This window comes from Amblyraja radiata, unplaced genomic scaffold (assembly GCF_010909765.2).
Source record: "Amblyraja radiata isolate CabotCenter1 unplaced genomic scaffold, sAmbRad1.1.pri S109, whole genome shotgun sequence".
In the NCBI taxonomy this organism is placed as follows: domain Eukaryota; kingdom Metazoa; phylum Chordata; class Chondrichthyes; order Rajiformes; family Rajidae; genus Amblyraja; species Amblyraja radiata.
In genome coordinates, this window is record NW_022630099.1 from 1,230,676 (window position 1) to 1,302,764 (window position 72,089).

Consider the following 72,089-nt stretch of genomic DNA (forward strand, 5'->3'; position numbering starts at 1 on the left):
CGGTGCAGGCTCGAAGGGTCGAATGGCCTACTCCTGCACTTAATTTCTATGTTTCTATGTTTCTACCTGCATGCTTACTTTCATAGACTGATGTACAAGGACACCAAGATCTCGCTGTATATATTATTACTATAAGTGATACCATTTTATTTTTGTTTAAATAAAGCAAGTATTTACTGTCGGTAAACGGCAATGTACTGACCATCGAAGGTGTGACCAGGACTGACTGCAAGGTGTATACGTGCGAGGTGTGGAACGAACTCAATCGAGAGAAGGTTGACTTCAACGCCACTGGTAAGTCCAGTTCAGTTTATTGTCACTTGTACAGAGGTACAGGGAAAAGGTTTGTAGCGGGCTATCCAATCAGCAGAAGGGTCTCGACCCGAAACATCACCCATTCATGCAGGTGCAGCAGGCAGTGAAGAAAGCGAATGGCCTGTTGGCCTTTATAACAAGAGGAGTCGAGTATAGGAGCGAAGAGGTCCTTCTGCAGTTGTACAGGGCCCTGGTGAGACCACACCTGGAGTATTGTGTACAGGTTTTGGTCTCCTAATTTGAGGAAGAACATCCTTGCTATTGAGGGAGCCCAGCGTAGGTTCACCAGGTTAATTCCCGGGATGGCGGGACTGTCATATGCTGAGAGAATGGAGCGGCTGGGCTTGTACACTCTGGAGTTTAGAAGGATGAGAGGGTATCTCATCGAAACATATAAGTTTGTTAAGGGTTTGGACACGCTGGAGGCAGGAAACATGTTCCCAATGTTGGGGGAGTCCAGAACCAGGGGCCACAGTTTAAGAATAAGGGGTAAGCCATATATAACGGAGACGAGGAAACACTTTTTCTCACAGAGAGTTGTGAGTCTGTGGAATTCTCTGCCACAGAAGGTAGTCGAGGCCACACAGTTCATTGGCTATATTTAAGAGGGAGTTAAATGTGGCCCTTGTGGCTAAAGGGATCAGGAGGTATGGAGAGAAGGCAGGGATGGGATACTGAGTTGGATGATCAGCCATGATCATATTGAATGGCGAATGGCGCAGGCTCGAAGGGCCGAATGGCCTCTACTCCGGCACCTTTTTTCTATGTTTCTATGTTTTCATATCAAAAAAATAAGTTGTGCCTTTTTGTCATTTCAGAGTCAGTGAACTTTACGTTTTGCAGAGGGGCGACTCACCTAACAACTGGTGGGATCATCTTGGGTGTGGTTGCTGTGTGTGTGTTTGCGTCTGTGGCTATCTGTGTTTTTCGGCCAAAGAAGTTAAAGTGTTGGAGAGGAACGGGGAGAGCTGGTGCCGATCACCCAACCGAGATTCAAATACGTGAAAACAGTCACCTCTCGGCGGAATAAAGACCGAGTGCCAACGAGAGTCCCGGCGAGGAAACAGGCCCTTCGGCCCAACTCATCCATGCTGACGGACATGCTCCATCCACACCAGCGACAGAGGCACACAGCGCGGAAACAATCCCTTTGACTCAACACCCTCACAGCGATTAAGATGCCCCATCTACACCGGTTACACACTGAACGGAAACAGGCCCTTCAGCCCAACTTGCCCATGCTATCCAACAGGCCCCATCTACACTAGTCACAGTCACCCAGCACAGAAACAGGCACTTCAGCCCAACTTGCCAATGCTATCCAACATAATCCATCTACACCGGTCACAGTGTCTCTCTGAACGGAAACAGGCCCTGCGGCCCAACTTGCCCATGCTATCCAACAGGCCCCAGCAACACTAGTCACAGAGTCATACTGAACAGAAACAGGCTCTTCAGCCCAACTTGCCAATGCTATCCAACTTACCCCAATCTACACGGGTCACAGAGTCACACATAGAAACATAGACAATAGGTGCCGGAGTAGAGGCCATTCGGCCCTTCGCGCCTGCACCGCCATTCGATATGATCATGGCTGATCATCCAACTCAGTATCCTGTACCTGCCTTCTCTCCATACCCCCTGATCCCTTTAGCCACAAGGGCCACATCTAACTCCCTCTTAAATATAGACAATGAACTGTGGCCTCAACTACCTTCTGTGGCAGAGAATTCCACAGATTCACCACTCTCTGTGTGTGAAAAAAAATGTTTTCCTCATCTCGGTCCTAAATGATTTCCCCCTTATGCTTAAACTGTGTATGTGGCCCCTTGTTCTGGACTTCCCCAACATCGGGAACAATCTTCCTACATCTAGCCTGTCCAACCCCTTAAGAATGTTGTAAGTTTCTATAAGATCCCCCCTCAATCTTCTAAATTCTAGCCAGTACAAGCCGAGCCTTTCCAGTCTTTCTTCATATGAAAGTCCTGCCATCCCAACATACCCCATCTACTCGCTTGAATTTAGAAGATTGAGGGGGGGATCTTATAGAAACTTACAAAATTCGACAGGCTAGATGCAGGAAGATTGTTCCCGATGTTGGGGAAGTCCAGAACAAGGGGCCACACACAGTTTAAGGATAAAGGGGAAATCTTTTGGGACTGAGATGAGAAAAACATTTTTTACACAGAAAGTCGGATGATCAGCCATGATCATATTGAATGGCGGTGCAGGCTCGAAGGGCCGTATGGCCTCTACTCCTGCACCTATTTTCTATGTTTCTATGTTTCTATTGCACTAGTCACAGCATCACCAGAGACCCACACCACCCTCTCATTTCACTTCTGCCATCGGGATGAAGGTACAGGAGGCGGAAAACCGTGACCTCCAGGTTCAGGAACAGCTTTTCCCTAACACCAATCAGGCTATTGAAACACCGAAACATAGAAAATAGGTGCAGGAGGAGGCCATTCGGCCCTTCGAGCCAGCACCGCCATTCATTGTGATCATGGCTGATCGTCCCCAATCAATAACCCGTGCCAGCCTACTCCCCATATCCCTTGACTCCACTAGCCCCTAGAGCTCTATCTAACTCTGTCTTAAATCCATCCAGTGACTTGGCCTCCACTGCCCTCTGTGGCAGGGAATTCCACAGATTCACACAACTCTCTGGGTGGAAATGTTTCTCCTCATCTCAGTCCCAAATGGCCACAGATTCACACAACTCTCTGGGTGGAAAGGTTTTTTTCTCACCTCAGTCTTAAATGGCCTCCCCTTTATTCTAAGACTGTGTGTGGCCCCTGGTTCTGGACTCGCCCAACATTGGGAACATTTTTCCTGCATCCAGCTTGTCCAGTCCGTTTATGATTTTATATGTTTCTATAAGATCCCCCACCCCTCATCCTTCTAAACTCCAGTGAATCCAAGCCCAGTCTTTTCAATCTTTCCTCATATAACAGTCCCGCCATCCCAGGGATCAATCTGGTGAACCTACGCTGCACTGCCTCAATCACAAGGATGTCCTTCCTCAAATTTTAAAACATTAACTAAACTGCAGATTACAAACTGTGTTGGTTGGACGAGGGATTTCGACATTTGTTTTGCATTAATTTTGGTTTTGGTTGGAGCACCAAGGCGAATTCCTTGTATGCGAATACTTGGCCAATAACTTCATTTATTTTCGAGGTATTAATATATTGTTTATCATATTATCAAGGAGAAGGATGTTTGAGAAGGTTGGATGAGAAGGGACATGGCAATATTAGATATGTATTGTGTGTTTTTTTCTTAATATATAAATTATGATGAATTTATAAGTGATTTACCAAGATGTTATATGTACTTTTTAAATATGCAATGCATTTTTATGTAATGTTCCCCTTGTCAGGACCATGAGTCAGAAATAAAGGATATTAATGGTATAATTGTTATTATTAGCACGATGGCACATGACATTAATGTGGGTGGTATTGTAGATGGTGAACATAGAAACATAGACAATAGGTGCAGGAGTAGAGGCCATTCGGCCCTTCGAGCCTGCACCATTCGCCATTCAATATGATCATGGCTGATCATCCAACTCAGTATCCTGTAACTGCCTTCTCTCCATACCCCCTGATCCCTTTAGCCACAAGGGCCACATCTAACTCCCTCTTAAATATAGCCAATGAACTGCGTGGCCTCAACTACCTTCTGTGGAAGAGAATTCCACAGATTCACCACTCTCTGTGTGAAAAAAAAAGTTTTTCTCATCTCATCTCAGTCCTAAAAGACTTCCCCCTTATCCTTAAACTGTGTGTGTGGCCCCTTGTTCTGGTCTTCCCCGACATCGGGAACAATCTTCCAGCATCTAGCCTGTCCAACCCCTTAAGAATTTTGTAAGTTTCTATAAGATCCCCCCTCAATCTTCTAAATTCTAGCGAGTACAAGCCGAGTCTATCCAGTCTTTCTTCATATGAAAGTCCTGACATCCCAGGAATCAGTCTGGTGAACCTTCTCTGTACTCCCTCTATGGCAAGATTGTCCTTCCTCAGATTTGGAGGACATGGTCGTCAAAGTTGCAGCAGGATCTTGATGGGTCGGGCAGATGGGCTGAGGATTGGTTAATGGGACGTAATACAGAGGAATGTGAGGTGTAGCGATTTGGAAAGTTTAACATGGGCAGGACCTACCCAGTGGTTAATGAACAACACAATGTACTGGACAAGCTAGATGCAGGAAAAATGTTCCCAATGGTGGGCGAGTCCAGAACCAGGGGCCACACACAATCTTAGAATAAAGGGGAGGGTCATTTAAGACTGAGGTGAGAAAAAACCTTTTCACCCAGATAGTTGTGTGAATCTGTGGCCATTTGGGACTGAGACGAGGAGAAACTTTTCCACCCAGAGAGTTGTGTGAATCTGTGGCCATTTGGGGCTGAGATGAGGAGAAACTTTTCCACCCAGAGAGTTGTGTGAATCTGTGTCCATTTGGGGCTGAGATGAGGAGAAACTTTTCCACCCAGAGAGTTGTGAATTTGCGGAATTCCCTGCCACAGAGGGCAGTGGAGGCCAAGTCACTGGATGGATTTAAGAGAGAGTAAGATAGAGCTCTAGGGGCAAGTGGGGCCATAGAAACATAGAAACATAGACAATAGGTGCAGGAGTAGAGGCCATTCGACCTTCGAGCCTGCACCCCCATTCAATATGATCATGGCTGATCATCCAACTCAGTATCCTGTACCTGCCTTCTCTCCATACCCCCTGATCCCTTTAGCCACAAGGGCCACATCTAACTCCCTCTTAAATATAGCCAAAGAACTGTGGCCTCAACTACCTTCTGTGGCAGAGAATTCCAGAGATTCACCACACTCTGTGTGTGTGAAAAAAAATGTTTTTCATATCTCAAGGGATATGGGGAGAAGGCAGGCACGGGTTGTTGATTGGGGACGATCAGCCATGATCATATTGAATGGCGGTGCTGGCTCGAAGGGCCGAATGGCCTCTACTCCTGCACCTATTGTCTATGTTTCTATGTTTCAGACATTTTTATCAGTGTAGTGTCTGTAATGGCAGAGGTCGACCACTGGGTGGGAGTGTCGGCCACACATTAGGACTGCCTGTAATTACAGAGAACGACCACTGGATGGGAGTGTACACAACATTGCTGGGGAAACTCAGCTGGTGCAGCATCATCTATGGAGCGAAGGAAATAGGCGACGTTTCGGGACGAAACCCTTCTTCAGACTGATGGGGGGTGGGGAAAGAAAGAAGGAAAAAGGGGGGAGGAGGAGGAGCCCGAGGGCGGGCGGATGGGAGGGTGGGAGGAGACAGCTAGAGGGTGAAGGAAGGGGAGGAGACAGCACAGGCTAGCCAAATTGGGGGAATACAATGTTGATAAATGGATGGGAGTGTCGGCCACACATTGTGATAATGACCCAAGCAGAGGTGCACTACTAATGTCCAGTCTTTGCTAATCTGTTGCCCCTGTTTTGCCCAGATCCCTCTCTGGGTAATTTAAAGCGGAGGTCGGCGGGTTCCTGATTACTCTGGGTGTCAACATTTACGGGGGAGGAGGCAGGAGAAGAGGGAAAGGTAGTTTTGAGTATAGGAGCAGGGAGGTTCTACTGCAGTTGTACAGGGTCTTGGTGAGACCACACCTGGAGTATTGCGTACAGTTTTGGTCTCCTAATCCTGAGGAAAGTCATTCTTGCCATAGAGGCAGTACAGAGAAGGTTCACCAGACTGATTCCTGGGATGTGGCAGGACTTTCATATGAAGAAAGACTGGATAGACCCGGCTTGTACTCGCTAGAATTTAGAAGATTGAGGGGGGATCTTATAGAAACTTACAAAATTCTTAAGGGGTTGGACAGGCCGGATGCAGGAAGATTGTTCCCGATGTTGGGGAAGTCCAGAACAAGGGGTCACGTTTAAGGATAAGTGGAAGTCTTTTAGGACTGAGATGAGAAAAACATTTTTTTTCACACACAGAGAGTGGTGAATCTGTGGAACTCTCTGCCACAGAAGGTAGTTGAGACCACAGTTCATTGGCTATATTTAAGAGGGAGTTAGATGTGGCCCTTAAATTAAATTAAATTTCTTTATTTATATAGCACATTTTTAGTCAACTTGCATTGACCCCAAAGTGCTTCACATAATTACATCCACACACACAGGCAAATGTGGGTGAAGTGTCTTGCCCAAGGACACAACGACAGTATGCACTCCAAGCGGGATTCGAACCAGCTACCTTCCGGTTGCCAGCCGAACACTTAGCCCATTGTGCCATCTGTCGTCCCTTGTGGCTAAATAGATCAGGGGGTATGGAGAGAAGGCAGGTACAGGATACAGAGTTTGGATGATCAGCCATGATCATATTGAATGGCGAATGGTGCAGGCTGGAAGGGCCGTATGGCCTCTACTCCTGCACCTATTGTCTATGTTTCTATCAGTGTTTGTCTCGGCTATGATTTTTCACTTCTGTAAGTACGTCCTCTCTATGACTTCTCTCTGGTCTCTCGGCAACGTTTCAGAGAAGAAAACAAATCAAGTCTGCCCAGCCTCTCCCTGCAGCTGATTCCCCCCTAGTCCAGGCGCCTTCTGGTAAACCTCCTCTGCATCCTCTCCAGTCTCCAAATCCTTCCTGTAATGGGGCAAACAGAACTGCGCGCAATAACCATACGTCTCGAGGCAAAGGTGCTTTATTTTCCACATGTACTAAAACGGAACAATGATTTTGTTTGAACCTTTGCAGCGTCACAGCATGTTTGCACACACACACATAGTGGACCATCGACAATGTAATACACACACCAACAATTAGATATATTGAAAAAAACTACATAGTGCAAAAAAAAGCTTGATGGCGTTGACTCTCTTCGCCACTGACCCGTTGACGAAGAAGTTTGTGGATCCTCCGCCTTCCTCTTCTGAAGTCCTGGGATGTCAGGACTTTCATATGAAAAAAGACTGGATAGACTCGGCTTGTACTCGCTAGAATTTAGAAGATTGAGGGGGGATCTTATAGAAACTTTAAAAATTCTTAAGGGGTTGGACAGGCTAGATGCAGGAAGATTGTTCCCGATTTTGGGGAAGTCCGGAACAAGGGGCCACACACACAGTTTAAGGATAAGGGAGAAATCTTTTAGGACCGAAATGAGAAAAACATTATTTTTCACACACAGAGAGTGGTGAATCTGTGGAATTCTCTGCCACAGAAGGTAGTTGAGGCCACTGTTCATTGGCTATATTTAAGAGGAAGTTAGATGTGGCCCTTGTGGCTAAAGGGATCAGGGGGTATGGAGAGAAGGCAGGTACAGGATACTGAGCTGGATGATCAGCCATGATCATATTGAATGGCGGTGCAAGGTCGAAGGGCCGAATAGATTAGATTAGATTAGATTAGATTAGATTCGGTTTATTGTCATTCAGACCTTTCGGTCTGAACGAAATTTTGTTTCCCTGCAGTCATACATATAATTTAACAAGTGGCAAAAACACACAATCAACACAAATTTAACATCCACCACAGTGAGTTCACCAAACACCTCCTCACTGTGGTGGAAGGCAAAAATCTTAAAGTCTCTGTCTCTTCCCTCTTTGTTCTCGCTCTGCGCCGAGGCGACGGTTCAAACTCCGCTGCTGTTGCTGCCTCCGCCACAACTCCAGGGCCGAGTCGGGTCCCCGCCGCCGCCGCTGCCGCTGCCGCCGCCACAGCTTCGGTGCCGAGTCAGGTCTCCGCTGCTGCCGCTGCCGCCGCCACAACTCCAGGGCCGAGCCGGGCCTCCGCTGCTGCCGCTGCCGCCGCCACAGCTCCAGGGCCGAGCCGGGTCCCCGCCGCTGCCGCTGCCGCCGCCACAGCTTCGGTGCCGAGCCGGGTCTCCTCCGCCGCCGCTGCCGCTGCCGCCGCCACAACTTCGGTGCCGAGTCAGGTCTCCGCCGCCGCCGCTGCCGCCGCCACAGCTCCAGGGCCGAGCCGGGTCCCCGCTGCCGCCGCTGCCGCCGCCACAGCTTCGGTGCCGAGTCAGGTCTCCGCTGCCGCTGCTGCTACAGCTTCGGTGCCGCCAGCTCCGCCATTAGGCCTCAGCGCAGCCGGAGACGGGGAATACGACCGAAGAAAAAGTCGCATACCCCCGAAGGAAGAGACCAAAGCATGTTTCTCCCACCCCACCCACACACATACACAACTTAATAAAACAAAATTAACTAAGACATGACAAAGAACAAAACGAAATAAAAAAAACAGACGGACTGCAGGTGGGCCGCAGCTGTTAAGCCAGCGCCGCCACTTCCACCAATTCCGAATAGCCTCTACTCCTGCACCTATTGTCTATGTTTCTATGTTTCTAAGTCAACACTCATTTCCTTGGTTTGAGCTTCGGACAATATTGAATTAGACCATGCTGGACATTTTCTTGTACGAAACGTTATTCCCTTTACCCTGTATTTCTGTACTGTGGGCGGCTTGATTGTAATGGTGTATAGTATTTCCGCTGACGGGATAGCACGCAACAAAAAGCTTTGAGCTGGAGCTCGGTACACGTGACAATAATTTAACTAGACGAAACTAAACGAAACCAAACTGAAGTAAAATAAAGCAAAGTTAATTAAACTAAACTAAACTTAACTGAACGGAACTGAACTGAACTCAACCCCTCAACTGAACCCAACCCCTCAACTCAACTCAACCCCTCAACTGAACCCAACCCCTCAACTCAACCCCTCAACTCATTTCAACCCAACCCCTCAACTCAACCCCTCAACTCATTTCAACCCAACCCCTCAACTCTACCCAACCCCTCAACTCAACCCAACCCCTCAACTCTACCCAACCCCTCAACTCAACCCAACCCCTCAACTCAACTCAACCCCTCAACTGAACCCAACCCCTCAACTCAACCCCTCAACTCATTTCAACCCAACCCCTCAACTCAACCCCTCAACTCATTTCAACCCAACCCCTCAACTCTACCCAACCCCTCAACTCAACCCAACCCCTCAACTCAACCCAACCCCTCAACTCAAGTCAACCCCTCAACTCAACCCAACCCAACTCAACTCAACACAACCCCTCAACTCAACTCAAACCCTCAACTCAAGCCAACCCCTCAACTCAACCCCTCAACTCAATTCAACCCCTCAATTCAAGCCAACCCCTCAACTCAACCCCTCAACTCAATTCAACCCCTCAACTCAAGCCAACCCCTCAACTCAATTCAACCCCTCAACTCAATTCAACCCCTCAATTCAAGCCAACCCCTCAACTCAAGTCAACCCCTCAACGCACCCTAACTCCAACGCGCAACGCAACCCACCCTCGCAACGCAACTCCCAACCCGCAACGCAAGCCAACCCCGCAAGCTCAACCCCTCAACTCAAGTCAAACCCCGCAAGTCAAGCCAACCCCGCAACTCAACCCAATCCCCTCAACTCAAGGCCAACCCCTCAACGCAAGGTCAACACCGCACCTCAACCCCTCAACTCTAATTGTCAACCCTCAACTCAAGACCAACCCCGTCAACTCAACACAAACCCCGGCACACTCAACTCAACCCCGCAACGCAATCCCAACCCCCGCAACGCTAACCCAACCCCTCAACTCAACCCCTCAACTCAACCCAACCCCTCAACTCAACCCCTCAACTCAACCCAACCCCTCAACTCAACTCAACCCCTCAACTCAATTCAACCCCTCAACTCAACCCCTCAACTCAACCCAACCCCTCAACTCAACTCAACCCCTCAACTCAACCCAACCCCTCAACTCAACTCAACTCAACCCCTCAACTCAACCCAACCCCTCAACTCAACTCAACTCAACCCCTCAACTCAACCCAACCCTTCAACTCAAACCCTCAACTCAACCCAACTCAACCCAACTCAACCCAACTCAATTGAACTAAACACATTTAGCAACCTGACGGAACGGATACGTTATCATTGTCTTCAGCTCATCTCTGAATTTACTTTGGGTCACTGTATAAATAAAGGTGTTGGTGCAGCAACTGAGAAGCAGAAGCATATTCCCCGCTTCCGAAAGAATAAACACCGGGTCACTGAACCCGGAGTAAGAATACGTTTTACTGATCCGGAAATACAAATAGTGCACTACGTAAGTCATCCACAGCAGGATGACGTTGCCGGAAATGCTGAATAGTAATACGATCGACTTCCGGCGGTTCTCCATCTCGGGGTCAGGACCTTTCGCGGGGAGAGAGTTATCTCGCAATGACTTCCGGACTCTGCTGGCGGTGAGGATGTGTTTGACCGTCAGGACATTCAGTAACAATATGAGAACGAAGGGTAGCAGGGGGGTGGTGACGTGGTTAAAATATGAGTACGCTCGCCACCACGGCGAGGTATAAAAACTAGGGATTAATCTGCAATACCAAGGCAGGTTGTCCGCGATGTACAGCGGGTTGTAAAGGAACAAAAAGGCGAAGTTCTTCAAAAAGCTCAAAGTATCAATGGCGGCGACGACGTAGGCCGCCGTTTTTCTGGTGCAGTACTTGCCCTTGAAGTTGCGGCAACAAATGGCCACGAAGCGATCGAAGGTGAATGCGACGGTGAGCCAGACGGAGGAGTCTCTGCACGCATAAGCGACTGGGGTCTTGATGCGGCAGATCCAGGTGAGCGACAGGTAACTCCCGGGGAAGTAAATGCCGGAGATGCGTTGTAGAATGACGGCGGTGAAGAGAACCATCAGATCCGACGCCGACATGGCAACCAGGTAGAGAGTGATACACCTGGATAGACCGCACTTCCCCCGCGACAGGATCACCATGGCGACAATGTTAACTGTAGGCAAATATACAGTACAACTGTTAGCGAATATACAGTACAAAAAGGGGTCACAGTTTAAGGATAAGGGGAAAATCTTTTAGGACCGAGATGAGAAAAACTTATTTTTTCACACACAGAGGGTGGTGAATCTGTGGAATTCTATTGAAAGAAGGCAGGTACAGGATATTGAGTCGGATGATCAGCCATGATCATATTGAATGTTCACCAGACTGATTAGTGGGGTGTCAGGACTGTCATATGAAGAAAGAATGGATAGACTCGGCTTGTACTCGCTAGAATTGAGATGATTGAGGGGGGATCTAATAGAAACTTACAAAATTCTTAACGAGTTGGACAGGCTAGATGCAGGAAGATTATTCCCGATGTTGGGGAAGTCCAGAACAAGGGGTCACAGTTTAAGGATAAGGGGGAAATCTTTTAGGACCGAGATGAGAAAAACACATTTTTTCACACACATAGAGTGGTGAATCTGTGGAATTCTCTGCCACAGAAGGTAGTTGAGGCCACACAGTTCATTGGCTATATATGACATAGAAACATAGAAAATAGGTGCAGGAGTAGAGGCCATTCTGCCCATCGAGCCTGCACCGCTATTCGATATGATCATGGCTGATCATCAAACTCAGCATCCCATCCCTGCCTTCTCTCCATACCCCCTGATCCCTTTAGCCAGAAGGGCCACATCTAACTCCCTCTTAAATATAGCCAATGAACTGTGGCCTCAACTACCTTCTGTGGCAGAGAATTCCATGTGCAAAAAAATGATTTTCTCATCTCGGTCCTAAAATATTTCCTCTTATCCTTAAAAGGGAGTTAGATGTGGCCCTTGTGGCTAGAGGGATCAGTGGGTATTGAGAGAAGGCAGGGATGGGATACTGAGTTTGATGATCAGCCATGATCATATCGAATGGCGGTGCAGGCTGGAAGGGCCGAATGGCCTACTCCTGCACCTATTTTCTATGTTTCTATGTTTCTATGTTTAATATAGCCAATGAACAATGACCCCTTGTTCTGGACTTCCCCAACATCGGGAATAATCTTCAATTGGAGAGGAGGCAGGTACAGGATACTGAGTTGGATGATCAGCCATTATCATATTGAATGGCGGTGCAGCCTCGAAGGGCCGAATGGCCTACTCCTGCACCTATTTTCTCTGTTTCTATGTACAATGCTTACAGTGTTACAGTGACACCACGCGTAAACTGAGAAGATTACGGAGAGTCGGTTTGTCAAGGAGGACTCTCTCTAACTTCTACAGGTGCACAGTAGAGAGCATGCCGACCGGTTGTATCGTGGCTTGGTTCGGCATTTTGAGCGCCCTGCAGAGCAAAAGACTACAAAAAGTAGTAAACACTGCCCAGTCCATCATCGGCTCTGACCTTCCTTCCATCGAGGGGATTTATCGCAGTCGCTGCCTCAAAAAGGCTGGCAGCATCATCAAAGAACCACACACCTTCCTGGCCACGCACTCAGCTCCCTGCTACCTTCAGGTAGAAGGTACAGGAGCCCGAAGACTGCAACAACCAGGTTCAGGGATAGCTACTTCCCCACAGCCATCGGGCTATTAAACCTGGCTCGGACAAAACTCTGATTATTAATAACCCATTATCTGTTATTTGCACTTCATCAGTTTATTTATTCATGTGTGTATATATTTATATAATGGTATATGGACACACTGATCTGTTTTGTAGTAAACGCCTATTATGTTCTATTGTGCTGAAGCAAAGCAAGAATTTCATTGTCCTATACAGGGACACATGACAATAAACTCACTTGAACTTGAAACATAACTGCAGATGCAATATATCAGTTCGCAATAACCAACCTCATCTCCCGGTGGCTCAGCACTTCAACTCCCCCTCCCATTCCCAATCCCAATCCGAGTTATCTGTCCTGGGCCTCCAACATGGCCAGAGTGAGTCGCAGCGTAAATTGGAGGAGCAGCACCTCATATTTCGCTAGGGTAGTTTACACCCCAGCGGTATGAACATTGACTTCTCCAATTTCAGGTAGTCCCTGCTTACTCCGTCTTTCCCCTCCCATTTCGAGCTCTCCCACAGCCCACTTTCTCCGCCTGTTCCTTTCTTTTTCCTGCTCCCCACCCCACATCAGTCTGAAGAAGGTTCTCATAGAAACATAGAAAATAGGTGCAACAGTAGGCCATTCGGCCCTTCGAGCCTGCACCGCCATTTAATATGATCATGGCTGATCATCCAACCTAGTATCCTGTACCTGCCTTCTCTCCATACCCCCTGATCCCTTTAGCCACAAGGGCCACATCTAACTCCCTCTTAAATATAGCCATTGAACTGGCCTCAACTACCTTCTGTGGCAGAGAATTCCACAGATTCACCACTCTCTGTGTGTGAAAAAAAATGTTTTTCTCATCTCGGTCCTAAAAGATTTCCCCCTTATCCTTAAACTGTGACCCCTTGTTCTGGACTTCCCCAACATCGGGAACAATCTTCCTGCATCTAGCCTGTCCAACCCCTTAAGAATGTTGTTGAAGATGGAACAGCAGATGCTGGAAGATCGAAGGTACACAAAAATGCTGGAGAAACTCAGCGGGTGCAGCAGCATCTATAGAGCGAAGGAAATAGGCGACGTTTCGGGCCGAAACCCTTCGTCAGATTTAAGAATTTTGTAAGTTTCTATAAGATCCCCCCTCAATCTTCTAAATTCCAGCGAGTACAAGCCGAGTCTATCCAGTCTTTCTTCTTATGAAAGTCCTGCCATTCCAGGAATCCGTCTGGTGAACCTTCTCTGTACTCCCTCCATGACAAGATTGTCTTGCCTCGGATTAGGAGACCGAAACTGTCTCCACAAAACCTCGACTTCCTTTACACTAACGGCGGCCAGAACTGCACAGATATGTTACACAATCTACACAGAAATATTTACTGAAACATGAAACTCCAGGCTAGAAGGCGGCGTGGCAGGATTACCTGGGACTCCTAGCGCGACTAACACTGGGTAGTAGATCGCGTACACAGCTCCTTTCGGCGGTTCGTGCATCTTGCTCCGGAGAAGGCGAGACCACCTCTGTCTTGAAGTGTGATCGATGGAGGAGATATTATATCCGTCATTTAACCACCCCCCCGGGAGAAGAAGGCGGGGGCGGGTAGCGTAATTAGCGGCGCCGTTAAGGGGTTGGACAGGCTAGATGCTGGAAGATTATTCCCGATGTTGGGGAAATCCAGAACAAGGGGTCACAGTTTAAGGATAAGGGGGAAATCTTTTAGGACCGAGATGAGAAAATCATTTTTAACACAGAGTGGTGAATCTGTGGAATTCTCTGCCACAGAAGGTAGTTGAGGCCACACAGTTCATTGGCCATATTTAAGAGGGAGTTAGATGTGGCCGTTGTGGCTAAAGGGATCAGGAGGTATGGAGGGAAGGCAGGTACAGGATACTGAGTTGGATGATCAGCCATGATCATATTGAATGGCGGTGCAGGCTCGGTGGACCGAATGGCCTCTACTCCTGCACCTATTGTCTATGTTTCTATGTGTCTATTAAACATTATGTCAATGTGAGTAAGAAAATAAATATATATATATATATTTAAAACAAATATTTTTTTATTTGAAGCCAACACTTATTAGAAACAAAGAAACATAGAAACATAGACAATAGGTGCAGGAGTAGAGGCCATTCGGCCCTTCGAGCCTGCACCATTCGCCATTCAATGTGATCATGGCTGATCATCCAACTCAGTATCCTGTACCTGCCTTCTCTCCATACCCCCTGATCCCTTTAGCCACAAGGGCCACATCTAACTCCCTCTTAAATATAGCCAATGAACTGTGGCCTCAACTACCTTCTGTGGCAGAGAATTCCACAGATTCACCACTCTCTGTGTGTGAAAAAAAATGTTTTCCTCATCTCGGTTCAAAAAGATTTCCCTCTTATCCTTAAACTGTGTGTGGCCCCTTGTTCTGGACTTCCCCAACATCGGGAACAATCTTCCTGCATTTAGCCTGTCCAACCCCTTAAGAATTTTGTAAGTTTCTATGAGATCTTTCCTCAATCTTCTAAATTCTAGCGAGTACAAGCCGAGTCTATCCAATCTTTCTTCATATGAATGTCCTGACACCCCAGGAATCAGTCTGGTGAACCTTCTCTGTACATACGGCGAGAGAGTAAAGACTTGTAAGTCTAAACCAATTGCTGGACTTTCCATTTTATGGACTTTCTGGCCGTTCTTGGTGAGACCACACCACGAGTATTGCGTACAGTTCTGGACTGCTAATTTGAGGAAAAACATTCTTGCCATAGAGGGAGTACAGAGAAGGTTCACCAGGCTGATTCCTGGGATGGCAGGACTTTCATATGAAGAAAGACTGGATAGATTCGGCTTGTACTCGCTAGAATTTAGAAGATTGAAGGGGGATCTTATAGAAACGTACAAAATTCTTAAGGGGTTGGACAGGCTAGATGCAGGAAGATTGTTCCCGATGTTGGGGAAGTCCAGCACAAGGGGTCACAGTTTGATAAGAGGGAAGTCTTTTAGCACCGAGATAAGAAAACATTTTTTTCACACACAGAGAGTGGTGAATCTGTGGAATTCTCTGCCACAGAAGGTAGTTGATTGGCGATATTTAATATGGAGTTAGATGTGGCCCTTGTGGCTAAAGGGATCAGGGGGTATGGAGAGAAGGCAGGTACAGGATACTGAGTTGGTTGATCAGCCATGATCATATTGAATGGCGGTGCAGGCTCGAAGGGCCGAATGGCCTCTACTCCTGCACCTATTGTCTATGTTTCTATGTTCCTCGGCCGCCGGTGTGTCAGATAACGCCTGTCCTTTCCCTCCACCTATGCTGCCCGGCCCGCCGGATCCCTCCAGCACTTGGCGACTATCTCAGCAGACGCCAAACGCCAACCCCAGACCCTTCTCCTGAAACACATCAACCCCACGCATTCATCCCGTGACGTTGCAGCTCAGCGCCAATCTGTTTCCGGGTGGGTTGGCGCGAACATAACAACCGAAGATTATAGAGCGTAGTATGACGTGTGTTAGACACGACACCCTGTCAGCAGCGTGTCCGTTTTCCCCCCAACATTTTTTGTTTTTTAGTATGTTTGCAAGTGTGTTTTTAATGTTTCTTTGTGTGTTTTATGTGGGGGGTAGGGGTGATGTGGGGGGGGGGGGGAGTGAGGGGGAAACCGCTTCGGTCGCCTCCTCCACGGAGAGGCGGCGACTTTTTCCAGGTCGCCTCCCCCGTGGTCTAACAGCAAAGATCGTGCGGCCTTTACCGGAGACGCGTCCGGGGCTTCAGCGGCGGGTGCAGCGTGGACTCTCGGCGTGGAGCGGGCGAGCCCTCGCTGGGGCTCGCTGGAAGGGAGCGCTCCGTTTCGCTGGCCCGCGGCAGCCGGCAGCCTGAAGCCGCGCGCGGTCTGCAGAGCTCCAGCTGCTGCGGCTTCTACGGCCCGGGATCCCTCGTGGGGGACCCGGGAGAAGAAGAAGCTCCCACCGCCGGTCCGCGGCTAACTTCTACCGCGGGCGCAGCATGGACTTACCATCGGGAGCAGGGTCCCTCGCCGGGGACCCCTGGAGGGGAGCTCCGACCGCCGGCCCTGCGGTCTTCGGTGCTTCTGGTTGCGGCGCGGCGGGGACATTAAATCTTCGACCGCCGGCCTGCGGCCTACACCATCCTGAAGCCGCGGTCTCCGGTGGGGAAGAGCCGACTCTGGACAGGCTCTGGACTCTGGTTCCGACCACGGGGGGAAATGGATGAGGACTGGCCAGTGATGAATGCTGTGGTGGATGTCTACATCCGGTAGGCGGCGCGACTCTCGTCTGCAGCGGCCTCTGCAGTCCGTCTGCGTTTTTATTATTTTATGTCTATGTTTTAATGTAGTTTTTGTTATTTTTGTTGGGGTATGTGTGTGGGGGGGTGGGGGTGGTGTGGGGGGGGGGGGGTTGGGGGTAACTTTTAAATCTCTCCCTGCACGGGAGACCCGACCTTTTCTTTGTCGGGTCTCCGTTGTCGTTGGGGCTGCAACGAGGAGCGGCCTCCAACAGGAAGACCGGGGACTCTGGTGCCAACTACTCACCGTCGCGAAGCTGGCCGAGTCCAGAGCGGGTGGAGCTGTGGTGGACGCTGCTGCGGCCCGACACCTGGAGATTCGGTGGCTGCAACTGCGGGTTTGGCGGACGGCACCGGGAGCCCGCGGGTACCTGGAGGGAGACCGCTTTTCAGGGCTCCCGCAACGGCGACTTCTCCCGCCCGAGTTGCGGGGTTGAAGAGCACCTGAGCGGGGCCTTACATCACCGCCCCGCGCGGCTTGGAATGGCCGCGGGAGTTTGCGAGCGCGCGCCGGGGGCTCTAACACCAAGAACCCGGTGCGCGACCTTGCATCACCCGGCGTGGCTTAATGGCCACGGGACAATTCGCCATCGCCCGCCGGGGGCTTTGACTTTGGCTCTGACATCGGGGGGGAGAGTGCAGTGGAGAGATAAGTTTTTTTGGCCTTCCATCACAGCAATGTGATGGATGTTTATGTAAAATATGTTGTGTCTTGGGTCTATTTGTTTGTAATGTATGGCTGCAGAAACGGCATTTCGTTTGGACCTCAAGGGGTCCAAATGACAATAAATTGAATTGTATTGTATTGTGTTCATTTTTTATTGTGTGTTGTGTGTTCTTTCTTATTGTATCGCTGCTGACAAATTCATTTCACTTGCACGTTATGTGCAATGTGACGAATAAATCCGTATTGTATTGTATTGTATTTTACTGGGCTGCTATTTACAATAATATTAATAACATTTACAATAATATGAACTAAATATGTGGTGATCGATTATATATAACACACTTTTCCCTACAACGCTGAATACACAAAAGATGATTGGACGGATCAATCTTTGGAACGGATTACACCAAAGATACTAGAGGAGCATTGCCCGCTGCCTGCCTCGGGCAGACACTTGAGGCTCTCCCGCCGGCCGCCTTCAACTGGTATCGGGGGGACCGACCGAGAATCAGTCCTGGATCAACTCAGGAGTGGAGGAAACGTCCTCTTCCCCCAAAGATACTAGAGGAGCCTCTAGTATCTTTGCCTTTCCCTGCGACCTGATTTAAGAGCAGTTTGTATATCTGTGGAGTCCGTCCCCGCTACCAAAGATGTGGCGTTTGGCTTACACAAATGGCGACCCGATACCTACTACACGCCAGTCCATTGGACTTGGGAGGAGTGGCCTATCTTGCTCTCCTCGATAGCGATGTTTCACGGCTGTCGGGTCACGAGCCGTGACCCGTACTGTTGCTACGCTACTCCAAGTGGATTACAAGCGATGAACGCCAACAGGAGTACACGCGATGAACTGCAGGTAGGCGCTTACCATTGTTTCCAGCGTAGCGGGCCCGTTGAAACCCGCCGAAATTGTCGATTTTTGCGCTGTAAATAATTATGGAAATCGGGATAAGCGTGTGAGACATTTAACCTACTTCAGAATTCCAAAAGTGAGGAGAAATGACGGTGGATAGAAGCGAGAGCTGAAGGGACATCAACAGCCAGAGTGATTGGCGAACATTGGCCGTTTGCTCACTGCATTCCATCAACTAAGGCATTATTTGTGTCTTTTCTTGATGTCTTTGGCATCTAAAATGTTTCAGAAGTGATAAACCTGGCTGTAAATTGTTTAAATCGCCGCTGGTTCTCAAGTGGGGTTTTACACACAAAATGAAAACGCACCTGAAGCAAAATTTACAGCCAGATTTATCACTTCTGAGACTTTTTAGATACCAAAGGAATCAAGAAAAAACACAAATAATGCCTTTGATGAAATGCAGTGAGAAAACACGATGATTCCCAATATTTTCAATTCCGATATCTGCACGGCCAATGTTTACCAAGCACTTTAGCTGTTGTTGTCCCTTCAGCTCTCGCTTCTATTTACCTTTATTTCGCTTCACATTTTGGAATTCTAAAGTTGGGTACAATGTCTGTCACACTCACCCCGACTTCCACTATTTTTTTCAGCGTAAAATTCCAACATTGTTGCGGTTTTTAACAAGTAGGAAAGTACGCGTTTCTTGCATTAATAACATATACCGTAAGTGACGGATGTCCTCCAGATGGAGTGAGCGGCTCCGTGCGTCAAGCCCTCTGACCCAGTGACCTTACGTGCAACCCCCCTATAAACATACAAACTACATACATATATACATATAGAAAAAATAGAAAATAGGTGCAGGAGTAGGCCATTCGGCCCTTCGGGCCTGCAGCGCCATTCAATATGATTATGGCTGATCATCCAACTCAGTATCCTGTACTTGCCTTCTCTCCATAACCTCTGATTCCTTTAGCCACAAGGGCCACATCTAACTCCCTCTTAAAAATAGTCCACGAGCTGGCCTCAACTACCTTCTGTGGCAGAGAATTCCAGAGATTCACCACTCTCTGTGTGAAAAATGTTTTCCTCATCTCGGTCCTAAAAGATTTCCCCCTTATCCTTAAACTGTGACCCCTTGTTCTGGACTTCCCCAACATCGGATACAACCTTCCTGCATCTAGCCTGTCCAACCCCTTAAGAATGTTGTAAGTTTCTATAAATCCCCCCTCAATCTTCTAAATTCTAGTGAGTACAAGCCGAGTCTATCCAATCTTTCTTCATATGAAAGTCATGACATCCCAGGAATCAGTCTGGTGAACCTTCTCTGTACTCCCTCTATGGCAACAATGTCTATAGCCCTCGCTCAATGGACGTCAGGAAAGGCTTGGGAGTATAGGTAGGTTTTTAGTCTTGACATAAAGGAGTCGATGGAGGGGGCAGTTCTGATGGGAAGGGGGATGCTGTTCCACAGTCTAGGAGCTGCAACCGCAAAGGCGCGGTCGTCCCTGAGTTTATGCCTAGACCGCGGGATATTCAGCAGCCCCAAGTCGGCCGATCTGAGGGACCTGGAGGTGGAGTGGTGGGTGTGAAGACTTTTAATGTAGGAAAGGGGAAAGCCCGTTGAGGGCTTTGTAGGCATGGAGGAGAATCTTGAAATTTATTCGGAACCGCACAGGGAGCCAGTGGTGAGAGTTAGGCCAGGATCGGGGGGATGTGGTCCCTTTTTCGGGTGCCCGTCAGTAGTCTCGCTGCGGCGTTTTGGACCAGTTGAGGGCGGGATAGGGAAGATTGTCTGATGCCAGTGTAAAGGGAGTTGCAATAATCTATGCGGGAGGAGATGAATGTGTGGGTGATCGTTTCGAGGTCATCAAAGTGGAGGAATTGTTTTATTTTAGCTATGGTCCGAAGCTGGAAGACGCCAGATTTTACCACGGCATTGCCTTGTTTGTCAAATTTCAGTGCTGAGTCAAATATCACGCCGGTTACTGCCAGCCGTTTTTGGGTGACCAGGACTTCAGTGTTTTTTTTTGTGGGTCCGCAGGTGGCTGGGGAGACCGATCCGGGCAAGGGAGCCTCGCTCAGTTGGGCGGTACAAGTGCTGAAGTCATGACTTGCGCTTAACTCGGAATTAAAGTGAGGGAGAGTTGGGCATATCGCCAGCCCCTCTCTCTCGGCACGGCCCACCCGGATCCGCTGGCAAGACATAGACAAGACGGCTGTCTTGGGAATGGTTGACGTTTCTGACCCAGCCCCTTCTTCAGAACGACTAGTTCTACATTCTCTCAAATCCATCTTAGACACGATAGAGGCAGGAAACTTGTTCCCGATGTTGGGGTACATGTCCAGAACCAGGGGTCACACACACAGTTTAAGAATAAGGAGTAAGCCATTCAGAACGGAGACGAGGAAACACTTTTTTCTCACAGAGAGTTGTGAGTCTGTGGAATTTTCTGCCTCAGGCAGGTTCTCTGGATACTTTCAAGAGAGAGCTAGATAGGGCTCTTAAAGATATCGGAGTCCGGGGATATCGGGAGAAGGCAGGAACGGGGTACTGATTGTGGCTGATCAGCCATGATCATATTGAATGGCGGTGCAGGCTCGAGGGGCGAATGGCCTCCTCCTGCAACTATTTTCTATGTTTCTATGTTTTTATGTTAACGATTGTACATTTTCCAACAGTTAATATTGTCGCCATGATGATCCTGTCGCGGGGGAGGTGCGGTCTATCCAGGTGTGTGACTATCTACCTGGTTGCCATGTCTGCGGCGGATCTGATGGTTCTCATCACCGCCGTCATTCTCCACCGATTCGTCGGCATTTACTTCCCCGGGAGTTACCTGTCGCTCACTTTTGTCTGCCGCATCAAGAACCCCGTCGCTTATGCGTCCAGAGACTCATCCGTCTGGCTCACCGTCGCATTCACCTTCGATCGCTTCGTGGCCATTTGCTGTCCCAACTTCAAACGCAAGTACTGCACCAGAAAAACGGCAGCGCCCGTCGTCGCTGGTATTATAGCTATGAGTTGTTTGAAGAATGTCGGCTGGTATTTCGTTTTCGACCCACTGTACTACGAGGACAACCTCCCTTGGTATTGCCGAATAATTCCAAGTTATTATACCTCGCCGTGGTGGAACGCGTTCTCATATTTGGATCGCATCACCACGCCCCTGCTGCCGTTCGCGGTTGTATTGTTACTGAATTTCCTGACCGTCAACCGCATCGTCGCCGCCAGCAGAGTCCGGAAGTCATTGAGAAATGACGCTCTCTCCGGGAAAGGCCATGACCCCGAGATGGAGAGCCGCAGGAAATCGATCATTTTACTATTCAGCATTTCCGGCAACTTCATCCTGCTTTGGATGACGTACATGGTGCATTATTTGTACATTCGGATCACGAGAACTTTTACTTACTCCGGGTACAACGACCCGGTGTTTATTATCCAAGAAGCGGGTTATATGCTCCTGCTTCTCTGTTGCTGCACCAATACATTTATTTACACATTAACCCAGAGGAAATTCAGAGATGAGCTGAAGACGATAGTAACGTACCCGATCCGTCAGGTTGTTAAGTGTGTTTAGTTGAGTTGAGTTGTGTTGAGTTGTGTTGGGTTGTGTTGGGTTGTGTTGTGTTGGGTTGTGCCCAATTGAGTTGAGTTAGAAACATAGAAACATAGAACATAGGTGCAGGAGTAGAGGCCATTCGGCCGTTCGAGCCTGCACCGCCATTCAATATGATCATGGCTGACCATACAACTCAGTATCCTGTACCTACCTTCTCTCCATACCCCCTGATCCCTTTAGCCACAAGGGCCACATCTAACTCCCTCTTAAATATAGCCAATGAACTGTGGCCTCACCTACCTTCTGTGGCAGGGAATTCCACAGATTCACCACTCTCTGTGTGTGAAAAAAAAATGTTTTTCTCATCTCGGTCCTAAAGGATTTCCCCTTTATACTTAAACTGTGTGACCCCTTGTCCTGGACTTCCCCAACATCGGGAACAACCTTCCTGCATCCAGCCTGTCCAACCCCCTAAGAATGTTGTAAGTTTCTATAAGATTCCCCTCAATCTTCTAATTTCTAGCGAGTACAAGCCGAGTCTATCCAGTCTTTCCTCATATTAAAGACCTGACACCCCAGGAATCAGTCTGGTGAACCTTCTCTGTACTACCTCTAAGGCAATAATGTCCTTCCTCAGATTTGGAGACCAAAACTGTAACTGTAAGTTTCAACTGTTGAGTTGAGTTGGGTTGGGTTAAGTTGAATTGTGTGGAATTAAGTTGTGCTGGGTTGTGTAAAATAGAGTTGAGTTGGGTTGGGTTGGGTTTAGTTCAGCTCAGTTCCGTTCAGTTCAGTTCATTTAGCCTCAGCTCAGTTAAGTATAGTTTAGATCTATTTGGTTTAATTTAGTTTAGTATTGGTTAACTGAGTTTCATTTAGTTTAGTTTATATAACTTCAGTTTCCTTCACATTCATTTCTTTAGTTTAGTTTAGTTTAGTTTGGTTTAGTTTAGTTTAGACTAGTTGATTATTGTCACGTGTAACAGGGACAACGAAACGCTTTTTTTTCGTTCGTTCCAGTCGGCTGACAGACAATACATGATGAACATCAAGGTTTCAAGGTTTAAAGATCAGTTTACTGACACATGTACCAATTGAGGTACAGTTAAATTCGAAATACCACACAGCCACACTAAAAATAAAAATGCAACAAGACACACAACCATATAAAAGTTAACATAAACATCCACCACAGCCGATTACCTACGTTCCTCACTGTGACGGAAGGCAATACGGTCCAATCTGCTTTCTCGTTTATTCTCCCGCGGTCTGGGCGGTCGAAGACCCCTCGTCGGGGCGGTCAAAGCCGCCCATAATGCAGATATACAGGATAAAGGGAATCACGTTCAGTGCAAGATAAACATGCAAGGAATAGACGGATCAAGTTGAAGTTGAAGTTCAAGTGAGTTTATTGTCATGTGTCCCTGATAGAACAGAGAAGTTCTTGCTTTGCTTCAGCACACAGAACATAGTAGGCATTAACTACAAAACTGATCAGTGTGTCCATATACCACAATATAAATATATACACACACATGAATATATACAATGGTAAAGTGCAAATAACAGATCATTGGTTATTAATAATCAGAGTTCTGTCCGAGCCAGTTTTAACACCCTGATGCTGTGGGGGAGCAGCTATTCCTGAACCTGGTCGTTGCAGTCTGGATATGGATTAAATACAGGTAGATACGAGACGGGCTTGGTGTGACGTCCGACACCGAGGTTCACAAGTTCGTAATGTGTAGGTGTAGAATTAGGCTATTCGGCCCGTCGAGTCATCCCCTCCATTAAATCGTGGCTGAGCTCGGCCTCCTAATCCCCTTCTCATGCCTTCGCCCCATGTCCCTTGCCACCTGTTCCAACCAAGCATTTGTCTATCTCTGCCTTAAAATGATCCACAGACTTTGCCTCCACTTTGCCTCTGTGGCAATGAGTTCCACAGATACACCACCCTCTGACGCAACACGTTTTTCCTCACAAACCTTTCCAAAAGAGCGAAATTTAATTCCGAAGCTGTGAGCTCTGGTCCTAGACTCTCCCACCAGTGGAAACGAACTTTCAACGCCCGCTCTACCTATGTCTTTCATTACCCAGTAAGTTTCAATGAGGTCTCCTCTCAACTTTCTAAACGAAGGGGTGGGGAGGCCCGATGCTGTCAAACGCACATTTATGTCAGGGCTTTCATATGAAGAAAAACTGGATAGACTCGGCTTGTACTCGCTAGAATTTAGAAGATAGAGGGGGGATCTTATAGAAGCTTACAAAATTCTTAAGGGTTTGGACAGGCTAGATGCAGGAAGATTGTTCTTGATGTTAGGGAAGTCCAGAACAAGGGGTCACACACAGTTTAAGGATAAGGGGGAAGTCTTTTAGGACCGAAATGAGAAAAACATTTTTTTTCACGCATAGAGTGGTGAATCTGTGGAATTCTCTGCCACAGAAAGTAGTTGAGGCAACAGTCCATTGGCTATATTTAAGAGGGAGTTAGATGTGGCCCTTGTGGCTAAAGGGATCAGGGGGCATGGAGAAAAGGCAGGTACAGGATACTGAGTTGGATGATCAGCTATGATTATATTGAATGGCGGTGCAGGCTCGAAGGGCCGAATGGCCTCGACTCATGCACCTATTTTTTATGTTTCTATGTTTCTATATGCTAACCCAGTCATTCCTGGGATCATTGTTACAAAACCTCCTCTGGACCATCTCCAGACCCAGGTCGTGCGCTGAAAGGCCTGTTCACGCGCGGTACTGTTCTAGCTACCACGTCCCTTGTCTAAGCGGCAGAAAGATGCGAGCGGGTGGGCGGGTTACTGTCTACAGAAAACCACCATGGTATGGTGGACCTAATGTCCGACTTCTTGGCAGAATACGTTCAGTGATATCCCTGAATTAGCACAGTCTATAGGAAATTGAACACGGTCACACGAGAACAGGACGGTCCGCCCACAATATCTGTGTAGAACATGCCACCGCCAACATTACAAATGTAACTTAAGATGTTCTGTCATAGAAACATAGAAAATAGGTGCAGGAGTAGAGGCCGTTCGGCCCTTCGAGCCTGCACCATTCGGCATTCAATATGATCATGGCTGATCATCCAACTCAGTATCCTGTACCTGCCTTCTCTCCATACCCCCTGATAGCTTGAGCCACAAGGGCCACATCTAACTCCCTCTTAAATATAGCCAATGAACTGTGTGGCCTCAACTATCTTCTGTGGCAGAGAATTCCATTGATTCACCACCCTCTGTGTGAAAGATGTTTTTCTCATCTCGGTCCTAAAAGATTTCCCCCTTATCCTTAATATTCTTTGCCTTAAAATTTGGCAATAGAATTCAGATATTACTACATGCTGTCATTTATTTGGTAATCTCAAATTTTACAATTGTGTTTAAATGTATTCATATTCATTGTCATGAAATGTAATCATTTTTACATATTTCTATTTTATAGATTATATTAAGTGACACTATCTGTAACAATTATTTTTAATGTTTGATATCTTATGCACATTGACATTGCATTTAACAAACAATTCTTATCTAATCTTACAAAATCTTATAGAAACTTACAAAACTCATAAGGGGTTGGACAGGCTAGATGCAGGAAGTTTATTCCCGATGTTGGGGAAGTCCAGAACAAGGGGTCATAGTTTAAGGATAAGGGGGAAATCTTTTAGGACCGAGATGATAAAAACATTTTTTACACAGAGAGTGGTGAATCCGTGGAATTCTCTGCCACAGAAGGTAGGCGAGGCCATAGTTCATTGGCTATATTTAAGAGGGAGTTAGATGTGGCCCTTGTGGCTAAAGGGATCAGGGGGTATGGAGAGAAGGCAGATATGGGATACTGAGTTGGATGATCAGCCATGATCATATTGAATGGCGGTGCAGGCTCGAAGGGCCGAATGGCCTGTTCCTGCACCTATTTTCTACGTTTCTATGTTTCTAATTCGAAATATATTATTCCATCTTACAATTACCGACATCATACGGTTTAAAATATTTTTATTTTCTTACATTCATCGACGTAAAATGAAATGATAGTTGCACAGCATACATATTATTTCTTGTTGTGTTGAGTTTTGGTCATGACGTCTTTCAAAATAATGTTATTTTTGTACAACTGTGTCTCGAACGGTACCGAATGCAGACGCCGCTAATTACACTCCCCGCCTTCTCCCCGCGGGGTACCTCGAGGGATATAATGGCTCCTCCACCGACCGCGCTTCAAGGCAGAGCAGCCCTCGTCTTCCCCGGCGGGACATGCATGAACCACCGAGAGGCGCTGTGTACGCGATCTACTATCCAGTGCTGGCCGCGTTCGGTGTCCCAGGTAATTTAAATTAGTTAATTTTAGTTTAATTTAGTTTATTGTTATTGTCCGGTGCACCCAAACATCGTGGGAAGCTTTTTCCTTGCATACTATCCAGTCAAAATTTAAATAATATTCGTGAATACAATGAAGCCGTTCTCAATGCAAAGATACAGGAGAAAGCGTGCAACATTCCCAGCCAAGATATACCACACAGGTCGTGTTGAGAATGGTTCTGTTATTGTCTCGTTACAGCTGAAAGCATTTCTTTGCATTAATCTAGACAATTTGAGCATATCCGGTTGCACAACATGTACAAACGTGTGTGCATAAAATCATAAAGGGAATAGATCGGGTAGATGCGCAGAGTCTCCTGTGCAGGTTAGAAACATAGAAACATAGACAATAGGTGCAGGAGTAGAGGCCATTCGGCTCTTCGAGCCTGCACCGACATTCAATATGATCATGGCTGATCATCCAACTCAGTATCCTGTACCTGCCTTCTCTCCATACCCCCTGATACTTTTAGCCACAAGGGCCACATCTAACTCCCTCCTAAATATAGCCTATGAAATGTGGCCTCAACTACCTTCTGTGGCAGAGAGTTCCACAGATTCACCACTCTCAGTGTTAAAAATGTTTAAGGGGTTGGACAGGCTAGATGCAGGAAGATTGTTCCCGATGTTGGGGAAGTCCAGAAAAAGGGGCCACACAGTGTAAAGTTAAGGGGGAAGTCTTTTAGGACCGAGATGACGAAAACATTTTTCACACAGTGAGTGGTGAATCTGTGGAATTCTGTGCCACAGAAGGTAGTTGAGGCCATTTCATTAGCTATATTTAAGAGGGAGTTAGATGTGGCCCTTGTGGCTAAAGGGATCAGGGGGTACGGGGAGAAGGCAGGTACAGGATACTGAGTTGGATGATCAGCCATGATTATATTGAATGGCGTTGCAGGCTCGAAGGGTCGAATGGCCTCTACTCCTGCACGTATTTTCTATGTTTCTAAGTTTATATGTTTCAATGAGATATCCTCTCATCCTTCTGAATTCCAGTCTATACAAGCCCAGCCGATCCCTTCCCTCCCGTACCACCCCCTCCACGGACACTTTCCCTTGCAACCGCAAGAAATGCAACACTTGTCCATTTACTTCCACCCTCGACTCCATTCAAGGACCCAAGGAGTCGTTCCAGGTGCGACAGAGGTTTACCTTCATCTCCTCCAACCTCAGCTACTGCATCCGCTGCTCTAGATGTCAGCTGATCTACATCGGTGAGACCAAGCGGAGGTTGGGCGATCGTTTCGCCGAACACCTCCGCTCGGACCGCAATAACCAACCTGACCTCCCGGTGGCTCAGCACTTCAACTCCCCCTCCCATTCCCAATCCGACCTCTCTGTCCTGGGTCTCCTCCATGGCCAGAGCGAGCAGCACCGGAAATTGGAGGAACAGCACCTCATATTCCCCTTGGGGAGTCTGAATCCTGGGGGCATGAACATAGAATTCTCACAATTTTGTTTGTCCTTGCTGTCTCCTCCCCTTCCGCAGCCCTCCTACTGTCTCCTCCTAACCCCCAGCCTTCGAGCTCCTCCTCCTTTTTCCTTCTTCTCCAGGCCCCCCCACCTCCGATCAGTCTGAAGATGGCGTTCGGCCCGAAACGTTGCCTTTTTCCTTCGCTCCATAGATGCTGCTGCACCCGCTGAGTTTATCTAGCTTTTTTGTGTGCCTTCGATTTTTCCAGCATCTGCAGTTCCTTCTTAAACCGATTATTTCACGGAACGGGATTGGGAATGGGAGGGGGGGGGGGGGGGGGTTAAGTGCTGAGCCACCGGGAGATGAGGTTGGTTGTTGCGAACTGATATATTGCATCTGCACATGAAATGGACCCATGCTGGATATGTGGTGTTGTTCCACTAGTTTACGCGTGGTGTCACTTTAAAAGTGGTTGTCTATCCCAAAATGCAACTAGAATTACATTAGATATAATTTATTACCACACAACCAGGGTCGGTGGAATTTGAATGAATGAATGAATGAATGAATGAATACGTTTATTGTCATTGCACAATACTGTGCAACGAAATACCATTACATCTCCTCCGGTTAAAAAAAATACAAACACGACAACCATTAACACATATGTACACTTATTAGTAAAAAATAAATAGGTATTTTAAAAGAATTTAAAAGAATTTAAAATAATTTAAAATAATTTGGCGGCATTTCTTGGAATTACATTTTGCTTCCCCAGCATTCTCTGTTGGAATTTAGCTCTTTTATCGCACATGGGTAGAAACTATTCTTTAGTCTACCGGTGCGAGCCTTCAGAGTCCTGAATCGCCTCCCAGAGGGTAGCAGAGTAAAAAGGTGGTTGGCAGGGTGGGATGTGTCCTGCTTGATATTTGTGGCCCGGCGCAAGCATCGGGCCCTATATATGTCATCCAAGGAGGGCAGTTGGGCGTTTGTAATGTTCTGCGCAGTTTTTATAATTCCCTGCAACGCCCTCCTCTCAGCCACAGTACAGCTAGCAAACCACACCTGGATTCCATAGGAGAGGATACTCTCCACGGCGCATCGGTAGAAGGACAACAGCAGCGGCTGTGAGACGTTTGCTCTCCGCAGAGACCTCAGGAAATACAGCCGCTGATGTGACTTCTTCACGAGAGTGACGGTGTTCATTTGCCATTTGAGGTCCTGGGAGATGTTTATTCCCAGGAACTTAAAGCCAGTGACTCTCTCCTCCATGTCTCCTTTGATTTATAAGGGAGCAGGTTCCTCTCTCCTCTTCCTCCTGAAGTCAACGACCAGCTCTTTTGCCTTTGATGGATTGAGTACCAGGTTGTTTTTGGTACACCAGACAGTCAGTTTTTGGACTTCATCCCTGTAGGCAGACTCGTCGTTGTTGTTTATCAGTCCCAACACAGTCGTGTCGTCCGCAAACTTGATGATCCTGTTTGTACTGTGTGTTGGTATACAGTCATAAGTGTATATTGTATACAAGATGGGACTCAGCACACAACCTTGTGGCGCTCCTGTGCTGAGCGTCAGGACTGGGGAGTAATTGGACCCCGTCCTGACAGTCTGTGGGCGGTCTGTTAGAAAGTCCTTAATCCATCCGCATGTGTTTGCATGAACACCCAGATCAGACAGCTTGTCCACCATTCTGCTGGGGATGATTGAATTAAATTCAGAACTAAAATCTACAAATAACATTCTCACATGTGAGCCAGGACGCTCCAGATGTGTCAGTGCAGAATGTAGAGCTATGTTGATGGCATCCTCCGTTGACCTATTAGCTCTATATGCAAACTGACGCTGATCCAGGGTGGATGGGAGTGAGGACTTAATGTGGGCCAGGACCAGCCGTTCAAAACACTTCATCACCGTTGAAGGGAGAGCAACAGGTCTATAGTCATTCAAGCTGGTAATGGCTGTTTTTTTGGGTACAGGCACGATGGTAGCAGTCTTAAAGCATTTGTCAGCAGCGATACAATAATAAAGAACATACAACCACAATAAAAATGTAACACAAACATCCACCACAGCATTCATCACTGTGGTGGAAGGCACAAAATTTGGCCAGCCCTCCTCGATCCCCCCCCCCCCCCCCCCCCCCATGGACAGGACCAGAGTCCAGAGTCAGTCCAGGATCGGTTCTTCCTCACCGGAGACCGCGGCTTTAAGTTGGTGTAGGCCGCAGGCCGGCGGTCGAGATTTAAAGTCTACGCCGCAGCCAGAAGCACCGTAGACTGCAGGGCCGCCGGTCGAAGCTCCCCTCCAGCGGTGATGGTAAGTCCATGCCGGACCCGCGGTAGAAGTTGGCTGCGGGCCGGCAGTGGTGGCTTCTTCTCCCCCCGGGTCCCCCACGAGGGATCCCGGGCTGTAGAGGCTGCACCAGCTGGAGCTCTGCAGACCGCGACTTCAGGCTGCGACTTCAGGCTGCCGGCTGCCCCGGGCCAGCGAAACGGAGCGCTCCCCTCCAGCGAGCCCCAGCGATGGCTCAAACGCTCCACAACGAGAGTCCACGCTGCGCCCGCCGCTGAAGCCCCGGGCGCGTCTCCGGGATAGGCCGCTCCGATCCTTGTTGTTAGGCCACGGGGGAGGCGACCTGGAAAAAGTCGCCTATCCAAGGAGGAGGCGACCGAAGCGGTTTCCCCCTTGCCCCCCCACACCACCCCCCACACAAAACACACAAAGGAACATTAAACACATACTTTAAAACTATAACACACTCCTTAGATTCCAGCATAAAACTTTGTAGATTTTGGAGTGATATTTTCGAAATATTCTCAAAATTATTTAAGATAAGGGAATCTAATACTGAAATGATTATACTTAGCGTAATGGAAGATGGGAATAAATTGAACACATCTCAACATTTATTTTTTAACTATGGTTTAATAATAGCAAAAAAATTAATACTTAAATTTTGGAAAAATACATCAATACCAACGCTTAAAATGTGGAATGCAAGTATGTTAAAGTGGTTAACGATTGCGCCTCTACTCCTGCACCTATTGTCTATGTTTCTATGTTTCTATGTTAACGGTTGTACATTTGCCAACAGTTAATATTGTCGCCATGGTGATCCTGTCGCGGGGGAGGTGCGGTCTATCCAGGTGTGTGACTATCTACCTGGTTGCCATGGCGGCGGCGGATCTGATGGTTCTCATCACCGCCGTCATTCTCTACCGCATCGTCGGCATTTACTTCCCCGGGAGTTACCTGTCGCTCACCTGGATCTGCCGCATCAAGTCCCCAGTCGCTTATGCATCCAGAGACTCCTCCGTCTGGCTAACCGTCGCATTCACCTTCGATCGCTTCGTGGCCATTTGCTGTCCCAACTTCAAACGCAAGTACTGCACCAGAAAAACGGCAGCGCCAGTCGTCGCTGGTATTGTAGCTATGAGTTGTTTGAAGAATGTCGGCTGGTATTTCGTTTTCGACCCGCTGTACTACGAGGGCAACCTTCCTTGGTATTGCCGAATAATTCCAAGTTTTGATACCTCGCCGTGGTGGAACGCTTTCTCATATTTCGATCGCATCATCACGCCCCTGCTGCCATTCGCGGTTGTATTGTTACTGAATTTCCTGACCGTCAAACGCATCGTCACCGCCAGCAGAGTCCGGAAGTAATTGAGAAATGACGCTCTCCCCGGGAAAGGTCCCGACCCCGAGATGGAGAGCCGCAGGAAGTCGATCATTTTACTCTTCAGCATTTCCGGAAACTTCATCCTGCTTTGGATGACATACATGGTGCATTATTTGTACTTTCGGATCACGAGAACCTTTATTTACTCTGGATACAACGACCCGGTGTTTATTCTCCAGAAAGCGGGGAATATGCTCCTGCTTCTCTGTTGCTGCACCAACACATTTATTTATACATTAACCCAGAGTAAATTCAGAGATGAGCTGAAGACAATAGTAACGTACCCGATCCGTCTGGTTGCTAAGTATGTTTAGTTGAGTTGAGTTCTGTTGAGTTGTGTTGGGTTGTGTTGGGTTGTGTTGTGTTAGGTTGGGTTGTGCCCAATTGAGTTGAGTTAGAATCATAGGAACATAGAACATAGGTGCAGGAGTAGAGGCCATTCGGCCCTTCGAGCCTGCACCGCCATTCAATATGCTCATGGCTGATCATCCAACTCAGTATCCTGTACCTGCCTTCTCTCCATACCCCCTGATCCCTTTAGCCACAAGGGTCACATCTAACTCCCTCTTAAATTTAGCCAATGAACTGTGGCCTCACCTACCTTCTGTGGCAGAGAATTCCACAGATTCACCACTCTCTGTGTGTGAAAACAAATGTTTTTCTCATCTCGGTCCTAAAGGATTTCCCCTTTATCCTTAAACTGTGTGACCCCTTGTCCTGGACTTCCCCAACATCGGGAACAACCTTCCTGCATCCAGCCTGTCCAACCCCCTAAGAATGTTGTAAGTTTCTATAAGATCCCCCCTCAATCTTCTAAATTCTAGCGAGTACAAGCCGAGTCTATCCAGTCTTTCATCATTTGAAAGTCCTGACATCCCAGGAATCAGTCTGGTGAACCTTCTCTGTACTCCCTCTATGGCAATAATGTCCGTTCTCAGATTTGGAGACCAAAACTGTAACTGTAAATTTCAACTGTTGAGTTGAGTTGGGTTGGGTTAAGTTGAGTTGTGTGGAATTAAGTTTTGTTGGGTTGTGTAAAATAGAGTTGAGTTGGGTTGGGTTGGGTTTAGTTCAGCTCAGTTCCGTTCAGTTCAGTTCATTTACCCTCAGCTCAGTTAAGTATAGTTTAGATCTGTTTGGTTTAATTTAGTTTAGTCTTGGTTAACTGAGTTTCATTTAGTTTATTTTATTTAACTTCAGTTTCCTTCACATTCATTTCTTTAGTTTAGTTTAGTTTAGTTTGGTTTAGTTTAGTTTAGACTAGTTGATTATTGTCGCGTTTAACAAGGACAACGAAACGCTTTTTTTTCGTTCATTCCAGTCGGCGGACAGACAATACATGATGAACATCAAGGTTTCAAGGTTGGGTTGGGTTTAAAAGATCAGTTTATTGACACATGTACCAATTGAGGTACAGTTAAATTAGAAATGCCGCACAGCCACACTAAAAATAAAAATACAAGACACACAACTATATAAACATCCACCACAGCGGATTACCCACGTTCCTCACTGTGATGGAAGGCAATAAGGTCCAATCTGCTTTCTCGTTTATTCTCCCGCGGTCGGGGCAGTCGAAGTCCCCGCGTCGTGGAGGTTGAAGCCGCCCATAATGCAGATATACAGGATAAAGGGAATCACGTTCAGTGCAAGATAAACATGCAAGGAATAGACGGATCAAGTTGAAGTTCAAGTTCAAGTGAGTTTATTGTCATGTGTCCCTGATAGGACAGAAACGTTCTTGCTTTGCTTCAGCACACAGAACATAGTAGACATTAACTACAAAACAGATCAGTGTGTCCATATACCACAATATAAATATATACACACACATGAATAAATACAATGATAAAGTGAAAATAACAGATCATTGGTTATTAAGAATCAGAGTTCTGTCCGAGCCAGGTTTAATAGCCTGATGGCTGTGGGGGAGGAGCTATTCCTGAACCTGGTCGTTGCAGTCTGGATATGGATTAAATGCAGGTAGATACGAGACGGGCTTGGTATGACGTCCGACACCGAGGTTCACAAGTTCATAAGTTGTAGGTGTAGAATTAGGCTATTCGGCCCGTCGAGTCATCCCCGTCATTGAATCATGGCTGAGCTCGGCCTCCTAATCCCCTTCTCCTGCCTTCGTCCCATATCCCTTGCCACCTGTTCCAACCAAGCATTTGTCTATCTCTGCCTTAATATGATCCACTGACTTTGCCTCCACTTTGCCTCTGTGGCAATGAGTTCCACAGATCCACCACCCTCTGACGCAACACGTTTTTACTCACCACCTTTCTAAAAGAGCGAAATGTAATTCCGAAGCTGTGAGCTCTGGTCCTAGACTCTCCCACCAGTGGAAACGAACTTTCAACACTCGCTCTACCTATGTCTTTCATTACCCAGTAAGTTTCAATGAGGTCTCCCCTCAACTTTCTAAACTAAGGGGAGGGGAGGCCCGATGCTGTCAAACGCACATTTATGTCAGGGCATTCATATGAAGAAACACTGGATAGACTCGGCTTGTACTCGCTAGAATTTAGAAGATTGAGGGGGGATCTTCTAAATAGATAGAAACTTACAAAATTCTTAAAGGTTTAGACAGGCTAGATGCAGGAAGATTGTTCTCGATGTTGGGGAAGTACAGAACAAGGGGCCACACGCAGTTTAAGGATAAGGGGGAAGTCTTTTAGGACCGATATGAGAAAAACATTTTTTTTCACACACATAGAGTGGTGAATCTGTGGAATTTTCTGCCACAGAATATAGTTGAGGCAACAGTCCATTGGCTATATTTAAGAGGGAGTTAGATGTGGCCCTTGTGGCTAAAGGGATCAGGGGGTATGGAGAAAAGGCAGGTACAGGATACTGAGTTGGATGATCAGCTATGATCACATTGAATGGCGGTGCAGGCTCGAAGGGCCGAATGGCCTCTACTCCTGCACCTATTTTTTATGTTTCTATGTTTCTATATGCTAACCCAGTCATTCCTGGGATCATTGTTACAAAACCTCCTCTGGCCCATCTCCAGACCCAGGTCGTGCGCTGAAAGGCCTGTTCACGAGCGGTACTGTTCTAGCTACCACGTTCCTTGTCTAAGCGGCAGAAAGATGCGAGCGGGTGGGCCGGTTACTGTCTACAGAAAACCACCACGGTATGGTGGACCTAGTGTCCGACTTCTTGGCAGAATACGTTCAGTGATATCCCTGAATTAGCACAGTATATAGGAAATTGAACACGGTCACACGAGAACAGGACGGTCCGCCCACAATATCTGTGTAGAACATGCCACCGCCAACATTACAAATGTAACTTAAAATGTTATGTCATAGAAACATAGAAAATAGGTGCAGGAGTAGAGGCCGTTCGGCCCTTCGAGCCTGCACCATTCGCCATTCAATATGATCATGACTGATCATCCAACTCAGTATCCTGTACCTGCCTTCTCTCCATACCCCCTGATCCCTTTAGCTACAAGGGACATCTAACTCCCTCTTAAATATAGCCAAAGAACTGTGTGGCCTCAACTATCTTCTGTGGCAGAGAATTCCAGAGATTCACCACTCTCTGTGTGAAAGATGTTTTTCTCATCTCGGTCCTAAAAGATTTCCCCCTTATCCTTAATATTCTTTGCCTTAAAAATTGGCAATAGAATTCAGATATAACTACATGCTGTCATTTATTTCGTAATCTCAAATTTTACAATTGTGTTTAAATGTATTCATATTCATTGTCATGAAATGTAATCATTTTTACTTATTTCTATTTTATAGATTATATTAAGTGACACTATCTGAAACAATTATTTTTAATGTTTGATATCTTATGCACATTGACATTGCATTTAACAAACAATTCTTATCTAATCTTACAAAATCTTATAGAAACTTACAAAACTCTGAAGGGGTTGGACAGGCTAGATGCAGGAAGATTATTCCCGATGTTGGGGAATTCCACAACAAGGGGCCACACACAGTTTAATGATAAGGGGGAAATCTTTTAGGACCTAAATGAGAAAAACATTTTTTTTCACACACAGAGAGAGTGGTGAATCTGTCGAATTGTCCGCCACAGAAGGCAGTTGAGGCCACACAGTTCATTGGCTATATTTAAGAGGGAGTTAGATGTGGCGCTTGTTGTTAAAGGGATCAGGGGGTATGGAGAGAAGGCAGGTACAGGATACTGAGTTGGATGATCAGCCATGATCATATTGAATAGCGGTGCAGGCTCGAAGGGCCGAATGGCCTGTTCCTGCACCTATTTTCTATGTTTCTAATTCGAAATATATTATTCCATCTTACAATTACCGACATCATACGGTTTAAAATATTTTTATTTTCTTACACTCATCGACGTAAAATGAAATGATAGTTGCACAGCATACATATTATTTATTGTTGTGTTGAGTTTTGGTCATGATGTCTGTCAAAATAATGTTATTTTTGTACAACTGTGTCTCGAACGGTAAACGAATGCAGACGCCGCTAATTACACTCCCCGCCTTCTCCCCGCGGGGTACCTCGACGGATATAATGGCTCCTCCACCGACCGCGCTTCAAGGCAGAGCAGCCCTCGTCTTCCCCGGCGGGACATGCATGAACCACCGAGCGGCGCTGTGTACGCGATCTACTATCCAGTGCTGGCCGCGTTCGGTGTCCCAGGTAATTTAAATTAGTTAATTTTAGTTTAATTTAGTTTATTGTTATTGTCCGGTGCACCCAAACATCGTGGGAAACTTTTTCCTTGCATGCTATCCAGTCAAAATTTAAATAATATTCGTGAATACAATGAAGCCGTACTCAATGCAAAGATACAGGAGAAAGCGTGCAACTTTCCCAGCCAAGTTATACCATACAGGTCGTGTTGAGAATGGTTATGTTATTGCCTCGTTACAGCTGAAATCATTTTTTTGCATTAATCTAGACAATTTGAGCATATCCGGTTGCACAACATGTACAAACGTGTGTGCAGAAAATCATAAAGGGAAAAGATCGGGTAGATGCGCAGAGTCTCCTGTGCAGGTTAGAAACATAGAAACATAGAAACATAGACAATAGGTGCAGGAGTAGAGTCCATTCGGCTGTTCGAGCCTGCACCGCCATTCAATATGATCATGGCTGATCATCCAACTCAGTATCCTGTACCTGCCTTCTCTCCATATCTCCTGATCCCTTTAGCCACACGGGCCACATCTAACTCCCTCTTAAATATAGCCAATGAACTGTGTGGCCTCAACTACCTTCTGTGGCAGAGAATTCCACAGATTCGCCACTCTCTGTGTGTGAAAAAACAATCTCCAGAACAAGGGGCCACACAGTTTAAGGTTAAGGATGAAGTATTTTACGACCGAGATGAGGAAAGAAAATTCACACAGAGAGTGGTGAATCTGTGGAATTCTGTGCCACAGAAGGTAGTTGAGGCCACAGTTCATTGGCTATATTTAAGAGGGAGTTAGATGTGGCGCTTGTGGCTAAAAGGATCAGGGGGTATGGGGAGCAGGCAGGTACAGGATACTGAGTTGGATGATCAGCCATGGTTATATCGAATGGCGGTGCAGGCTCGAAGGGCCGAATGGCCTACTCCTGCACCTATTGTCTATGTTTCTAATGTTATATGTTTCTATGAGATATCCTCTCATCCTTCTGAATTCCAGTCTATACAAGCTCAGCCGACCCCTTCCCTCCCGTACCACCCCGTCCCCGGGCACTTTCCCTTGCAACCGCAAGAAATGCAACACTTGTCCATTTACCTCCCCCCTCGACTCCATTCAAGGACCCAAGGAGTCGTTCCAGGTGCGACAGAGGTTTACCTTCATCTCCTCCAACCTCATCTACTGCATCCGCTGCTCTAGATGTCAGCTGATCTACATCGGTGAGACCAAGCGGAGGTTGGGCGATCGTTTCGCCGAACACCTCCGCTCGGTCCGCAATAACCAACCTGACCTCCCGGTGGCTCAGCACTTCAACTCCCTTCTCCCATTCCCAATCCGACCTCTCTGTCCTGGGTCTCCTCCATGGCCAGAGCGAGCAGCACCGGAAATTGGAGGAACAGCACCTCATATTCCCCTTGGGGAGTCTGCATCCTGGGGGCATGAACATAGAATTCTCACAATTTTGTTAGTCCTTGCTGTCTCCTCCCCTTCCTCAGGCCTCCTACTGTCTCCTCCTATCCCCCAGCCTTCGAGCTCCTCCTCCTTTTTCCTTTCTTCTCCAGGCCCCCCACCTCCGATCAGTCTGAAGAAGGGTTTCGGCCCGAAACGTTGCCCTTTTCCTTCGCTCCATAGATGCTGCTGCACCCGCTGAGTTTATCTAGCTTTTTTGTGTGCCTTCGAATTTCCAGCATCTGCAGTTCCTTCTTAAACCGATTATTTCACGGATCGGGATTGGGAATGGGAGGGGGGGTTGAAGTGCTGAGCCACCGGGAGATGAGGTTGGTTGTTGCGAACTGATATATTGCATCTGCTGTTGTGTTTCTACACATGAAATGGACCCATGCTGGATATGTGGTGCTGTTCCACTAGTTTACGCGTGGTGTCACTTTAAAAGTGGTTGTCTATCCCAAAATGCAACTATAATTAGATTAGATAGAATTTATTGCCACACAACCAGGGTCGGTGGAATTTGAATGAATGAATGAATGAATGAATGAATGAATGAATGAATGAATGAATGAATGAATGAATGAATGAATGAATGAATGAATGAATGAATGAATGAATGATTGAATGAATGAATGAATACGTTTATTGTCATTGCACAATACTGTGCAACGAAATTCCATTACATCTCCTCCGGTTAAAAAAAATACAAACACGACAACCATTAACACATATGTACACTTATTAGTAAAAAATAAATAGGTATTTTAAATGAATTTAAAATAATTTAAAAGAATTTGGCGGCATTTCTTGGAATTACATTTTGCTTCCCCAGAATTCTCTGTTGGAATTTAGCTCTTTTATCGCACATGGGTAGAAACTATTTTTTAGTCTACCGGTGCGAGCCTTCAGAGTCCTGAATCGCCTCCCAGAGGGTAGCAGAGTAAAAAGGTGGTTGGCAGGGTGGGATGTGTCCTGCTTGATATTTGTGGCCCGGCGCAAGCATCGGGCCCTATATATGTCATCCAAGGAGGGCAGTTGGGCGTTTGTAATGTTCTGCGCAGTTTTTATAATTCCCTGCAACGCCCTCCTCTCAGCCACAGTACAGCTAGCAAACCACACCAGGATTCCATAGGAGAGGATACGCTCCACGGCGCATCGGTAGAAGGACAACAGCAGCGGCTGTGAGACGTTTGCTCTCCGCAGAGACCTCAGGAAATACAGCCGCTGATGTGACTTCTTCACGAGAGTGACGGTGTTCATTTGCCATTTGAGGTCCTGGGAGATGTTTATTCCCAGGAACTTAAAGCCAGTGACTCTCTCCACCATGTCTCCTTTGATGTATAAGGGAGCAGGATCCTCTCTCCTCTTCCTCCTGAAGTCAACGACCAGCACTTTTGTCTTTGATGGATTGAGTACCAGGTTGTTTTTGGTACACCAGACAGTCAGTTTGTGGACTTCATCCCTGTAGGCAGACTCGTCGTTGTTGTTTATCAGTCCCACCACAGTCGTGTCATCCGAAAACTTGATGATCCTGTTTGTACTCTGTGTTGGTATACAGTCATAAGTGTATATTGTATACAAGATGGGACTCAGCACACAACCTTGTGGCGCTCCTGTGCTGAGCGTCAGGACTGGGGAGTAATTGGACCCCATCCTGACAGTCTGTGGGCGATCTGTTAGAAAGTCCTTAATCCATCCGCATGTGTTTGCATTAACACCCAGATCAGACAGTTTGTCCACCATTCTGCTGGGGATGATTAATTAAATGCAAAACTAAAATCTACAAATATCATCCTCACATATGAGCCAGGACGCTCCAGATGTATCAGTACAGAATGTAGAGCTATGTTGATGGCATCTTCCGTTGACCTATTAGCTCTATATGCAAACTGATGCTGATCCAGGGTGGATGGGAATTAGGACCAAATGTGGGCCAGGACCAGCCGTTCAAAACACTTCATCACCGTTGAAGTGAGAGCAACAGGTCTATAGTCATTCAAGCTGGTAATGGCAGTTTTTTTGGGTACAGGCACGATGGTAGCAGTCCTAAAGGATTTGTCAGCAGCGATACAATAATAAAGAACATACAACAATAAACATGTAACACAAACTTCCACCACAGCATTCATCACTGTGGTGGAAGGCACAACATTTGGCCAGCCCTCCTCCATCCCCCCCCCACCCCCATGGAAAGGACCAGAGTCCAGAGTCAGTCCAGGATCGGCTCTTCCTCACCGGAGACCGCGGCTTTAAGTTGGTGTAGGCCGCAGGCCGGCGGTCGAGATTTAAAGTCTCCGCCGCAGCCAGAAGCACCGTAGACTGCAGGGCCGCCGGTCGAAGCTTCCCTCCAGGGGTGATGGTAAGTCCATGACGGACCCGCGGTAGAAGTTGGCTGCGGGCCGGCAGTGGTGGCTTCTTCTTCCCCCGGGTCCCCCACGAGGGATCCCGGGCTGTAGACGCTGCACCAGCTGGAGCTCTGCAGACCGCGACTTCAGGCTGCGACTTCAGGCTGCCGGCTGCCCCGGGCCAGCGAAACGGAGCGCTCCCCTCCAGCGAACCCCAGCGAGGGCTCAACCGCTCCATAACGAGAGTCCACGCTGCGCCCGCCGCTGAAGCCCCGGGCGCGTCTCCGGGAAAGGCCGCGCCGATCCTTGTTGTTAGTCCACGGTGGAGGCGACCTGGAAAAAGTCGCCTATCCATGGAGGAGGCGACCGAAGCGGGTTCCCCCTTGCTCCCCCACACCACCCCCACACAAAACACACAAAGGAACATTAAACACATACTTTAAAACTATAACACACTCCTTAGTTTCCAGCATAAAACTTTGTAGATTTTGGAGTGATATTTTCGAAATATTCTCAAAATTATTTAAGATAAGAATGGAATCTAATACTGAAATGATTATATTTGGCGTAATGGAAGATGGGAATAAATTGAACACATCTCAACATTTATTTTTTAACTATGGTTTAATAATAGCAAAAACATTAATACTTAAATTTTGGAAAAATACATCAATACCAACGCATAAAATGTGGAATGCAAGTATGTTAAAGTGGTTAACGATTGTGCCTCTACTCCTGCACCTATTGTCTATGTTTCTATGTTTCTATATTAACGGTTGTACATTTGCCAACAGTTAATATTGTCGCCATGGTGATCCTGTCGCGGGGGAGGTGCGTTCTATCCAGGTCTGTGACTATCTACCTGGTTGCCATGGCGGCGGCGGATCTGATGGTTCTCATCACCGCCGTCATTCTCTACCGCATCGTCGGCATTTACTTCCCCGGGAGTTACCTGTCGCTCACCTGGATCTGCCGCATCAAGTCCCCAGTCGCTTATGCATCCAGAGACTCCTCCGTCTGGCTAACCGTCGCATTCACCTTCGATCGCTTCGTGGCCATTTGCTGTCCCAACTTCAAACGCAAGTACTGCACCAGAAAAACGGCAGCGCCAGTCGTCGCTGGTATTGTAGCTATGAGTTGTTTGAAGAATGTCGGTTGGTATTTCGTTTTCGACCCGCTGTACTACGAGGGCAACCTCCCTTGGTATTGCCGAATAATACCAAGTTTTTATACCTCGCCGTGGTGGAACGCTTTCTCGTATATCGATCGCATCATCACGCCCCTGCTGCCATTCGCGGTTGTATTGTTACTGAATTTCCTGACCGTCAAACGCATCATCACCGCCAGCAGAGTCCGGAAATCATTGCGTGATGACGCTCTCCCCGGCAAAGGCCCTGACCCCGAGATGGAGAGCCGCAGGAAGTCGATCATTTTACTATTCAGCATTTCCGGCAACTTCATCTTACTGTGGATGACGTATGTGGTGCATTATTTGTACTTTCGGATCACGAAAACTTTTATTTACTCCGGATACAACGACCCGGTGTTTATTCTCGAGGAAGCGGGTTATATGCTCCTGCTTCTCTGTTGCTGCACCAATACATTTATTTATACATTAACCCAGAGGAAATTCAGAGATGAGCTGAAGACAATAGTAACATACCCGGTCCGTCTGGTTGCGATGTGTGTTTAGTTGAGTTGAGTTGGGTTGTGTTGAGTTCAATTGAGTTGGGTTGAATTTTGAGTTGAGTTGTGTTGAGTTGAGCTGGGTTGAGCTGGGTTGAGCTGGGTTGAGCTGGGTTGAGCTGGGTTGAGGTGGGTTGAGCTGAGTAAGGTTGAGTTGAATTGAGTTGGGTTGAATTAGGTTGAGTTTTGAGTTGAGTTGGGTTGGGTTGCGTTGTGTTGAGGCGAGTTAGGTTGAGTGGTTGGGTTGGGTTGTGTTGGGTTGGGTTTTGAGTTGAGTAGAGTTGAGCTGGGTTGTGCTGGGTTGAGCTGCGTTGAGGTGAGTAAGGTTGAGTTGAGTTGGGTTGAGTTAGGTTGGGTTGGGTTTGTGTTGAGTTAAGTTCAATTGAGTTGGGTTGAAATTTGAGTTAAGTTGAGTTGCGACGAGTTGAGTCGAGTTGTGTTGAGTTGAGTTGAGTTTTGAGTTGGGTTGAGTTGATTTAGGTTGAGGTGAGTTGGGTTGAGTTGGGTTGGGTTGCATTGAGTTGAGGCGAGTTGTGTTGGGTTGAGTTGGGTTGAGTTTTGAGTTGAGTTGGGTTTGAGGTGAGTTGAATTGAGGCGAGTTGGGTTGGGTTGAGTTTGGTTGAGTTTTGAGTTGAGTTGAGTTGAGTTGGGTTGAGCTGGGTTGAGTTGGGTTGAGTTGGGTTGAGTTGGGTTGAGCTGGGTTGAGCTGGGTTGAGTTGGGTTGAGTTGGGTTGAGCTGGGTTGAGTTGGGTTGAGCTGGGTTGAGTTGGTTTGAGCTGGGTTGAGGTGAGTAAGGTTGAGTTGAATTGAGTTGGGTTGAGTTAGGTTGAGTTTTGAGTTGAGTTGAGTTGAGTTACGTTGAGTTGAGGCCAGTTGGATTGGGTTGGGTTGAGTTGGGTTGAGTTTTTAGTTGAGTTGGGATGAGTGGTTGGGTTGGGTTGAGTTGGGTTGTGTTTTGAGTTGAGTTGAGTTCAATTGAGTTGGCTTGACATTTGAGTTGAGTTGAGTTGCGATGAGTTGAGTCGAGTTGTGTTGAGTTGCGTTGAGTTTGGAGTTGAGTTGGGTTTGTGTTGAGTTGAGTTCAATTGAGTTGGGTTGAGTAAGGTTGGGGTGATTTGAGTTGAGGCGAGATGGTTTGGGTTGAGTTGGGTTGAGCCGTTCAGTTCAGTTCAGTTCATTTAAGTTCACTTCGGTTAAGTTTAATTGAATTTAGTTTACTACAGGTTTTCTTATTTTCGTTTAGTTTACTTTATTTTACTTTAGTTTGGTTTCGTTTAGTTTAGTCTAGTTTTCTACAGTCACGTGTAGCGAGGTACAGCGAAAAGCTGTTTGTTGCGTGCTCTCCATTCAGCGGAAAGTCTGTATATGATTACAACCAAGCCGTCCAAATTGTACAGATACGTGATAAAGGGAATACCATTCAATGCAAGGTAAAGACCGATTAAAGATAGGCCGAAGCTCAAACCAATGAACTGATTGTTAAGTTTGGAAGAGGAAGGTGGTGGAGAACGTTTACGCCTTAAGGATATTGATGTACTATGTTGTATATTTTAATGTATTTACCTTTTGCTTTGTGTGTTAGAATATCGATCTCTACTGTGTCTGCGAACATGTTGTGCTGCTGCGAATTAAAACAATATGGTTCCGTTTTAGTACATTTGACCAATAAATCTCGTTGCCTCTTGACGTATGAGTATTGCGCGCAGTTCCGGACGGCCCAATACATGAACTATCTGTAGACTTTGGGTAGGGTGCAGAGAAGGTTTATCAGATGCTGCCTGGACTAGGCGGTATTAGCTGCAGTCCGAGGCTGGAGTGATTTGGATTGTTTTATCTGGAATATCCGAGGTTGCTGAGAGGCCTGAAAGAATTCATAAATAGGTCAATAAGCAATAGACAATAGGTGCAGGGGTCGGCTATTCGGCCCTTCGAGCCTGCACCGCCATTCAATGTGATCATAGCTGATCATCCACAATCAGTACCCAGTTCCTGTCTTTTCCCCATATCATATAACCATGATCATATTGAATGCCGGTGCAGGCTCGAAGGGCCGAATAGCCTCTACTCCTGCACCTATTGTCTATGTTTCTATGTTTCTATGTATGTAACAAAAAATATATATTTTAAATTGTATGATGTCGGGGCTTGTCAGATGGAATATGAATATATTTCGAATTGTTGTTCTTTAAATGTTATGTCTATGTACATAAGAAATCAAATATTTAAAATGATTGTTACAGGCAGCGTCACTTAATATAAGAAATACAATAAAAATATTTTTAAATGATTGTTACGTTTTATGACAATGAATAGCAGTATATTTATAAATAATTGTAACATTTTGGATTACCAAATAAATGACAGCATAGAGTTATTTCTCCATTTTGTACATAACCAAATAACAATTACAGCACGGAAACAGGCCATCTCGGCCGTACAAGTCCGTAACGAACAATTATTTTCCCCTAGTCCCATCTACCCACACTCAGACCAGAACCCCCCATTCCTTTCCCATCCAAATACATATCCAATTTATTTTGTAAATTATAAAATTGAACCTGCCTCCACCACTTCCACTGGAAACTCATTCCACACCGCTACCACTCTCTGAGTAAAGAAGTTCCCACTCGTGTTACCCCTAAACTTATGTCCCTTAATTCTGAAGTCATGGCCTCTTGTTTGAATCTTCCCTACTCTCAATGGGAAAAGATGTCCACATCAACTCTGTCTATCCCTTTCATCATTTTAAATACCCCTATCCAGTCCCCCCTTAACCTTCTGCGCTCCAAAGAATAAAGACCTAACTTATTCAACCTTTCTCTGTAACTTAGTTGCTGAAACCCAGGCAACATTCTAATAAATCTCCTCTGTACTCTCTCTATTTTGTTGACATCCTTCCTATAATTGGGCGACCAAAACTGTACACCATACTCCAGAATTGGGCTCACCAATGCCTTGTACAAGTTTATCATTACACTCCAACTTCTATACTCAATGCTCTGATTTATAAAGGCTAGCATACCAAAAGCATTCTTTACCATCCTATCTACACGAGATTCCACCTTCAGGGAACTAAGCACAGTTATTCCTAGATCCCTCTGTTCAACTGCAATATCCCCTGACTCCGTTATTTTTAAGAGCCCTATCTAGCTCTCTCTCTTGAAAGTATCCAGAGAACCTGCCTCCACCGCCTTCTGAGGCAGAGAATCGCACACTCAAAACTTTCCGTGAGAAAAAGTGTTTCCTCGTCTCCGATCTAAATGGCTTATCCCTTAATCTTAAACTGTGGCCCCTAGTCTATTACTGGACTCCTTCAATATCCGGAACATGGTTCCTGCCTCTAGCGTGTCCAAACCCTTAGTGATTTTATATGTTTCAATAAGTATTTACAGTAGTGAAAAACTGAAGGAGCGTCTGACATTGTTGAAAGAAATGAACAGAGATACGGAGAAAGAAAGAAGTTAAAGACACACGCACACAACATGGGAAAGGAATAAAACTCCAGGTTCAAGAACGACATACGGTCATAGAGACATAGCAACATAGAAAACAGGCGCACGAGGAGGCGATTCGGCCCTTCGAGCCAACACTGCCATTCATTGTGATCATGGCTGATCGTCCCCAATCAATAACCCGTACCTGCCTTCTCCCCATATCCCTAGATTCCACTAGCCCCTAGAGCTTTATCTAACTCCCTCTTAAATCCATCTTTCGCCAGAGATGCTGCCTAACCCGTTGAATTACTCAAGCACTTTGTACCTGTCCCTGTTCTCCACAGAGATGCTGCCTGACCCGCTGAGTTACTCCAGCACTTTGTACCTGTCCACGTTCTCCACAGAGATGCTGCCTGCCTGACCCGCTGAGTTATTCCAGCAATTTGTACCTGTCCACGTTCTCCACAGAGATGCTGCCTGACCCGCTGAGTTACTCCAGCATGATGAACCTATCCATGTTCTCCAGAGATGCTGCCTGACCCGGCTAGCCAACCAAACCAATGCTTGTCGCCGTATCGCACTATGGCGTTTCAAAAATACACCGGAATAAACACGAACGAGATGGAAGCAGAACGCGGAATATTTGAGTCATGTTCCTTCAAAGGAAGCAACGTTTTGAAATTAATTTGTTGTGTTTCAAATGTAACCTGGTCTGATATAGGCGTCGACAATATTTCTATAAAACCAAATTTTCTGCGTGGAAAAATTGTTTTGATTCGGGAAGAAGGGAATAAGAAAATGAAGGGGGGTTAACACAATTGAGCCGTATAATGCATAATGTGTCATTTCATTCCTGTGAGTGGCGGCGCCTAACGGCAGCGGCTCGACTACAGTCGACTGTCTTTTTTTAATTTTTGTCTTGTTAAATGTATGTCTTTGAGTCAGTTTTTATTATAATTTTTAGCTGTGTATATGTGGTGGGTCACCACCCACCGTTTAAACCTCTTCCCTGTGCGGGGACCCAACTATTCCCTGTCAGGTCTCGGATGTCGTTGGGCCTAACATCGTGGAGCCGGCGGCGACCTCCGGCCGGGACTAACCTGAGGGCACCAGTTGCAGAGCCTGCGGAACGGACATCGCGGAGCTGGCCGACTTCGGAGCGGGAAGAGCTGTGGTGGCGTGCGGCTGCGACCCGACTTTTGGAGTTCGGAGGCACCGGCCGCAGACCCGGTGGACGGGAACATAGGGAGCTCCAAGTCCCTGGTGGTAGACCGCTTTTCCGAGCTCCGCAACGGTGACTTCTCCCGCTGGAATCGCGGTTTTAAGGACATGGAGCCGGGGCCTAACATCGCCCGGCGTGGCTTAAACGGCCGCAGGACTTACCATCGCCCGCCGGGGGCTTTAACATCGGAGCTCCAGTTCGCCTCGACACTGCAGTTGGACTGCTGGACCACGGGAGAAGGATCAAAGGGAAGAGATAAAGACTTTGCCTTCCATCACAGTGAGGAGTTGTGGGAGACTCACTGTGATGGATGTTTATGTAACCTGTGTTAAGTGTGTGTCATGGATTGTTTTGTAATGTAAAAAACTGTAGAAATGGAATTTCGTTCAAACCCAGGTTTGAATGACAATAAATAGCATTCTATTCTATTCTATTCTTCTATAAGAGAGGAACTACCTGACCCGCTGAGTTACTCCAGCACTTTGGACCTGTCCACGTCCTCCACAGAGATGCTGCCTGACCCGCTGAATTACTCCAGCACTTTGTACCTGTCCATGTTCAACAGAGGAACTACCTGACCCGCTGAGTTACTCCAGAACTTTGTACCTGGCCACGTTCTCCACAGAGATGCTGCCTGACCCGCGGAGTTACTCCAGCACTCTGAACCTATCCATGTTCCCCAGAGATGCCGCCTGACCCGGCTAGCCCACCAAACCAATGCTTTTCGCCGTATCGCACTATGGCGTTTCAAAAATACACCGGAATGAACACGAACGAGATGGAAGCAGAACGCGGAATATTTGAGTCATGTTCCTTCAAAGGAAGCAACGTTTTGAAATTAATTTGTTGTGTTTGAAATGTAACCTGGTCTGATATAGTCGTCGACAATATTTCTATAAAACCAAATTCTCTGCGTGGAAACATTGTTTAGATTCAGGAAGAAGGGAATTCGAAAATGAAGGCGGGTTAACACTATTGAGCCGTATAATACATAATGTGTCATTTCATTCTTCACTTTAACGTTACAATTAACGTGAGTTTACTAATTCAGCGGGTCGCCCTCGTCCACCAATTACACGTTTGTCTCGCACCTCCTATCTGCCAAGCTTTCTCCCCCTCCCCCTCCACCCCTTAGTATGAAGAAGGGTCTCGACCCTCAACGTCGCGTGTCCATGTTCTCCAGAGATGCTGCCTGACCCGCAGCGTTACCTAGGATGTCAGGACTTCCATATGAAGAAAGACTGGATAGACTCGGCTTGTACTCGTTAGAATTTAGAAGATTGAGGGTGATCTTACAGAAACTTACAAAATACTTAAGGGGTTGGACAGGAAGATTGTTCCCGATGTTGGGGAAGTCCAGAACAAGGGGTCACAGTTTAAGGTTGAGGGGGAAATCTTTTAGGACTGAGAAGAGAAAAACATTTTTTTCACACACAGAAAGTGGGGAATCTGTGGAATTCTCTGCCATAGAAGGTAGTTGAGGCCAAAGGTACACAGAAAAGCTGGAGAAACTCAGCGGGTGCAGCAGCATCTATGGAGCGAAGGAAATAGGCAACGTTTCGGGCCGAAACCATTCTTCAGAGACCCATAGATGCTGCTGCACCCGCTGAGTTGCTCCAGCTTTTTTGTGTACCTTCGATTTTCCAGCATCTGCAGTTCCTTCTTGAACAAGTATTTGAGGCCAGTTCATTGGCTATATTTAAGAGGGAGTTAGATGTGGCCTTTGTGGCTAAAGGGATCAAGGGGTATGGAGAGAAGGCAGGTACAGGATACTGAGTTGGTGGATCAGCCATGATCATATTGAATGGCGGTGCAGGCTCGAAGGTCCGAATGGCCTCTACTCCTGCAACTATTTTCTATGTTTCTATGTTACTCAGCACTTTGTGTCCTTTTGTGCAAACCAGCATCTGCAGTTCCTTCTCGACTTCATTCTGACTAACGGTGTGATTTGATTAATTCTGCGGCTCGCCTGAAATGATACAACACGAGATATTTAATCTCCTCTCTGAACTTGGACTGCACCGCGGCATAGATGAGTGTGTTCGTGGAACAGCTGAGTAAGAGGAGCAGATAACCAGTCTCGCTAAAGTAAAACAAAGGATCGGATTTCGTAGAGAAGTACTTCCCGCTCGACCGAGCAAAAATGTAATGGGCGACGAACGTCAACTACAAGATTATTAAATTGGCGGATATGGCCAGGAGTAACACGACCGATTGCTTCCTGTTTTGTATCTCGGAGTCACTCTCGTGTCCCGAACTCTTTTGGCCCCGGAGCCGTCTTCTGATCCGACTGGACAGTAAAATGTATCTTATAGTCAGTGCGTTGAAAAGTAGGATCAACCCCAATGGGAGGAAGAGGGAGACAACGAGATTGCAGAATGAAAACGCTATCCAAGGTCTTGATGTGAAGTAGTTAGATACGAACATGCAGTACCAAGGGACATTGTCGATTAAAACTAAATGTTCAAATGCAAAATACCAGGGGATGTTCCGGAAGAGGCACCCCGCACACACCAGACCTATCACCAGCGCCGCCCGGCGCCGGGTACAGTACTTGTTCCGGAAGTTCGGACAACAGATGGCGACGTATCGGTCAAAGGTGAAGGCGACGGTCAGCCAGACGGAACAGTCTTTGGCGACGTACAGGGCGACCGTCTTGACGGCGCACACTGGAGTGACGCTCAGAAAGCTGGCTGGGAAGTAGACGCCCAATATCCGGTTGACGATGACGTTGGTCAACACGACCAGGAGATCCGCCACCGCCATGCTCAACAGGTAGTAGGTGATGCACCCCGTCAGGCCGCACTTGCCCCGGGAGATGATGAGAATGGACGTCCCGTTCGCTGATGAGAGATGATCACAGACACATTATTTTTTTTATTTACATTTTTTTTTTAAATTAGAAGTGAGTGCACTGCATTGGTACAAAAACGACGTTAACATATTACATTCTCTGTACAACTTCCCTTTTTTTTAAAGAGAGAAGTGAGAAAGGAGAGAAGAAAAATAGGTTGTGAAAAGTGAAGAATAGATTAGTGAGCGTGGGTGAAAAACCAATAAGGAAAAAGTGAAAGAGAAGGAATAAGTGAAGAAGGAAAGCAGGAGGGAGATTATTCCATTGCCACAGTGAGATGGGTTTTTTTAAATATTCTAAATCATCTTTCACCCATACCTGAAACTGTTGGTTTTCATGATACTATGTCACCACATGAATCCAAGAAATCAATAAATGGGGACCAACTCCTTAAGAATTAGTCTTGTTTGTCTATTAGGAGGAGTCTCATTTCTTCCAAATGTGCTGTGTCCAGCATATTACTGATCCACATTTTAAATGTTGGTATATTAGCATTTTTCCAAAATTTAAGTATAATTTTTTTTTGCTGTTATTAACCCATTATTGAAAAATGAGTTTTGGTGTGTATTTAATTTGTTCCCATCTCCACTTACTCCAAATATAATCATTTCAGTGTTAGGTTCCATTTTTGTCTTAAATAGCTTTGAGAATATATCAAATATATCACACCAACATTTATAACGTTTTGAACAATAGACAAATGAGCGTAATATTGGCATTTTGAGAAAGACAGACACATTAGTTGGTGGTCATTATAGTCTCACACATTTCTGGATTCACCTCACAATTTTAACCCCATCTACACTTTACACTCCCTCCGAAGAGTCAGTGCAGTTTCAATTAGTTTGTTGTCACGTGTAGCGAGCTAGATTGAAAATCTGTTGACGCGTGTTAACCAATCAGCGGAAAGGCAATTCATAATCGAGCTATTCATAGGGTATAGATACATGATCAGCGAACAACGTCTAGTGCAAGGTAACGCCCGCAAAGTCCGATCAAGGATCTACGAGGGTCAACAAAGAAGTTGATAGAAACATAGACACATAGAAAATAAGTGCAGAAGTAGGCTATTCGGCCCTTCGAGCCTGCACCGCCATTCAATATGATCATGGCTGATCATCCAACACAGTATCATGTACCTGCTTTCTCGCCACAGGGGTCACATCTAACTCCCTCTTAAATATAGCCAATTAACTGGCCTCAACTACCTTCTGTGGCGGAGAATTCCAGAGATTCACCACTCTCGGTGTATAAAATGTTTTTCTCATCTCAGTCCTAAAATATTTCCCCCTTATCCTTAAAATGTGTGACCCCTTGTTCTGGACTTCCCCAACATCTGGAACAATGTTCCTGCATCTAGCCTGTCCAACCCCTTAAGAATGCTGTAAGTTTCCATATGATCCCCCCTTAATCTTCTAAATTCTAGCGAGTACAAGCCGAGTCTATACAGTTTTTCTTCATATGAAAGTCCTGACATCCCAGGAATCAGTCTGGTGAACCTTCTCTGTACTCCCTCTATGGCAAAAATGTCTTTCCTCAGCGTCGCTCTCTGGTTGTGGTAGGATGATTCAGTTGCCTGATAACAGCTGGGAGGAAACACTCCCTGACTCTGGAGGATCTCGACCCTATGCCTTCCCTCCATAGATGCTGCCTCACCCGCTGAGTTTCTCCAGCATTTGTATCTGCCTTCTGACTCTGGAAGTGTGCGTTTTCACACTTCTATACCATTTGCCCGATGGGAGAGGGGGGAAGGGGGAATGGGCGCGGTGCGACTCGTCCTTGTTCATAGACACTATCAGTCTGAACAAGGATCTTGACCCCTCACGTCACCTATTCCTTTTCTCCAGAGATGCTGCCTGACCCGCTGAGTTACTCCAGCACTTTGTACCTGCCCACGTTCTCCACAGAGATGCTGCATGCCTGACCCGCTGAGTTACTCCAGCACTTTGTACCTGTCCACGTTCTCCAGAGATGCTGCCTGACGCGCTGAGTTACTCCAGCACTTTGTAGCTGTCCTCGTTCTCCACAGAGATGCTGCCTGACCCGCTGAGTTACTCCAGCACTTTGTACCTGTCCACGTTCTCCAGAGATGCTGCCTGGCCCGCTGAGTTACTCCAGCACTTTGTACCTGTCCACGTTCTCCACAGAGATGCTGCCTGACCCGCTGAGTTACTCCAGCACTTTGTACCTGTCCACGTTCTCCAGAGATGCTGCATGTCTGACCCGCTGAGTTACTCCAGCACTTTGTACCTGTCCACGTTCTCCAGAGATGCTGCCTGTCCCGCTGAGTTACTCCAGCACGTTGTGCCTATTTTCGATGGAAACCATCATCTGCAGTTCCTTCCTACACAACATGATCAATATGACCTAACTCCCGTCCGGCAGAAGGTACAGCAGCTTGACATTGCTCACCACCAGACTCAGGAACAGCTTCTTCCCCTCTGATAGCAGGCTTCTGAAAGAACCTTCCAGAATCTAGAGTACTGTCCGATTCACCTCTATCCCATTGTGGACATTTGACTTTGTCTCTGCAACTGATGCGCTACAATGCTGATAACTCAGAATAGAATAGAATAACTTTACTAGAATAGAATTACACCGTGGCATCGGTCACGGTGTCACACCTTGCCAAGATATGCAAATTGTTGTCCATAAAGGGCGCTTACATTTTGCAAATTCTGCATCTTTCCCTTCGGTCTACCAGCTGTATCTGTGTTTGGCTTTATTGCATTGATATACAGGATATCACATGTTCGGTGGTCAGTTTATTGTCACATGTACCAATGCAGGTACATTGAAATGCGAAATCCTTTAAGACCGAGATGAGAAAAAACATTTTTCACACGGAGAGTGGTGAATCTCTGGAACTCTCTGCCACAGAAGTTAGTTGAGGTCACAGTTCATTGGCTATATTTAAGAGGGAGTTAGATGTGGCCCTTGCGGCTAAAGGGATCAGATGGAATGGAGAGAAGGCAGGTACAGGATACTGAGTTGGATGATCAGCCATGATCATATTGAATGGCGAATGGTGCAGGCTCGAAAAATGTGTGCAAAATGTTTTTCTCATCTCGGTCCTAAATGATTTCCCCTTTATCCTTAAACTGTGACACCTTGTAACTCCCTCTTAAATATAGCCAATGAACTGTGTGGCCTCAACTACCTTCTGTGGCAGATAATTCCACAGATTCACCACTCTCTGTGTGTGAAAAAAATGCTTTTCTCATCTCGGTCCTATGTTGAAGAAGTCTCTTTATTCTATATTCTCCCGCGGTGGAGGTGATCGAAGCTCCCGTGACGGGGCGATCTCTAAGAAAGCGTCGCATGGCAGTTTGCTCCAGACACCCACTTCAGTTATCTTTCGACTCGAGCGTCTGAGCTACACGTAAATGATTGGACTTACCTGTCAGATCATTGTGGAAACATCCCACCGAGTCCGCGCCGACCAGCGATCACCCCGCACACCAACATTATCCTACACACACAATCACACATACACACAGACACACACACACACACACACACACACAAACACACACACACACACTAATACACAAACACACACACATACACACACACACTAACACACACAGACACACACACACACAACACAACACACAAACACAATAACACACACACACCAACGCACACACGCACTCTCGCTCGCTCGCCGGTCGCGAAGCTGGGCGCGCTCGCCCCGCTCGCTCCCCCACGCAGCGAAGCGCGCTCGCGCAGCTCACACACAGACAACACATATAAGACACACAAAGCACCCACACACGCACTCTCTCTCTCTCGAGCTGCGCGCCTCGCGAACGCCGAATCGTCGCATCTCGCGCGTCGCGCTCTCGCGCTCGCTCTGCTCTCTCTCTCTAGCCTCGCGCTCGCGCGTCGCTCTCGCGCTCACACACACAGATACCACACACACACACACATATATACACACGTACACACACACACAATCACACACACACACGCACGCACACACACACACACGCACACTCAGACACACAAACACGCACACACGCACACACGTACACACACACACACACACACACACACACACACACACACACACACACACACACACACACACACACACACACACACACACACACAGCGGACAATTCACATTTTTTCCGAAGCCATTTAACCTACTAACCTTCTCGTCTTTTGAGTGAGTGAGAGAGGAAACCAGAGCACCCGGAGAAAACCCACGTAGGTCCGTTTAGACAGCACACGTAGTCAGGATCGAACCCGGGTCACTGGCGCTGCGAGGCAGCAACTCTGCCGCTGCGCCTCCGTATCCGCCCATGACAAATGAATAAATGACTTACTGGGAACGCCGAAAAGGCCAATAATAATATAGCAGATGGAATAGACTGGGCTGTTCACGGGTTCGTGCATGTCTGCCGAGGGTGTGTGTGTGTGTGGCGCTGTCTGGTGGCCGCGTCTTATACACTGCGGCAGGGTCACCTTTACCTGTGGGCAAGGTGTGTCCCGCGGTACCAATGTCGTGTATGCTAATTGCGCGCTAGTCACGTGAACACATTGCACAATTAATGCACGAACGTCATACGGCTGGCAGACAGGAAGCAAAGAGTAGGAGTAAACGGGTCCTTTTCACAATGGCAGGCAGTGACTAGTGGGGTACCGCAAGGCTCAGTGCTGGACCCCAGCTATTTACAATATATATTAATGATTTGGACGAGGTAATTGAATGCAACATCTCCAAGTTTGCGGATGACACGAAGCTGGGGGGCAGTGTTAGCCGTGGGGAGGATGCTAGGAGGCTGCACGGTGACTTGGATAGGCTGGGTGAGTGGGCAAATGCATGGCAGATGCAGTATAATGTGAATAAACGTGAGGTTATCCACTTTGGTGGCAAAGACAGGAAAGTAGACTATTATCTGAATGGTGGCCGATTAGGAAAAGGGGAGATGCAACGAGACCTGGGTGTCATGGTACACCAGTCATTGAAAGTAGGCATGCAAGTGCAGCAGGCAGTGAAGAAAGCGAATGGTATGTTAGCATTCATAGCAAAATGATTTGAGTATAGGGTCAGGAAGGTTCTACTGCAGCTGTACATGGTCTTGGTCAGACCACTCCTGGTATATTGCGTACAGTTTTGGTCTCCTAATTTGAGGAAGGATATCCTTGAGATTGAGGCAGTGCAGCGTAGATTCACCAGACTGTCCCAGGGATGGCGGGACTGTCATATGAGGAAAGATTGAAAAGACTAGGATTGTATTCACTGGAGTTTAGAAGAACGAGGGGATATCTTATCGAAACATATAAAATTATAAAAGGACTGGGCAAGCTAGATGCAAGAAAAAAAATCCCAATGTTGGGCGTGTCCAGAACCAGGGGCCACACGCAGTCTTAGAATAAAGGGGAGGTAATTTATGCCTGAGGTGAGAAAAAAACGTTTTCACTCAGAGAGTTGTGAATTTGTGGAATTCCCTGCCACAGAGGGCAGTGGAGGCCAAGTCACTGGATGGATTTAAGAGAGGGTTAGATAGAGCTCTCGGGGCTAGTGGAGTCAAGGGATATGGTGAGAAGGCAGGCACGGGTTATTGATTGGGGACGATCAGCCATGATCACAATGAATGGCGGTGCTGGCTCGAAGGGCCGAAGGGCCTACTCCTGCACCTATTGTCTATTGTCTATTGTCTATTGAGACGAGAAGGAATTTCTTTAGCCAGAGGGCGGGGAATCAGTGAAATTCTTTGCCACAGACGCTGGTGGAGGCCACAAGTCAGTGGATATATTTAATGCAGAGCTAAATAGATTGTTGATTAGTGCGGTTGTCAGGGGTTATGGGGAGAAGGCAGGAGAATGGGGTTAGGAGACACAGGATAGATCAGCCGTGATTGAATGGCGCGGTGGACTCGATGGGCCGAATGGCCTAATTCTGCTACTTGTGAACAATGAACATAAAGCTCTGGATGCTTTCAAGAGAGAGCTAGATAGGGCTCTTAAAGATAGCGGAGTCAGGGGATATGGGGAGAAGGCAGGCACGAGTTATTGATTGGGGGTGATCAGCCATGATCACATTGAATGGCGGTGCTGGCTCGAAGGGCCGAAGGGCCGAATGGCCTCCTCCTGCACCTATTTTCTATGTTTCTATGTGTCTGATATATATTACATTGAAAACACAGATACAAATCAAACTAACTTCAAAATGCAGAAATACTTCACATACAATGAAGTAAAACGCTCAAGAAACCACGCACACGGAAAATGGGATCTAACCTCACATTTCCCTTTCTTGCCCACGCTCATAAATCCCCAATGTGGTTGTGTGATCGATAGTCAGGTTAGACAGGCATATCTTTGCGGAACTCTAGAGTTCGACAGAAGAATCTGGACCAATCTGTGAGTTAATGTTTCACGCATTTTTAATTTAAAACAATTCTGTTTGTTTTACTATCTCCACAAACCGGGCTTCCCGGTTTCAATTTTCAAACAGGAAATTGCATATCGGTGAAATGCAACTGACAATCCTGCTTCACGTTGTGCAATTAAGCTGCTCAGAAGTAAGTTACAGAGCACAGAAACAGGCCCTTTGGCCCAACTTACTTACACCAACCAACATCTACACTAGTCCCACCTGTCCACGTTTGGCCAAGTGCGTGGATAGGATCGGTTTATAGAATCATCGAGTGATACAGTGTGGAAACAGACCTTTAGAACCAACTTGCCCACCCCAGCTATACTAATCCCACCTGTCCACGTTTGGCCCATAATCCCTCTAAACCTAGATGCACAGAATCTCTTGCCCAGAGTCGGGGAATCGTGGACAATAGACAATAGGTGCAGGAGTAGGCCATCCGGCCATTCGAGCCTGCACCGCCATTGAATATGATCATGGCTGATCATCCAACTCAGTATCCTGTACCTGCCTTCTCTCCATCCCCCTTGATCCCTTTAGCCACAAGGGCCACATCTAACTCCCTCTTAAATATAGCCAATCAACTGGCCTCAACTACATTCTGTGGCAGCGAATTCCACAGATTCACCACGCTCTGTGTGTGAAAAAAAAATGATTTTCTCATCTCGGTCCTAAAAGATTCCCCCCTTATCCTTAAACTGTGACCCCTTGTCCTGGACTTCCCCAACATCGGGAACAATCTTCCTGCATCTAGCCTGCCCAACCCCTTAAGAATTTTGTAAGTTTCTGTAAGATCCCCCCATCAATCTTCTAACTTCTAGCGAGAGAAGGAATGGGTGAAGAAGGGTCTCGACCCGAAACGTCACCCATTCCTTCTCTCCAGAGACGCTGTATGTCCCGCTTGTGTTACTCCAGCTTTGTGTGGCTACTGTAGGGAAGAACTACTGGTCTGAATCGAAGATAGACAGAACATAATAGCTGCCAGAGGTGGTAGTTGAGGCTGGGACTATCCCAACGTTTAGGAAACAGTTGGACAGGTACATGGATAGCACTGGTGTGGTGGGATATGGACCAAGCGCAGGCAGGTGGGACTAGTGTAGATGGGACATTGTTGGCCGGTGTGGGCAAGTTGGGCAGAAGTGCCTGTTTCCACACTCTATGACTGTATAATCCTGCCCTACCCATGTACCTGTCCAAATGTGTAATACATGTTATTTTGTCCCTGCCCAAATACCTCATGCAGCAGCTCCCTTATACCCACCACCCTCTGTGTGAAAAGTTTGCCCCTCAGAATTCTAATGAAACCCGGAGGTTTTTGTCAGTCTCAGTACCTGCTTCCACTACCTGCTACCTCCGGCAACCACCTGCAACCTCCGAGTTGAATTGTGTGGAATTAAGTTGTGTTGGGTTGTGTTAAATAGAGTTGAGTTGGTTTGGGTTGGGTTTAGTTGAGCTCAGTTCCGTTCAGTTCAGTTCATTTACCCTCAGCTCAGTTAAGTATAGTTTAGATCTGTTTGGTTTAATTTAGTTTAGTATTGGTTAACTGAGTTTCATTTAGTTTATTTTATTTAACTTCAGTTTCCTTCGCATTCATTTCTTTAGTTTAGTTTAGTTTAGTTTAGTTTGGTTTGGTTTAGTTTAGACTAGTTGATTATTGTCGCGTGTAACAAGGACAACGAAACGCTTTTTTTTCGTTCATTCCTGTCGGCGGACAGACAATACATGATGAACATCAAGGTTTCAAGGTTTCAAGGTTTAAAAGATCAGTTTACTGACACATGTACCAATTGAGGTACAGTTAAATTCGAAATACCACACAGCCACCCTAAAAATAAAAATGCAACAAGACACACAACTATATAAAAGCTAACATAAACATCCACCACAGCCGATTACCCACGTTCCTCACTGTGATGGAAGGCAATAAGTTCCAATCTGCTTTCTAGTTTATTCTCCCGCGGTCGGGGCGGTCAAAGCCACCGCGTCGGGGGCGGTCAAAGCCCCCGCGTCGGGGCGGTCGAAGCCGCCCATAATGCAGATATACAGGATAAAGGGAATCACGTTCAGTGCAAGATAAACATGCAAGGAATAGAGGGATCAAGTAGAAGTTCAAGTTCAAGTGAGTTTATTGTCATGTGTCCCTGATAGATCAGAGAAGTTCTTGCTTTGCTTCAGCACACAGAACATAGTAGGCATTAACTACAAAACTGATCAGTGTGTCCATATACCACAATATAAATATATACACACACATGAATATATACAATGATAAAGTGCAAATAACAGATCATTGGTTATTAATAATCAGAGTTCTGTCCGAGCCAGTTTTAACACCCTGATGCTGTGGGGGAGGAGCTATTCCTGAACCTGGTCGTTGCAGTCTGGATATGGATTAAATACAGGTAGATACGAGACGGGCTTGGTGTGACGTCCGACACCGAGGTTCACAAGTTCGTAATTTGTAGGTGTAGAATTAGGCTATTCGGCCCGTCGAGTCATCCCCGCCATTAAATCGTGGCTGAGCTCGGCCTCCTAATCCCCTTCTCATGCCTTCGCCCCATGTCCCTTGCCACCTGTTCCAACCAAGCATTTGTCTATCACTGCCTTAAAATGATCCACTGACTTTGCCTCCACTTTGCCTCTGTGGCAATGAGTTCCACAGATTCACCACCCTCTGACGCAACACGTTTTTCCTCACAAACCTTTCCAAAAGAGCGAAATTTAATTCCGAAGCTGTGAGCTCTGGTCCTAGACTCTCCCACCAGTGGAAACGAACTTTCAACGCCCGCTCTACCTATGTATTTCATTACCCAGTAAGTTTCAATGAGGTCTCCCCTCAACTTTCTAAACGAAGGGGTGGGGAGGCCCGATGCTGTCAAACGCACATTTATGTCAGGGCTTTCATATGAAGAAACACTGGATAGACTCGGCTTGTACTCGCTAGAATTTAGAAGATAGAGGGGGGATCTTAAAGAAGCTTACAAAATTCTTAAGGGTTTGGACAGGCTAGATGCAGGAAGATTGTTCTCGATGTTGGGGAAGTCCAGAACAAGGGGCCACACACAGTTTAAGGATAAGGGGGAAGTCTTTTAGGACCGAGATGAGAAAAACATTTTTTTTCACGCATAGAGTGGTGAATCTGTGGAATTCTCTGCCACAGAATGTAGTTGAGGCAACAGTCCATTGGCTATATTTAAGATGGAGTTAGATGTGGCCCTTGTGGCTAAAGGGATCAGGGGGCATGGAGAAAAGGCAGGTACAGGATACTGAGTTGGATGATCAGCTATGATCATATTGAATGGCGGTGCAGGCTCGAAGGGCCGAATGGCCTCTACTCCTGCACCTATTTTTTATGTTTCTATGTTTCTATATGCTAACCCAGTCATTCCTGGGATCATTGTTACAAAACCTCCTCTGGACCATCTCCAGACCCAGGTCGTGCGCTGAAAGGCCTGTTCACGCGCGGTACTGTTCTAGCTACCACGTCCCTTGTCTAAGCGGCAGATAGATGCGAGCGGGTGGGCGGGTTACTATCTACAGAAAACCACCACGGTATGGTGGACCTAATGTCCGACTTCTTGGCAGAATACGTTCAGTGATATCCCTGAATTAGCACAATATATAGGAAATTGAACACGGTCACACGAGAACAGGACGGTCCGCCCACAATATCTGTGTAGAACATGCCACCGCCAACATTACACATGTAACTTAAGATGTTCTGTCATAGAAACATAGAAAATAGGTGCAGGAGTAGAGGCCGTTCGGCCCTTCGAGCCTGCACCATTCGGCATTCAATATGATCATGGCTGATCATCCAACTCAGTATCCTGTACCTGCCTTCTCTCCATAACCCCCTGATCCCTTTAGCCACAAGGGCCACATCTAACTCCCTCTTCAATATAGCCAATGAACTGTGTGGCATCAACTATCTTCTGTGGCAGAGAATTCCACAGACTCACCACTCTATGTGTGAAAGATGTTTTTCTCATCTCGGTCCTAAAAGATTTCCCCCTTATCCTTAATATTCTTTGCCTTAAAATCTGGCAATAGAATTCAGATATAACTACATGGTGTCATTTATTTGGTAATCTCAAATTTTACAATTGTGTTTAAATGTATTCATATTCATTGTCATGAAATGTAATCATTTTTACATATTTCTAATTTATAGATTATATTAAGTGACACTATCTGAAACAATTATTTTTAATGTTTGATATCTTATGCACATTGACATTGCATTTAACAAACAATTCTTATCTAATCTTACAAAATCTTATAGAAACTTACAAAACTCTTAAGGGGTTGGACAGGCTAGATGCAGGAAGATTATTTCCGATGTTGGGGAAGTCCAGAACAAGGGGTCATAGTTTAAGGATAAGGGGGAAATCTTTTAGGACCGAGATGATAAAAACATTTTTTACACAGAGAGTGGTGAATCCGTGGAATTCTCTGCCACAGAAGGTAGTTGAGGCCACAGTTCATTGGCTATATTTAAGAGGGAGTTAGATGTGGCCCTTGTGGCTAAAGGGATCAGGGGGTATGGAGAGAAGGCAGATATGGGATACTGAGTTGGATGGTCAGCCATGATCATATTGAATGGCGGTGCAGGCTCGAAGGGACGAATGGCCTGTTCCTGCACCTATTTTCTATGTTTCTATATTTCTAATTCGAAATATATTATTCCATCTTACAATTACCGACAACATACGGTTTAAAATATTTTTATTTTCTTACATTCATCGACGTAAAATGAAATGATAGTTTCACAGCATACATATTATTTCTTGTTGTGTTGAGTTTTGGTCATGACGTCTGTCAAAATAATGTTATTTTTGTACAACTGTGTCTCGAACGGTAAATGAATGCAGACGCCGCTAATTACACATCCCGCGCCTTCTCCCCGCGGGGTACCTCGACGGATATAATGGCTCCTCCACCGACCGCGCTTCAAGGCAGAGCAGCCCTCGTCTTCCCCGGCGGGACATGCATGAACCACCGAGAGGCGCTGTGTACGCGATCTACTATCCAGTGCTGGCCGCGTTCGGTGTCCCAGGTAATTTAAATTAGTTAATTTTAGTTTAGTTTAGTTTATTGTTATTGTCCGGTGCACCCAAACATCGTGCGAAGCTTTTTTCTTGAATGCTATCCAGTCAAAATTTAAATAATATTCGTGAAAACAATGAAGCCGTTCTCAATGCAAAGATACAGGAGAAAGCGTGCAACATTCCCTGCCAAGATATACCATACAGGTCGTGTTGAGAATGGTTCTTTTATTGCCTCGTTACAGCTGAAAGCATTTCTTTGCATTAATCTAGACAATTTGAGCATATCCGGTTGCACAACATGTACAAACGTGTGTGCATAAAATCATAAAGGGAATAGATCGGGTAGATGCGCAGAGTCTCCTGTGCAGGTTAGAAACATAGAAACATAGACAATAGGTGCAGGAGTAGAGGCCATTCGGCTCTTCGAGCCTGCACCGCCATTCAATATGATCATGGCTGATCATCCAACTCAGTATCCTGTACCTGCCTTCTCTCCATACCCCCTGATACTTTTAGCCACAAGGGCCACATCTAACTCCCTCCTAAATATAGCCTATGAACTGTGGCCTCAACTACCTTCTGTGGCAGAGAGTTCCACAGATTCACCACTCTCAGTGTTAAAAATGTTTAAGGGGTTGGACAGGCTAGATGCAGGAAGATTGTTCCCGATGTTGGGGAAGTCCAGAAAAAGGGGCAACACAGTGTAAAGTTAAGGGGGAAGTCTTTTAGGACCGAGATGACGAAAACATTTTTCACACAGTGAGTGGTGAATCTGTGGAATTCTGTGCCACAGAAGGTAGTTGAGGCCAGTTCATTAGCTATATTTAAGAGGGAGTTAGATGTGGCCCTTGTGGCTAAAGGGATCAGGGGGTACGGGGAGAAGGCAGGTACAGGATACTGAGTTGGATGATCAGCCATGATTATATTGAATGGCGTTGCAGGCTCGAAGGGTCGAATGGCCTCTACTCCTGCACGTATTTTCTATGTTTCTAATTTTATATGTTTCAATGAGATATCCTCTCATCCTTCTGAATTCCAGTCTATACAAGCCCAGCCGATCCCTTCCCTCCCGTACCACCCCCTCCACGGACACTTTCCCTTGCCACCGCAAGAAATGCAACACTTGTCCATTTACCTCCCCCCTCGACTCCATTCAAGGACCCAAGGAGTCGTTGCAGGTGCGACAGAGGTTTACCTTCATCTCCTCCAACCTCAGCTACTGCATCCGCTGCTCTAGATGTCAGCTGATCTACATCGGTGAGACCAAGCGGAGGTTGGGCGATCGTTTCGCCGAACACCTCCGCTCGGTCCGCAATAACCAACCTGACCTCCCGGTGGCTCAGCACTTCAACTCCCCCTCCCATTCCCAATCCGACCTCTCTGTCCTGGGTCTCCTCCATGGCCAGAGCGAGCAGCACCGGAAATTGGAGGAACAGCACCTCATATTCCCCTTGGGGAGTCTGCATCCTGGGGGCATGAACATAGAATTCTCACAATTTTGTTTGTCCTTGCTGTCTCCTCCCCTTCCGCAGCCCTCCTACTGTCTCCTCCTAACCCCCAGCCTTCGAGCTCCTCCTCCTTTTCCTTTCTTCTCCAGGCCCCCCCACCTCCGATCAGTCTGAAGAAGGCGTTCGGCCCGAAACGTTGCCTTTTTCCTTCGCTCCATAGATGCTGCTGCACCCGCTGAGTTTATCTAGCTTTTTTGTGTGCCTTCGATTTTTCCAGCATCTGCAGTTCCTTCTTAAACCGATTATTTCACGGAACGAGATTGGGAATGGGAGGGGGGGGGGGGTTGAAGTGCTGAGCCACCGGGAGATGAGGTTGGTTGTTGCGAACTGATATATTGCATCTGCTGTTGTGTTTCTACACATGAAATGGACCCATGCTGGATATGTGGTGCTGTTCCACTAGTTTACGCGTGGTGTCACTTTAAAAGTGGTTGTCTATCCCAAAATGCAACTAGAATTACATTAGATATAATTTATTACCACACAACCAGGGTCGGTGGAATTTGAATGAATGAATGAATGAATGAATGAATGAATACGTTTATTGTCATTGCACAATACTGTGCAACGAAATTCCATTACATCTCCTCCGGTTAAAAAAAAAACAAACACGACAACCATTAACACATATGTACACTTATTAGTAAAAAATAAATAGGTATTTTAAAAGAATTTAAAAGAATTTAAAATAATTTAAAAGAATTTAGCGGCATTTCTTGGAATTACATTTTGCTTCCCCAGCATTCTCTGTAGGAATTTAGCTCTTTTATCGCACATGGGTAGAAACTATTTTTTAGTCTACCGGTGCGAGCCTTCAGAGTCTTGAATCGCCTCCCAGAGGGTAGCAGAGTAAAAAGGTGGTTGGCAGGGTGGGATGTGTCCTGCTTGATATTTGTGGCCCGGCGCAAGCATCGGGCCCTATATATGTCATCCAAGGAGGGCAGTTGGGCGTTTGTAATGTTCTGCGCAGTTTTTATAATTCCCTGCAACGCCCTCCTCTCAGCCACAGTACAGCTAGCAAACCACACCAGGATTCCATAGGAGAGGATACTCTCCACGGCGCATCGGTAGAAGGACAACAGCAGCGGCTGTGAGACGTTTGTTCTCCGCAGAGACCTCAGGAAATACAGCCGCTGATGTGACTTCTTCACGAGAGTGACGGTGTTCATTTGCCATTTGAGGTCCTGGGAGATGTTTATTCCCAGGAACTTAAAGCCAGTGACTCTCTCCTCCATGTCTCCTTTGATGTATAAGGGAGCAGGTTCTTCTCTCCTCTTCCTCCTGAAGTCAACGACCAGCTCTTTTGTCTTTGATGGATTGAGTACCAGGTTGTTTTTGGTACACCAGACAGTCAGTTTTTGGACTTCATCCCTGTAGGCAGACTCGTCGTTGTTGTTTATCAGTCCCACCACAGTCGTGTCGTCCGCAAACTTGATGATCCTGTTTGTACTGTGTGTTGGTATACAGTCATAAGTGTATATTGTATACAAGATGGGACTCAGCACACAACCTTGTGGCGCTCCTGTGCTGAGCGTCAGGACTGGGGAGTAATTGGACCCCATCCTGACAGTCTGTGGGCGGTCTGTTAGAAAGTCCTTAATCCATCCGCATGTGTTTGCATTAACACCCAGATCAGACAGTTTGTCCACCATTCTGCTGGGGATGATTGAATTAAATTCAGAACTAAAATCTACAAATAACATTCTCACATGTGAGCCAGGACGCTCCAGATGTGTCAGTGCAGAATGTAGAGCTATGTTGATGGCATCCTCCGTTGACCTATTAGCTCTATATGCAAACTGACGCTGATCCAGGGTGGATGGGAGTGAGGACTTAATGTGGGCCAGGACCAGCCGTTCAAAACACTTCATCACCGTTGAAGTGAGAGCAACAGGTCTATAGTCATTCAAGCTGGTAATGGCTGTTTTTTTGGGTATAGGCACGATGGTAGCAGTCTTAAAGCATTTGTCAGCAGCGATACAATAATAAAGAACATACAACCACAATAAAAATGTAACACAAACATCCACCACAGCATTCATCACTGTGGTGGAAGGCACAAAATTTGGCCAGCCCTCCTCGACCCCCCCCCCCCCCTCCATGGACAGGACCAGAGTCCAGAGTCAGTCCAGGATCGGTTCTTCCTCACCGGAGACCGCGGCTTTAAGTTGGTGTAGGCCGCAGGCCGGCGGTCGAGATTTAAAGTCTACGCCGCAGCCAGAAGCACCGTAGACTGCAGTGCCGCCGGTCGAAGCTCCCCTCCAGGGGTGATGGTAAGTCCATGCCGGACCCGCGGTAGAAGTTGGCTGCGGGCCGGCAGTGGTGGCTTCTTCTTCCCCCGGGTCCCCCACGAGGGATCCCGGGCTGTAGAGGCTGCACCAGCTGGGCTCTGCAGACCGCGACTTCAGGCTGCGACTTCAGGCTGCCGGCTGCCCCGGGCCAGCGAAACGGAGCGCTCCCCTCCAGCGAGCCCCAGCGAGGGCTCAGCCGCTCCACAACGAGAGTCCACGCTGCGCCCGCCGCTGAAGTCCCGGGCGCGTCTCCGGGAAAGGCCGCGCCGATCCTTGTTGTTAGGCCACGGGGGAGGCGACCTGGAAAAAGTCACCTATCCATGGAGGAGGCGACCGAAGCGGTTTCCCCCTTGCCCCCCCACACCACCCCCCACACAAAACACACAAAGGAACATTAAACACATACTTTAAAACTATAACACACTCCTTAGATTCCAGCATAAAACTTTGTAGATTTTGGAGTGATATTTTCGAAATATTCTCAAAATTATTTAAGATAAGGGAATCTAATACTGAAATGATTATACTTGGCGTAATGGAAGATGGGAATAAATTGAACACATCTCAACATTTATTTTTTAACTATGGTTTAATAATAGCAAAAAAATTAATACTTAAATTTTGGGAAAATACATCAATACCAACGCTTAAAATGTGGAATGCAAGTATGTTAAAGTGGTTAACGATTGTGCCTCTACTCCTGCACCTATTGTCTATGTTTCTATGTTTCTATGTTAACGGTTGTACATTTGCCAACAGTTAGTATTGTCGCCATGGTGATCCTGTCGCGGGGGAGGTGCGGTCTATCCAGGTGTGTGACTATCTACCTGGTTGCCATGGCGGCGGCGGATCTGATGGTTCTCATCACCACCGTCATTCTCTACCGCATCGCCGGCATTTACTTCCCCGGGAGTTACCTGTCGCTCACCTGGATCTGCCGCACCAAGTCCCCAGTCGCTTATGCATCCAGAGACTCCTCCGTCTGGCTAACCGTCGCATTCACCTTCGATCGCTTCGTGGCCATTTGCTGTCCCAACTTCAAACGCAAGTACTGCACCAGAAAAACGGCAGCACCAGTCGTCGCTGGTATTGTAGCTATGAGTTGTTTGAAGAATGTCGGCTGGTATTTAGTTTTCGACCCGCTGTACTACTATCTGGAACATCCGAGGTTGCTGAGAGGCCTGAAAGAATTCATAAAGAGGTCAATAAGCAATAGACAATAGGAGTAGGGGTCGGCTATTCGGCCCTTCGAGCCTGCACCGCCATTCAATGTGATCATGGCTGATCATCCACAATCAGTACCCAGTTCCTGTCTTTTCCCCATATCATATAACCATGATCATATTGAATGCCGGTGCAGGCTCGAAGGGCCGAATAGCCTCTACTCCTGCACCTATTGTCTATGTTTCTATGTTTCTATGTATGTAACAAAAAATATATATTTTAAATTGTATGATGTCGGGGCTTGTCATATGGAATATGAATATATTTCGAATTGTTCTTTAAATGTTATGTCTATGTACATAAGAAATCAAACATTTAAAATGATTGTTACAGGCAGCGTCACTTAATATAAGAAATACAATAAAATATTTTTAAATGATTGTTACGTTTTATGACAATGAATAGCAGTATATTTATAAATAATTGTAACATTTTGGATTACCAAATAAATGACAGCATAGAGTTATTTCTCCATTTTGTACATAACCAAATAACAATTACAGCACGGAAACAGGCCATCTCGGCCGTACAAGTCCGTAACGAACAATTATTTTCCCCTAGTCCCATCTACCCACACTCAGACCAGAACCCCCCATTCCTTTCCCATCCAAATACCTATCCAATTTATTTTGTAAATGATAAAATTGAACCTGCCTCCACCACTTCCACTGGAAACTCATTCCACACCGCTACCACTCTCTGAGTAAAGAAGTTCCCACTCATGTTACCCCTAAACCTCTGTCCCTTAATTCTGAAGTCATGACCTCTTGTTTGAATCTTCCCTACTCTCAATGGGAAAAGCTTGTCCACGTCAACTCTGTATATCCATTTCATCATTTTAAATACCTCTATCAAGTCCCCCCTTAACCTTCTGCGCTCCAAAGAATAAAGACCTAACTTATTCAACCTTTCTCTGTAACTTAGTTGCTGAAACCCAGGCAACATTCTAGTAAATCTCCTCTGTACTCCCTGTATTTTGTTGACATCCTTCCTATAATTGGGCGACCAAAACTGTAACTTCTATACTCAATGCTCTGATTTATAAAGGCCAGCATACCAAAAGCTTTCTTTACCACCCTATCTACACGAGATTCCACCTTCAGGGAACTTTGCACAGTTATTCCTAGATCCCTCTGTCCAACTGCAATATCCCCTGACTCCGTTATTTTTAAGAGCCCTATCTAGCTCTCTCTCTTGAAAGTATCCAGAGAACCGGCCTCCACCGCCATCTGAGGCAGAGAATCGCACAGACTCAAAACACTCCGTGAGAAAAAGTGTTTCCTCGTCCCCGTTCTAAATAGCTTGTCCCTTAATCTTAAACTGTGGCCCCTAGTCTATTTCTGGACTCCCCCAATATCCGGAACATGTTTCCTGCCGCTAGCGTGTCCAAACCCTAAATCATTTCATATGTTTCTATAAGTATTTACAGAAGTGACAAACTGAAGGAGCGACTGACATTGTTGAAAGAAATGAACAGAGATACGGAGAAAGAAAGATGTTAAAGCCATATGCACACAAAATGAACCCTGGATGGGAAAGGAATAAAACTCCACGTTCAAGAACGACATAAGCTCATAGAGACATAGAAACATAGAAAATATGTGCAGGTAGAGGCCATTCGGCCCTTCGAGCCAGCACCGCCATTCATTGTGATCATGGCTGATCGTCCCCAATCAATAACCCGTGCCTGCATTCTCCCCATATACCTTGATTCCACTAGCCCCTAGAGCTCTATCTAACTCTCTCTTAAATCCATCTTTCGCCAGAGATGCTGCCTAACCCGTTGAATCACTCAAGCACTTTGTACCTGTCCACGTTCTCCACAGAGATGCTGCCTGGCCCGCTGAGTCACTCCAGCATTTTGTACCTGTCCACGTTCTCCACAGAGACGCTGCCGGAACCGCTGAGTTAGTCCAGCACTCTGAACCTATCCATGTTCTCCAGAGATGCTGCCTGACCCGCCTAGCCCACCAAACCAATGCTTTTCGCCGTATCGCACTATGGCGTTTCAAAAATAGACCGGAATGAACAGGAACGAGATGGAAGCAGAACGCGGAATATTTGAGTCATGTTCCTTCAAAGGAAGCAACGTTTTGAAAGTAATTTGTTGTGTTTGAAATGTAACCTGGTCTGATATAGGCGTCGACAATATTTCTATAAAAACAAATTCTCTGCGTGGAAACATTGTTTAGATTCAGGAAGAAGGGAATAAGAAAATGAAGGCGGTTTAACACAATTGAGCCGTATAACACATAACGTGTCATTTCATTCTTGTGAGTGGCGGCGCCTAACGGCAGCGGCTCGACTACAGTCGTATGTCATTTTTTTTATTTTTGTCTTGTTAAATGTATGTCCTTGAGTCAGTTTTTATTTATTTTTTTAGCTGTGTATATGTGGGGGGGCTGTGGGGGAAACCGTTAATCCCTTCTCTGTGCGGGGACCCGATTATTCCCTGTCGGGTCTCGGATGCCGTTGGGCCTAACATCGTGGAGCCGGCGGCGACCTCCGGCCGGGACTAACCTGGGGGCTCCAATTGCAGAGTCTGCGGAACTGACATCGCGGAGCTGGCCGACTTCGGAGCGGGAAGAGCTGTGGTGGCGACCCGACTTTTGGAGTTCGGAGGCACCAGCCGCAGACCCGGTGGACGGGAACATCGGGAGCTCCCAGGTCCCTGGTGGGAGACCGCTTTTCCGAGCTCCGCAACGGCGACTTCTCCCGCTAGAATCGCGGGTTTAAAGGACATGGAGCCGGGGCCTAACATCGCCCGGCATGGCTTAAACGGCGGAGCCCGAGTTCGCATCGACACTGCAGTTGGACTGCTGGACCACGGGAGAAAGAACAAGGGGAAGAAATAAAGACTTTGCCTTCCATCATGGTGAGGAGATGTTGGAGTCTCACTGTGATGGATATTTATGTAAAACTGTGAATAAAAATGTAAATACACCGGAATGAACACGAACGAGATGGAAGCAGAACGCGGAATATTTGAGTCATGTTCCTTCAAAGGAAGCAACGTTTTGAAATTAATTTGTTGTGTTTGAAATGTAACATGGTCTGATATAGGCGTGGACAATATTTCTATAAAACCAAATTCTCTGCGTGGAAACATTGTATAGATTAAGGAAGAAGGGAATAAGAAAATGAAGGCGAGGTTAACACAATTGGTTTAACACCACTGTCTCCCCATCTCCCCAGGCCCGCAACCTTGGCGTGATCTTTGATTCCACCTTCTCCCTTGAGCCTCACATCCGCCATGTCATTAAAACCTCCTTCTTTCATCTCCGCAACATCGCCAAACTCAGACCCTCTCTCACACCTCCCGCTGCTGAAAGACTCATCCATGCCTTCATCTCCTCCCGACTGGACTATTGCAACTCACTATCCTTGGCATCAGCTCCACCTACATCAACCGACTCCAACTGGTCCAGAACGCAGCCGCCCGACTCATCACCCACACCAAATCCTGGCATCACATCACTCCAGTCCTCAAACAACTTCACTGGCTTCCCATCTCCCACCGGATCACCTACAAAATCCTGATCCTCACCTACAAAGCCCTCCACCATCTGCCCCCCCCCCCCCATAACTCAATGACCTCAAGTCCAACCTCCGCAGTTTTTGAGGACAGAGCATTCTCCAGGGCAGGCTCTGGAACTCCCTCCCCCAACTGATCCGCAATTCCGTGTCCCTCACCATCTTCCAGTCCAGCCTCAAGACCCATCTCTTCACCTCTGCCTATCCTTAGCCCCACGTCCCCCTCCCTTTTCATCTGTGCATTAATTGCCTCATATTGTGTTTTGTATTGAATTCTGTCTTTACTTTGTGTACTAGTCATGTCTCTACTATTAATTTCATTCCCCTTACATGTTTTTCCTCTACCTGCTAAATTTTGGTAAGGTGTCCTTGAGACTCTTGAAAGGCGTCCATAAATAAATGTATTATTATTATAATACATAATGTGTCATTTCATTGTTCACGAACGTCAAGGTCAAAGGTCAAAAACTTTATTTGCCATTTGTGCTTACACACATAGGAACTCTTGTGCGGCTATTCAGAGAGTCAAGTTAAGTTAAAAATTAAAATTAAAAATTAAAAAATTTAAAAAAGATTTAAAAAGACACACAGAAGACACATAGAGCATTGTAACTTGCACAGACCCTATATCAGGACATCAGTTCATTTTGTTGTGTTTTGGCCAAGAGTCTCACTGTTGCAGGGAAGAAGCTCTTAAAAAAGCGTGTTCTATTTGTGGCGATACTGTCCGCTCGTCTGTGCCTGAGGTTGTATGTGCAGTTTTTGTGTTTGAGCAGGGAGTGAGCTGGATGTAGTGTGTCTCTAATGATTCTCTCTGCTCTTTTTTGACAGCGCTGTGTGTAGATTGTGTCCATGGAGGGGAGTTCAGTTCTGATGATCCTCTCTGCAGTCTTTATGATTCTTTGCAGAGCCTTCCTCTCTGTCTGTGTGAACGTTACAATTAACGTGAGTTTACTAATTCAGCGGGTCGTCCTTGTCCACCAATCACATCCCACACTTTTGTCTCGCACCAATCTGCCAAGCTTTCTTCCCCCCCTCCCCCCTCCGCCCCTTAGTATGAAGAAGGGTCTCGACCCTCAACGTCGCTTGTCCATGTTCTCCAGAGATGCTGCCTGACCCGCAGCGTTACCTAGGAAGTCAGGACTTCCATATGAAGAAAGACAGGATAGACTCGGCTTGTACTCGCTAGAATTTAGAAGATTGAGGGGGGATCTTACAGAAATCTACAAAACACTTAAGGGGTTGGACAGGCTAGATGCAGGAAGATTGTTCCCGATGTTGGGGAAGTCCAGAACAAGGTGGCCACACACATTTTAAGGTTAAGGGGGAAATCTTTTAGGACTGAGATGAGAAAAACATTTTTTTTTTCACACACAGAATGTGGCGAATGTGTGGAATTCTCTGCCACAGAAGGTAGTTGAGGCCAAATGTACACAAAAACGCTGGAGAAACTCAGCGGGTGCAGCAGCATCTATGGAGCGAAGGAAATAGGCAACGTTTCGGGCCGAAACCATTCTTCAGAGACCCATAGATGCTGCTGCACCCGCTGAGTTGCTCCAGCTTTTTTGTGTACCTTCGATTTTCCAGCATCTGCAGTTCCTTCTTGAACAAGTATTTGAGGCCAGTTCATTGGCTATATTTAAGAGGGTGTTAGATGTGGCCCTTGTGGCTAAAGGGATCAGGGGGTATGGAGAGAAGGCAGGTACAGGATACTGAGTTGGTGGATCAGCCATGATCATATTGAATGGCGGTGCAGGCTCGAAGGTCCGAATGGCCTCTACTCCTGCAACTATTTTCTATGTTTCTATGTTACTTCAGCACTTTGTGTCCTTTTGTGCAAACCAGCATCTGCAGTTCCTTCTCTACTGCATTCTGACTAACGGTGTGATTTGATTAATTCTGCGGCTCGCCTGAAATGATACAACACGAGATATTTAATCTCCTCTCTGAACTTGGACTGCACCGCAGCATAGATGAGTGTGTTCGTGAAACAGCTGAGTAGGAGGAGCAGATAACCAGTCTCGCTAAAGTAAAACAAAGGATCGGATGTCGTATAGAAGTACTTCCCGCTCGACCGAGCAAAAATGAAATGGGCGACGAACGTCAACCACAAGATTATTAAATTGGCGGATATGGCCAGGAGTAACACGACCGATTGCTTCCTGTTTTGTATCTCGGCGTCACTCTCGTGTCCCGAACTCTTTTGGCCCCGGAGTCGTCTTCTGATCCGACTGGACAGTAATATGTATCTTATAGTCAGTGCGTTGAAAAGTAGGATCAACCCCAATGGGAGGAAGAGGGAGACAACGAGATTGGAGAATGCAAACGCTATCCATGGTCTTGATGTGAAGAAGTTAGATACGAACATGCAGTACCAAGGGACATTGTCGATTAAAAATAAATGTTCAAATGCAAAATACCAGGGGATGTTCCGGAAGAGGCACCCCGCACAGACCAGACCTATCACCAGCGCCGCCCGGCGCCGGGTACAGTACTTGTTCCGGATGTTCGGACAACAGATGGCGACGTATCGGTCAAAGGTGAAGGCGACGGTCAGCCAGACGGAACAGTCTTTGGCGACGTACAGGGCGACTGTCTTGACGGCGCACACTGGAGTGACGCTCAGAAAGCTGGCTGGGAAATAGACGCCCAATATCCGGTTGACGACGACGTTGGTCAACACGACCAGGAGATCCGCCACCGCCATGCTCAACAGGTAGTAGGTGATGCACCCCGTCAGGCCGCACTTGCCCCGGGAGATGATGAGAATGGACATCCCGTTCGCTGATGAGAGATGATCACAGACACATTATTTTTTTTATTTACATTTTTTTTTAAAATTAGAAGTGAGTGCACTGCATTGGTACAAAAACGACGTTAACATATTACATTCGCTGTACAACTTCCCTTTTTTTTATAAAGAGAGAAATGAGAAAGGAGAGAAGAATAAGAGGTTGTGAAAAGTGAAGAATAGATTAGTGAGCGTGGGTGA

General features: G+C 46.6%; 2 protein-coding genes and 1 long non-coding RNA gene across 3 annotated transcripts; 2 read left to right on the forward strand and 1 right to left on the reverse strand.

The window, feature by feature from the left end:
- Window positions 1-10,190: 10,190 nt before the first annotated feature.
- On the reverse strand, window positions 10,191-11,075 carry LOC116969126 (probable G-protein coupled receptor 139). The gene has a single exon (XM_033016063.1). The coding sequence runs from the start codon at window positions 11,073-11,075 to the stop codon at window positions 10,191-10,193; it is 885 nt and encodes a 294-aa protein (XP_032871954.1).
- Window positions 11,076-21,199: 10,124 nt separating this feature from the next.
- LOC116969127 (thyrotropin-releasing hormone receptor-like) lies at window positions 21,200-22,021 on the forward strand. Its single transcript, XM_033016065.1, has one exon. The coding sequence runs from the start codon at window positions 21,200-21,202 to the stop codon at window positions 22,019-22,021; it is 822 nt and encodes a 273-aa protein (XP_032871956.1).
- Window positions 22,022-32,460: 10,439 nt separating this feature from the next.
- On the forward strand, window positions 32,461-56,921 carry LOC116969134. The gene is made up of 3 exons (XR_004410634.1): window positions 32,461-32,473; window positions 41,914-41,952; window positions 56,911-56,921. It is a non-coding gene; the product is annotated as an uncharacterized LOC116969134 (long non-coding RNA).
- The last annotated feature ends 15,168 nt before the right edge of the window (window positions 56,922-72,089 follow it).

Excerpts from the sequence above, each read along its gene's own strand:
- LOC116969126 (XM_033016063.1), bottom strand. The coding sequence starts at position 11,075 with ATGGTGATCCTGTCGCGGGGGAAGTGCGGTCTATCCAGGTGTATCACT.
- LOC116969127 (XM_033016065.1), top strand. The coding sequence starts at position 21,200 with ATGTCTGCGGCGGATCTGATGGTTCTCATCACCGCCGTCATTCTCCAC.